Source organism: Diorhabda sublineata, chromosome 5 (genome assembly GCF_026230105.1).
Source record: "Diorhabda sublineata isolate icDioSubl1.1 chromosome 5, icDioSubl1.1, whole genome shotgun sequence".
NCBI classification, from domain to species: Eukaryota; Metazoa; Arthropoda; class Insecta; order Coleoptera; family Chrysomelidae; genus Diorhabda; species Diorhabda sublineata.
The window spans coordinates 26,007,060-26,079,148 of NC_079478.1; the positions used below are offsets into that span (position 1 = coordinate 26,007,060).

A 72,089-nucleotide genomic window follows, 5' to 3' on the forward strand; every position below is an offset into this window, starting at 1 on the left:
CTATATGATTATTAGACGACACGCAATGTTAATATTTTTTAGGTTTTAGAATTATGCTTCTCTCGTTTCTATAAAGTATTGAACCTGTCATTCCAGCTTATCCTTCTATAAAGTTTTATTTTAAACATATTCCACTATAAGCTTCTGTCTTATTTAGAATATTTCGTTTTTGTATATATACTCCAGCTGCTTTCTAAGAGCGTCACGAGAAGGTCGTCTGTACGGATTAAAGGACTACTGTATAGTCGGTCACTGTTCTCTTATAAAACACACCGATAAACGCAGGGTCGCCTACAGCGATTCAAACTCTCGCTTCCTACGAAAGTATTTTTAGCGTTATATCATGACTAATGCCCATAGTTTACAAAAGTGCCCCTTTCGGGGCTTTTTCTTTACTTAACTGCCCTTTTTAGGGCTTTTTTTCTATGAAATAACCCCTTTTTGGGGGCAAGTGAGTTCAAGTGCCAGTGTGTGACCTAGGAAAAATCCAACTTCAGGTGAATATTATTTTCGTTTCTATTAAATACTAACAGGCAATCAAAAGAGTCAGGAATTCCTCAACCGGGGAGGAAACTCCCTCCTGCAGTGAGTCCGCTGTCGGCTTTGATAGCCAACTCTCGTTACTAACCTAACCTAACCTAACCTTACCTAAACAAAGGAATTCAATTTTCCAATTGCTGTTTTCGTCCAACAAAAAAAATCTCATTTCTCTGCGACTCTTGATTCCTTATCCTTCTTTCTCTCCTTTTTCCGTAGCATTTTTTTTTATTTTTATCTTTTTTTCTAAAAAAAATAAAAAATGCCCAGGTTAGCCAGGTCCAAACCAAACCTAACCAAATTCTAACGAGGAAAGGATCGCAAAAATAAACGCCGAACTCTCTCAATTCGACTGTTCTATCTTACAGGATATCTCAGAATATTTTTCCAAACAAAAATTTTTCTCCAGAATAGCAGGAGTTCATCTCCTGCACGTATAGGGTCTCGCAGAAATCTCAGAAATCTGTCTGTTCGAAATAACTACAGGTAGATCATTATCGTCTTGGCGCTATCCCAAAAAGAAATAAGAATATTCCTACCCAGAAACCACAATCCATTCAACCACCCCAGAATCCCAAACCTATCACCCAAAATACCCCCAAAAATCCCAAGCTCCAGCTCAAACCCAGCTCCCCAGAACCCCCCAACAACAATCCCGCACATCCTCCCAAAATCCTTCCATCCAGACACTTAATTTGAGAAATATTCCTCGAAAGTACACTTCCCAGAGGGAGCTTTACCTAACCTAACCTAACCTAGCCGGCAGACTTCTCGCCGACGCTCTAATTACTCTTCTCCTTTCTCGGAATAAAAACCGTAATCCAACACTCGTCACCTGGGCTCTTCCATCGTCGACCACATAATCTGCACGGACATAATTACCCTTATCGAGGACGAATGCTCTATAGGCATTACCTCAGACCACGTTCCTTTACTGGTCAACACATATCTTCGTAATCCAATAAAACCCCCTCCACTTATCGGGACTTCAAAAATGCCGACTGGATCTCCTTCGCGAACCATATCAATTCCAATTTATCCCAACCCACTATCCTTCGGACTACCGAAGAACTAGACAAATACGCGGAGGATTTCCAATCCCTCATTATCCACCGTTCACACCAACTATATATCAATCTCAAAATATCCGATCCATCCGATCGTCGAAAAAGACAGTTATACAGGCTGTACGTTCGAACTAGAGACAAAATGTAATTGAAGCGTCTCAACGCCCAAGTCAGGCTAGAAATCAATGCTGAAAAGCGGAGTCGTGCGTTTTGGAACAATTCTACAGGCTTACTGGCCAACGAAAGCATGAAGTTCAGGGACAAAAGTACTTCTCACCTGAAGACAAAGCTACCGTCTTCAAAAACAGCCTACAAAGTGCTTTTACTTCAACTGACAACCCCCATTTCTCAAGGGACTTTGCCGATGAAACCTACTTTTTTACCAAAACATAACCCGGAGCCCCCTCTGGATTACCCAACTAAGTTGATGTCGTTAGGTCGGCTTGCCGAGCTGGAAAGAACTCCACTCCCGGTCGGGACGGTATCTCAAGACAGGCATTGAAAAACCTGTCTGAGACAGCTCTCCCTAAGCTCTGCGGTCTATTTGACGCCTGCCTTGCATTCTCTTACTTTCGTCAATGTCGGAAATCCGCCAATACAGTTCATATTCCTAAGCCCGCAAAGACCCTACCAACCTGAATGACACTCCAGTCCCTCTTGACCCCACCGTAAAGGTTCAACTGTATGCGGACGATACTGCACCCATCGCCTACGCCCAAAACATGCGCTCCCTCAATATCAAATCCCAAAATCTTTTGAACCAATTTTCGGATTGGTGCAGAAAATGGAGGGTAACTCTCAATTCCCAAAAAACTCAAGCCATCGTCTTCACACATCCCCAATACGTGCGCAAACATCAAACCCAAAACCTTCACTTGAGACTTGGGGAGAGAGGCTCGAAATCTGCAGAGAAGCCGTCTATCTGACACTCTAAACAGAGGAGGAAATTTCGGACGAACCCACCCCCTCACCCTACTTCATACGTATAAAACATAAATCCGCCCCATTATCGAATATAGAACAAACGTTTTTAGCACCTTGCCCGAATATCTCCTCAAAAGACTCCTGACCTGCGAGCAGTCCAATCTCAGGTACTGCCAATACAAGTGTAGGTTTAGCCCTAGCAACACCGTTTATGTCAGTACTGATATAACCCCCATTCTAAGCCGCCTAAATAACCTCCAAGCCCGCTATGTGATTCGAACCATCGATCATGTAATTCCACTGCGAAAGAAACCCTCCTCATCCTCTGGTCCAGCAATATGCGGCCCCTAGGCTTAAAACCCCAAAAAAAACTCTCTTACCCGCCACTTCGACTGCTAGCAAGAGCATACGAGGATCTCCCTGAAACCTACCTTAATTTCCTCGATCATTTCCCAATATCAATCAGATAAATTCCGACCCCCAACACACACTCACACTGTTTGTCGATCGTCGGTGTTGCAGGTTTTCTGCGGTTTCCCTGCAACCTGGTGATCCGGTTCTCCAGCCAAATGGCCGACGATAGGGAATAATACAGCCGCAGCTGTACCCGCCCACCCCAAATTAGACTAAGAAAAAAAACACAAAAAAAATTTCAAAGAAACTAAAAAACCTCTCAAAAAATAGAACTGGTTTTACTTGCCAGCCTCACTTCGTTTTCTCGGTCAAAAAAAACCGGCTAGAAGTAGTTACACAAACACATCCCAACAAAACCACCACAACTCCAGCCCTGCAAAGAAGCATATCCTATATCAGGGCCTACTCAAACATACCAAAATTCCTCACAAAAATCCTCCTTATCCTACCAAACTTCACCCAACGAATATATCTCTCTCTCTCTCGTGACTCTAAGTAACTTAATGTTTTAAAATTTGGCTTATTTGATTTCAGACATAAGCATGTATGAATGTACGTTAGTATAGTAATTAATAACCTAAGTTAAAACGTTAAATTTGTGATCGTGATTAGTTATCATGGAATAGGTTGACAAAATTCATCAATAACAACGTATCGTTATTAAAATAAATGCTATTAATTATACAATTATTCAATGATTGATAAAATCCAATATGAATGACTTTTAATTTTTCGGCCTCCACTCTTCTCACGAGCTCCCCAGCTTGACGTTTGCCGTTTCTCGCTTCACGGTTCGCGCTGTTATCTTGACTTACGTTATCATACTTCACGTATTTCGAGTCGCTTGTATTTTAAATTCGTTTTCTCGAGTAATTAAATTTCGGTGAAACCATAAATCGTGTAGGTCTCAGTTTGTTTAGATTAGAACCTGAAAATCACATCAGATTATGGGTGCCAGTTTGATTAACTGCGTTGTATTGTGTTCTGAAATCTAAGCAATCTAGGTGTCACCTTAGAAGTGCCGGTTTTCGCCTGCTAGTATTTTGTGATTGCCACAAACGCTAAGCTCGAGTTCCTCCAGTTCTAAAATGGATGGTGTTAAAGGTATCAAACCACTGAAAGGTGTAGACGATTAGCCCACGTGGAAGGATAGTGTTATGGACGTGCTGGGGTTGTATGCGGTCAACATCGTTGAAGGTACCAGGAAGAAGCCAGAGTTTTCATCTGAAACGCCAAGTACGGATAAAAAACTGCAGTTCAAGCTATAATAATCTTCACCAGCGAATTGCAGGTAGGCTGTCAGCTATGGAAGCATAGGACATTCTGTTTTAGCAGTTTGACAACGAAACTGAAGATCGGTTGTTTCGTCAGTGTCTCTATTTTTTTAGTATAGAATGAGATAATACCTACTGAAGATGCTCCATCCGTTTTATCTACTATCCGTATAAAATTAACACAGACGCTTTTCTTGACCTGTTGTACATCTCCAAGGTATTGCACATTTCACCTAAGCGTTTTCAATCATCCAGGTCGAGTCACCTACTGATAAAAGAAAACGAAAAAAGTCAGTAGAAAATTTCTTGTCTACTTTGATTTTGCATGAATGTTAAGTTGCACCAGATTCGAAATCTAGTGACGTTCTGTGTGCTACAAAAGCGGATAACAAAAGAAGAAAACTAACCGTTGTAAATTCAAGTACTATTGGATTTGTCAATATCCCAAACAGAAAGCTGATGTTAAGCCTAAATATCCACCAATAGCAGGCGGCAATAGCTCTACACAAGTGACCTCTATCGGGACGGATCGGAAGGGCTCACAAGCTAATATGACTGATTCCCGTATTGCTGTGGTCTCCATTAACAGTGACGTCAATATAACTACCACAAATGACCAGTGGCTGATTGACTGATTGATAATATACCACATTACAAACAACAAATTTAAATTGGTTCACTGATTATAAGCCTTTTCCAGTAACTACAAACGCTACTGTCAAATCAGTGCGTCAATATAAGTGACTGACTATGACAATGGGACGTTGATAAAAATTTACGCTCAATTACGTATGGTGTATATCCTACATATCTCTAAATTTCATCTCTATCTTTGCTGTTAATGATCGAAATCAACTAACATTGGATGTCGGTTTATTACCTGTGGACAGACGATCTTTAGAGGTGCCCGTGACACAGGCGTAACCCTTTATCATGTTTCTATTTATACTGTATAATTTTTCGCTAGTGTGACTGAAGGCAACAAAATAATTCACCTGTACCTTGAGCTCTGGGATCACATGGACAAGCGCCATGTACGGTCAGAACTTGATTCTGAAATAGGTGTCAAGATGCCCACGAACCATGCCAATTTAGTAAGACAGATCAGTTACCGTTAGGAACCAGAGTAAAAGTCTTCGCCTGGTGAGCTGCTGTCGGGTGATTTATGCGGACCAATCGATCCATCCTTTGTGGTCGTCACGACTTGATCGTAATCAAAAACCAAAATACCGCTATTGCTTTATTGTAAGGAAATAATCTGCCGTCAAAGAGGCTTTGCGAGAAGTACTAGCGAATTCTCGTAACCGTGCCCATCGTGTTAAGGACATTCTCAGTGAAAATATTGGTGAGTTTTACAACCCTGACACGTGCGTCGGATGAAACCCATCAAATGTATTTTTATTTCCGAGATGCTATTCACTTTGATTACGTATGAAATGCAAAAGATTATATATCTGTTCGGTGCACAATTTTACTTTTATTTGACGATCGGAAGAGCAGTAGTTACAGTACATGACTTTATTTAGCGTGTTCATATCGCCATATCAAAGCAGAGAACCTAATCAATTATTCCATGGGACGGAAAACTTTTAGGTTAATACCCACGTAACTTTACCTTGGTTTTTACATGCATATTTCCATATAAAGAATGAGTTTCAACTAATTCACTCTAGAAATTTTTTTCGCCATATTTACCCAACAACGAAAACAGTCTTTTTTGTATGAGTTTGAAAACTAATTTATTAAAAATTTTGGTAGATGACATCAGAAATTATAGGAAATTAACAATAATATATTTTAGTCACCCTACTTAAGGCGTAATGAACCCTTAAAAAGTTTTTCCCCTTCAAACACCCCCGTATTTCCAAGAGAATTATTCATGTAAAGTGTCATAAAAATAATCAAAAACATCTTAAAGTGCACCAAAAAAAAAAAATTGTTGAATAAAACACAAATCATTTCGTATAAAAAACTTTAATGCCAAATTAGTTAATTAACAAGTAAAAAATCCCAGTGGATGAAAAACGAAGCAAACCTCGTAACCATCGCGAAAATTCTCTCAAGCGCTTGTTTCATTGCCCCAAGGATCCTTCTTTGCATTTAATAAAGCGACAGAACTTTCACAAAGTTTGACTAAAATCTCGCCGAGCTTCTCCTTGGAGTACACCTAACAACAAAAAATAAAAAATTCGTAGAGTATAAAGTTTAAATTGGATCGGTTGGTTATATAATGGGAATATGTCATCGGGAAGAAATAAAGTGGATGATTGAATGAGTTGAGATTAAGGAAAAGTACATTGTTATACTAGTCTACGAATTGTTATACAAACAGATACAGTGATGTAGAAAAAACAGAGGAGATAATCCAATATTAAAAGGATTTAACGATATAAATTTAGTTAGATTTGCAATGCGTTATTCATTCATTCATTCATTGCATTATACTGCAGTTTATCGGGTTAGTCTTATTTTATATGCATAAATAAAAATAAATACTAATTTTCTATGATCGTTATATGTAAAATAAAATCAGGCTCGGTAGAATTCAACTTGTAGACACAAAATCTTGTCCATTTACACAAACACTCAACACGAATATTGTTTGGTCATATTTGATCAAATACGGACAGGAGTATATGGTTGTAGAACCCGCTATTCTAATGGAGTGAGACGCCAGGTATAAAACAATCGAGGATATTTCTTATTTATGCTACCAACTGGTTCCAAAAGGCAAGATAAACTAAGAAGGGTTACTGGTATGTTCACTGTTTGGCGAATTTCCATCCAAAGTACATCGGAGAAACTTCCGACAGTTCTAATCGTTTCTGCAAGGAACCAAACGAAAAAACGAAACAGCTGAATGCCTTTCCTGTGAGTGCTGCCTCGCACTTCATAGACTTCAAGATTATGGCACTTATATTTAAGCTTTCAAAAGTGGAAAAAGATTAACTGCATAGCGACAGGTAACTCACTACCTGACTGGTAAACAGTTCGAGGTACACAATGGATCAACAGGTCTTAGCAAGAAATATTCACGGTCTTTACTTCCTAGCTCATCTAATCAAATCTAAACTATTCCTAATTCAGAGACAGCTAAAGTGCAACCATACACACGAGCGAAGTGGAATGCGTTCTCTCACAAGTTACCTGTGAGACACTAGGTTAAAGGGCGTGTGTATTTTCGAGCACGTTAATTTACTTTGCGGTTGTAAGTAAATCAGACCGAATAATAATATTTTGACTCCTTTTGTAAACCAGCATAAATAACTGTTACCTATTACATTCTGAAAATCAGGGTAAGTCCTATGTCAAATTCTTGAAATCGAAAATAGGCTTTCCAGCGAAAATTATTAATGTATTACGGTATTACGGTAATGTATTTATATCCTTTCAATTCCTCTTCAAATACAAGGACCTTGTCGTGGATTCATGGCTCAAGCTCTCAGAGACTATCTCTGGGAGGGACTAACGCTTGCAGGTTTTCCTGCTTTGGTAACAACGTGTTTAAAGCCGGGCATATTTTACCTGTATTCGAACTAAACTGGTAAAACCAAGCGTCGAACCAAGAATGGTGTCTAGGATTATGGCAACTCTGGATAGTCGTATTATTAATATCATTCTAGGGGATAAAGCAATAACTGCAAAATTAGAAGACGGATGCCGACAAGGCGGCTTCCTATCGCCACTACTATAGTCATTAGTAGTCAAAGATTGAAACGTTGGCATTGTAAAAAAACTCTTGGACGGTTTTATTTTGAATCATCAACCCACAACTTCATTCGAAATTACATACTAGGAAGGACAATAATATCATCTTCCTCTGGGTTTTGTTTGATTCTAATTATAATTTAGTTTTAATGTTGGCTACACAAACCAAGCAATGTAACTGGCCAATTTCAAATGTTAATACACATAGAAATATAAGAGTAAAAATAATTGAAAGTGCATGAAATTTATGTGATTCAAATTTTTTCTTGATTAGAACTACATTTCAACCTATTTTCTAAAATTATTTGCATTATTAACCAAATTTTTAAAATTCTGACATGTTTTTTAATGCCACTGTGTTTACTTGAAACTATATTTTATCCATTAATTGATTCCAAAATCCTTCATGGTTAAAATATACTTGATTACCTTATAAATTCCATATTTTTCAGATGCTATTATATCAGCTAATTGTAAACATTCTTCATGTTGACCAGATTCATATAACACTGCATATAACAATAAAACTATTTCAGGTATACAAGTAGATCTTAGAAAATCCTCTTCTTCTGCACCTACAATCCATCCATCCGGAAAAAGGATAACATTGTAAAGTTTAGCTTTGGCATTTTTTACATAATGAGCAAATGTCAATTTCCACCTAAAAAAGAAAAAAACAATATAACATCTAATAGGTAATTTATATTTTCAATGTTTTTTAGAGTCCGACCTCTTCACAATGTTTGTATTTCGATCTGATGAGGTATAATTTGATCTTTACAATATGAGGTGCAGATTCAAGAATGTATTGGGATTTCTAGCACTCGGTTACATTATCTGGTGGCGAAATTTAATATCAAAGTAGGTAGGTTGCACCGATAACAGCTGATATCAAGTGCACGAATCTTTATGTGGAAATAATCATACCTTTAATTTTATCACTTGATTGTATATTATTTAAAGTTAAAATTAATAACAATTACTATCTGAAAATTAGAAAATTGCCTTAAGAACCTTTTTTTGGTTATGGAAGTCCCAGCATGCAAGAAAAAATAAAAGTAAAGTTTGTTATTGTAAATTTGATCGTAAAAGCAAAGCTTAAATACGAGCATTGAAAATTGTAAGAAGCCTAACTTCCAGTATGAGAGTCTGTTCATTCCATTTTATTAAGGATGATTTTTTACCATCACGTAAGTATTTTTAACATTTATTTTTTCTGGCAATAATGCATTTATTATTTTTATTTGTTGTAGATATTGGTCAATTCGCTCTTATCTAAAAAGAACGAGTGTTCTCACTCAGAATCTTCCTTTAGAGTCATCTGAAGAATGCTTGTCCTTTAACAGATTCTTGAAAAAAAAGGTATCTAGAAGATTGATTGAAAAATAATTACTGACAATTAATAACATTGAAAAGTTGAATCTAAATGAAAAAATAAAAACCTCTAGCAGTAAATAAACTGTTGAAGTAACAAAATAATAACAGTTTATGAAAATTTCAAAAAACATCTTATGGGTTACAATAGATCAATACTGCAAGCCATGTTTACATATACCACTTAAACCAGTCTTAAATAAACAACTCAATTCAATTATTCGACCATCTTTTATTATTTCACCTGTTATTTCACGCGGATTATCTTTAACATATGAGGTTTGTAAAAAAAGCCAATATACTTATATTACAATCACTATTTGGTACTTTCCCACACTTTATCACATGTTCAGTATTTAAAACACTCTCACCATTAACGAAATTTTTAGTGCTTGGTTTTGTGCAAGAAAATTTTTTGAAAGGTTATTTCAATTTAATTTTTTTAAATTATAAAAGTTATTATTTTACAAAAATATTTTCCAATACTCTCCACGTTTGTTTATATACGTAATGTGAAGTGACTTAATGGCTCCAGTTCATATTTTGGCCGCTAGGGGAAATGTTCTAAGCCACGCCTCTGCCAGAGATCCCAATATTACAGGGTACATATAACAACAATATGAGTTAACCAGATTAAACTCCACTTTGCTGTAATATGACATACAGACTAAGTGACAAGAAGAATTTTAAGAAATTCCCAGTATTGCTAAATTGCAAAAAGACAACACACTTCACTAAATCATACCATAACATGGAATACTGTTTCAAAACTGCGATAGCAAAGGGAATAGGTGTGTATATATAGTAAGAACCAAATACATAGGAACTCATCCTATCACTTCCAAGTGCAAGTTCTAGACAGTGAAAGGTGTGCACAATTCAATTTGGACAGAAACTGGTGGAAAAGACATATAGCAATCCTATATGACGGCAATCAGCCTTAAAAGTAATCAACTTACAAATAATCAAGTAGAAATTGATCGTGGAATATACACAGAAAATATAGAAATTTTAATGAACTAGTCAAAAAAACATCTTATCTGTACGCCAGCACAAACGAGCATGGGCGTAGCCATATTCAAAGATAATTATAGTGGGGATATGGCTTATATATAGTAAATTAACATCAAATTTTTATAAGCTTCACCAAAACCAAACCTAAAATTCTGTACTTTTCATTTTTGATAAACACTTTTCCTATCTAGTTTGCCTCATATCTCATAAATTTTACCTTCCAAGTTCTGCTTTGTATTGAGACTCCCTATGCTGGTGAGCTACTTTTTCTGGAAATGGGACATTTTCAGGTAAACTATCCGGGGGCATAGGTTGACTTTTACAGTGTTTAAACCATTCACTAAATGCTTCTTGAGCATCAAGATAAGCTTTGTAGCATAGATATTCTTTAATTGTTTGATTAACCTTATCATTAACTACACCTGAAAATAAAAATTAACATTATTTGGTAATAATGTGTTTTATTGAAACAAAATATTTTTCAGTAGAATTTGTTACAAAATGGAAACAAAAAAATATTTAAACAACGGATACCCAGACTAAAATCCTTCTAAAGAATAATTTTTAGGGTTCTATTAATTACATTTAATATTAATGGTGGACATTTAAAATAGTGAAGTTACAAAAACAACAAATAAAAAAGCATACAAAAACTGTAGATTTCCAATCAAACGGGAAGCAAAGAGAATGAAGGCGCCAATACACACCAGAAAAAAGCACAAATAGCTTTTATTGAGCCTGGAGTGGTGTAGGAAAATATCTACAAGAAAGATTTTCTAAGGAAAGGAAAAAAAATGGTTTTGGTTTCAAGAAGCATTTAGATATTAGTGAAAAGAAGCTTTCTTATAAATCACTGCTGCCTCAGGATCAACTGATGAGATGAAATCTGGAAATTATTAGAACTTCGGAACTGTGAAGCAAGCTTGTACATGATAGAAACATCTCTCATAGTATAAGTTAATAAGGAAAGTGGCAGTGTAATGTAAAACCTATTATCTGAACTTTCTAGACTATATAGAAGGTTCACTCAATTAATATAAACAAAAATATATATATATATATATATATATATATATATATATATATATATATATATATATATATATATATATATGGGAAAAGCTAGAATTTATAATCAACAAAACCATTAAAATCGAAATAAGTTTAAATATCACAATTGATATCCAAAATATGAAGTATTGATCTTCTTTTTGGCTAGAGCTAAGTTTTAAAACTTAAAAACAAACATGTTACTAGAATAAAATGTGACTTAAAGTTCATACAAAGTATCACGTTGGGATAAATTATATTTTCTAGAATGTTTAATCCTTGACAATCTATGTAAATCGATAAAAGAAAATGTCAATCATAAATAAAATCGGATCGTTGGAAGTCTTTCATAACATGACTCAATCTACAATTTATCAAACATATTTTCTACGTAATATCTTCTATCAATAGAAATCTAACAAGATAACCTAAGAGCATGACCGATGAGGCCAATGAATCTGAGCTTCTGCAACCAATTCGACACCTTCTAAGTGAGGTGGAGTTCCATCGTGCATAAAAACTAGAGATAGTTTAGCGTTAAAACTTCTAATATCTCGAATAAGTGATTGCTTAAAAAATCCAGGTACATATCACCATTTAAACTTCCAGGTAGAATGTGATAACATATTAATTTATTACCTAAAGCTACTACCCAAACATTAACTTTAAATGAGTATTGGTGAGGTGATCCCTTTTTGACATGTGGGTTCTCATCACACCAGTAGTATGCATTATGGGAGTTAAACATACTTGTCGCGTAAAAGTAGCTTCGTCTGTAAAAAGAATACATTTTAAAAATTTTTGATTGAAGGCTGTCCTTTTTTGTAATGTTTGACAAAAATTCACTCTACCGATAGATCGTTTGGTATCAGTTCTTGGCAACAGACTTGTCTGTAATGATAAGGATGCAGCAGTTGCTCTTTAAGTATCCTCCAAGTACTTGAAGAAGACGCATTTGTTTGTCTTGCCACATTCCTTATGCTAACTGTTGGATTTTGATCAACTAAATTTTAAATCATATTTTCTTTATTAATGGTTCTTGTTGTTCTTGTCCTACCAGAATTTATTTTTTTAGGTATCACATTCCCAGTTTCTCGAAAACGTCGTTCAATGACTCTAATGTGTAAGTTTCTTCGAGGACACACATAACAGTTGCACTAGAGTTTCCTAAGCACTCGCCTAAGGTTAATAACATGTCAGTGTTATCAAAATTTGAGTACATTTTGATTAACAATATATATTTTAATAAATAACAAGGTTTCAGAAATGTCATTATTATTGACTCAACGTCATAATTATCAATGAATGACAGTTTTCCATGGCAAAATCAGAGAAAATGTGTAAAATTCAAAGTTAAATAATTATGAGTACTCAGCTATTGGAGCCTTAGTATGGAACAAACAACAGTTTGAATCCCAGAACCGCAAGACATGATCAATTGTTTATTGTTCCATACTAACGCCTCCAATAGCTCAGTGCCCATACTAATTTAACTTTTGAAAAACAAAGTCATATATTGATTAGACTGGATTTTTGTGAAAAGTTACAAGAAACGAAAGCCCTCAGTCTCAATTTTTTTCAAATGTATCCGTTTTATCGATGGGGTCTCAATTACGCGACAAAAATTTTTCAATTCACATAATACTTACTAATTAATAATAATAGTAGTTAATAACTTTATCAGTACTTTACACCAGCATTGGTTATTACTTCATAATTTTCAAATCAAAATATTCCGAATAAGGTACAGTATCTTTTTGGGGTAAAATTATATGATGTTTAATTTCACTTAAAATTTTGCTTAATAAATCTATTATTGAAAAAATACTACTTGCTACGAACCGTGTAGCTAGCGCCCCCTATGAGAGTCAGACATAAAAACAAATTCATCGTATATAATAAACATACTCGTATAAAATTTCAATACAATGTAGCCAGTCGTTGCGGCAAAATTGTAAAAAATGTGTATATGTTTTTTCTTTAACGCCTTTTATCTTGAATAAGGATGGCTTTTCGAATTTTTTTTTACTGAGCAAACCCCTATTATTTTTCATTTTTCTATTTATCCTAGAGACGGAATCACCTTTTTTTTTAAATAGGTACCCTGTATTTTAGAAGTGGATTGCAACACAGTTAATTCCTAATTCAGACGAACCGTCGTTAATAGTAATGGACAATGCGCCTTATCATAGTATACTTGCAGAGAAACAACTTACTACTTCATCAAAGAAATATCAAATCATCACTTGGTTAAAAGCCAACAGTGTTGGGTTTTATGAAAACCTCTCAAGACCTGAACCCTGAACTATTACAAACTGCTAAAATGAACTGAAAATAAAATGTTTTATGTCATTGATGAATTGTTCTGACAACATGATCATGCCATTGAACTTATTTGAGCCAACTGCAAGACGTATTATAAGTATATTGATAGAGAAAGATACGGTGATAAAAGGGTCTTAAGTTTGTAGAAAGAGGCATTGGAGAAATGTAGTGCAAATGTTTGAGATAATTGTTTTAGACACACCGAAAAAATAATTGAAGACTGGCTTACACAAGAACGAAATTTGGTGAATATAAATATTGAATTAGTATAATAATGTTACGCGCAATGGGTCCTTAGGCCGGCCCTGTCCAGCTACAATGGAATTGTAAAATTCGGCGAACGCGCCTTTGATATTTACTTTTAGAACTTTTTATTATATTATGGCAGACGGTTTATTTACGGTTTTTAATTAATTAATTATATATATAAAATAATAATTTAAATAATTTCTAGAAAGTCTACTTATTTATTTGTTGTTTTCTTTGTTCTAGAAGTTTGTGGAATTCTATTTATAAAGAGTTGTGTAAGGGCAGTTACTTAGTTTTAAATAAATATTCGTAGTGAAAAGTACGAATTAGTAAAAGTAATCGCAGAAAGTATTCAAGTGATATTTATAAGTTAATCATTTAAGTATTTTGTATAGTGTGTAAATAAATTAAAAACGTTAGAGGCGGTGTTAATTAATTCCCCCTACTAATAGAGTGTAAATAAATACAAAAAATACTAGTTAGGGCAGTTCAGATTGCGAATTGGATTAAGATTTTCGGCTGCAATTCCACAGTCTCAGTTAAATATTCTGCTACCAATGTTGTGAACTGTGACGTAGTGTGCTTTGGAGGGGCCTTGTATCAAAATTAGTTGGGGGGCCCAAATAAAGGGCAAAATTTTTTCACAAAAGAAACAAAAATGCTTGCATCAAGTTAAAATAAATATTTATTGATTATAAGTTATCGCTTTCTCCTAGAAATTGAGCTAGCCAAACAATTCAAATTAAATATGCCTCTATAGACAATGGTGACAATTCTGATAGCCGTTACTGCCCCATCGAAGTCCTTAGGTAATTTTTTTCTCAGTTTTAATTTTGAAAAACTTCTTTCAGCTGTTGCGGTCGTAACTGGAAGTTTCAAGAATAAAAAACATACTGTTATTACCTCTGGAAAACTTGATGCAAGGCTATTGAATTTTATCAGCAATCATTCCATGAGTTCCGTAATGGAATGAATTTTTTGAATTTCAGATTTTAAGCATGTTTTCAGAGCAATTAATTGGTCATAAATATTAAGTGAGATGTCTTTACTGTATTTAGCCGACATATGTAGGATGTTGCCAACTTTTGGGGGCACGCTTACTGCAAATCCCAAGATTTCACAAACGTATAAAAATAACACACATAAAATGAGTTTAATGTAAAATGCCCATAAACAAACTATACATTATTTGTAGACACTTTGTATACGTTTCATAGTAGGTGAAAAATCTATAGTTTGTGCACAGCATTTAACATTGAAGAGGCTTAGCGTGTTTAAAGTATTTACAAGAATAACAAATTTGGATTCGCAGTGCTTAGCCCAGAAAAAAAGAGATTGCTTTGTTGACTTTTGTCATTTCTCAAGTAAAAACTCTATAGGCACGTATGACATTTTTTTCATATGTTTTTTCCCAGGAAACATGAGATTAAGTGACATTGGGGATAACTTTTCACTAATTTTTGTTTACACATGTTAGGGGCTTCTGTAGCCCGGGGGCCCTGTATCATTGATACAGCGGTAAGTAACTACGCCTCAGGTTGTGAATCTACTAACACTCCTAATATAAATCAGTTTATAGAGTGAAATTTTGATATAGTTAAGGACATAATGATATAGGAGGACACCCAGTTGATAGACTAAATAATATGTTACTTTTGTGAACTATATAAATATGTAACTACTTATATAAAATCCTAGTCATCCTGCAAAAAATTTGCTTTCTAGTAAAAATAATATTAATGTTGAAACTTATTCACCCCTTATATCAATATTTTTATCAAAAGACTTGTGTCAAATATATTGTTGTTAACCACATAAATAAAATACAATCATTATTAGTCATAACAATTGTTTGTACTAAGAAGACAGAAATTTTGATTTGATTCACACATGAGTATTTGTGCAGACATATTAGTCACGTGATGGAAGATATCCAACGATATGACTTTACTTCAACAAATATTAAAGACGCAACAAACTATAATATAATATCAGCGATAAATTTTATTAAAAATAGTTACTTCTACCTTCAGCAATTATTTTTTCAACGCTATTTGGAGGAACTTTATTAAACGCAAGTTGAGCAGCATCCAACTTTCCCAAAGTTAGGAAAGTGAATATCAATGCATTCGTCTGGACAATGGCTTCGGCCCGTTGATATTCATCATAAAGTATCCAATCTAAGCTGGATATTTTATATTTGTCAACTTCCGTGATCTTGTGCTGGAAAATTAAAAAAAAAACAAAATATATACAAGGAATATGGTGACTACAATTTCTTGGCAGGACAGGATCTTGGAAACAGTAAAAATATAAATGAACTTCAGCAATGATTTGAAGTTACGTCAGATGTTTATTAAATTTTTAAAGTAGAACACTTGAATTATCCAAATGATAGAATTGTGTTATGGAAATTAATGTCGTGTGAAATAACAGAAATTGAGTGAACCTAAGAAGAAATATCGAAGACTAATTGGATTATTCCCATGAAATTATACAGTCAAACCCTCGATATAAAGAATCTCAAGTGGCAGAGCAAATAATTTGTTATAGTAAGGCTTAGTTGGTGAAATTTCGCTATATCGAGCTGACTAAAAAAATTCGTTGTATAATGGTTAGGGTTCACGCTAGCATGCCGACATAGCGACAATTGTCGCCAAATCATCAAGAAATGTCGCCAAATCATCAAAAAATGTCGCCAAAATCATACACATCGACGACAAATTTGTCGCCCAAAATATTTTTAAAAAAACCTATGTTTTATATTTACTGTGCTGTTTTTGCATAAAAGAATTTATATATGCCGTAAAAATATGTATAAAAGTGTGTGTAGCATGCATATGTTAATTTTTTTACTTTTGTCTACCACGTTATATTTTTGGACCGCTAAATCATAACTTAGGTGGTCCTTTTGGACCACTAAATTTTCATTGCTGGTGTGAACCCTAATAATGGTAATATTACTACTAGTTTATTTTTCGAGGATCATTAAAAATTCGTTATATCGAGTTTTTGACTATAAAAATTCGTTATTTAGATGCAAAATTTACATTGTATCTTATGAAGACCTCCAGGAGATTTGGAAAAATTCGTTTCATCAAGGAATTCGTTATATTGAGATTTGACTATATTCTTGGAACATTGCGATAAGAAAATGTCTTTTATGTTCTACGATGAGAAAAAAAATCGAAAACTTTTAAAATTAATATACGAGGTAAGAAGAAGAAATCTTATAAGTTGACGTAAACTGGACAGCTGAATGTAGATACTGAGAAATTGTTTTGTCTTATTGTTTAAAAAAAATAAGCAGGAAACTGAATTTAGAATTATACATTTACATAATTTCAGGGTTTTTAACACACAACTTTTTAAAAATGTGACTTTAGGGACTAACATGAAAAAATAGTCATAGGGACCTATTATTTTACTCATAAAGATCAATAATATATATATGAGTATTTTTTTATATATAATTCCCTACCAAGTGTAAGCCGGGTAAGAAATACCTGAAATAAAAAAATGTAAAAATATTATAATAAATATTTTACATTTAATTGATGGCAACACAATATGCCTAAAATCTATCAAAAGGATTATGTAGAATTTAAGATTTCCATATTTTTATGTAGATTATGCAATATATTGTCTGATCATCAGTTTTTCTTTTTTTTTTAATAAAGGTGTTTAAATCAGATTTACATAGTTTGATTCATTTAACAGGATAATTTTTAAAATATTTCAAATTATGTTTTTCACACACAAAAATATTCTGTCAGTTTTACATTAATTGAGATTATTCATGAAAATGGGTGAATAAACAGAATGTCCCATTGAAATAAAGCCACTGTGATTGTGTGTCATAACTGGAAATGCAACAAAACAGGAAGAAGGAAAAAACCTATTATAATAATAATATATATAAATCATATAGTATTTGACACAAAATTAAAAAAAAGACTTTTGGTTAGGATAGGTTACATTTTTGGGGACTTTAGGGACCTCACTAGAAGCCCTGTAATTTTAATACATTGTCTTGAGATTCATAAACAATTCAATTTTATACCTGAAGATTTCCATCTTCTTCAGTGGCGTGTGGGATATTTCTAATATTTTCGACAACTTGTTTAGTAATTGCATGTACATCTAAACCACTATCTTCAGCAAACATTAACGCATCTTTCCGATCTTCTTGGGCTATTATTTTCTCCAAATATTTTGAGTACAGTAACACTTGATTTGTAGGATTAAGTTTACTTACATAAAAGGCAACCAACTGGGTTTCATTCAGAACCATTAATCTCTTGATGTAGCTGAAAGTAATAGTAAGAATAATCTATAATGTGTTATTTATATGTTTATGAATTATGTATTTGGGTGTGTTCAATTTGTATCCCCTTTTATAATAAAAAAAAAATAAAATAAATATAAAACATTTTATTGGATTAGAGCAAATGAATTGCAATTATAATACAGTTGGCACTCGATAGTCCGACACTTACGGGACCAAAAAACATCGGATTAGCAAAAATTGTATATGTTTAACCGATTTTAGCTGTGTATGTATGTACATACTCAAGAAAAATCTACTATCTTTCATTATCAACACCTAGCCTATAAAAAACTGAAAAACATACACACATAATTAGTATATGTATTAATTTTGACATAAAAAATATTTTTTATTTTAAGCATTGAAAAAGTCTCTAATTTGTTTTTACCATGTGGTGACTGATAGTCATGGATTCTTCTTGAAGAGATTGTAGAATCAAAATATTGTAATCAAGTTCCCACTCTTCTCACTAGCGTATTAAAACATTTGCAGCCAATATAGCTTCGTCACAGCTGACAGAATGTTTAGCATTCAGAAGCTCCTCTAATGTTTCATCTTCATTAGATGTGATTTCTTAGTCTGTAAAGTCGGCGTTCAAGTTATCTTCTGAAGATTCTGACGGAGCATGAATTTTGTCGCAAATGTGAGAGTGTCATTGATAACTTCGTTATCATTTTGTTTCAGCATTGGATTTTCTGGCCAAATATTTAACCGGCATTCAATTAGAGATGACGATTTCACTTATTGTCATGCAAATGCTACATTAATAAGCACGCCTTTAATACTAAATTTCTTCAAAAGTGATGTGAGGTCCTCAAAGAAAATTTTTTAACTTTTAAGTCGTTCATATCTAGATGTCCATGAATGTTATCTAGTAGTAAAAGGGCTTTTATCGGGAGGTTTTTGTTTTTCAAGTGCTTTTCTTCAGCTGGCACAAAGAGATAGGAAAACCAGTTATTGAACACTTCTTGTGTTACCTACGCTCTACTCTGATCCTACTAAAAAACTGGAGGTTTTCACTTTTTGTGTTTTTTAATGCTCGGGGATTCTTGGATTTACCCAAAACTAGCAGTTTTAGCATATGACTTCCAGCACCATTTACACACACCATTAACGCGATTCTTTCTTTTTGCGTTTTTCGACCAGAAACTTTCCGTTCATCCGATGTTACAAATGTTTTCGTTGGAAGTTGACGCCAATTCAAGCCAGTTTTATCGACATTGTACACTTGTTCAGGTGTAAGGCCCAGTTCAGTGATTTTTGCATTTAGATTTGCAATAAAACCAATAAAACTAGAAATTTCTGTCTCATCAGCAGATAATTTCTCATCGATTATCTGTATAAAACGAATATCATGACACTTCTTAAAATTTTCGAACTACCCAACACTAACGCGAAAATCATCTTTTTTCATATTTGTTGATAAGAAATCTTTTTCTTTTAGAATTTCTCCAGAAATTGGGACATGTCTCTATCTTGTTGTTGGTGCCATACGTAAAAGGCTTCTTCAACTTGGGGATTTTTGCTTGTTTTGAGAGTTTTACTTTTAGAATAGATTTTAACAGATTTTATGAGGTTTTCAATTATTTCTCTATTTTTCAAAATATCGTAAACCGTAGCTCTTCCAATGCAATAAATTTCTGATGTGACTGTAGGAGTTCCACCACGATCATATCTCCCATTTTTCAGGAAGAGTTAAGGTTTTATGAAAAGGGTTGACGCCATTTTTTCACCGACTGTGGGGGTTGAAGCCAAAAAGACGCTTCCGAAAATGAAAGCGTCTAAAAGGATTCGATCCCTAGAGGAAGATGAGAAGAAGGTAAAAAAGCCTAAGCCCTCGACTAGCTTTGAGTTGCCATCGTAGATCAATCAGATCTGGATGGTAGACTGTCATCCGACAGGTGGCTCGAGGTTGAGAAGAGGGTCCTGATGGCAATTGCTGATCTCGACAGCGACGAGGAAAGGAAAAGTCGGCGGCTGCGATGACTTGTAGCCTGGCTCCAAGCTGGAGGTTATCCTGAAATCGTCGCTGCCATTGAGGAAGATTGTCTCGTTGGCAAGCTTATAAAGCTAGCTTCAATGGTTATAAAACAGAGAGAGAAACAGAGATCAGAAGAAATAAGATCACGGCAGGAATTTATGGAGTCCATATTGGAGACCAGCGACACCGCAAGGCTCAAGAAAATGCTCTCAAAGGACCTTGTTGTCTTAGGGAGCATAGAGATGCCAAACGGTACTGCGTCCTGCAGTGAAACAGTGGAGCTACTGATGGAAACTCACTTCCCGGGATGCCAGGATATCAAAAACCAAATGTCAAAGAGGCAAAGGGAAACGATTCCAGAGCACAATGAGGAGTTGATTAGAAGAACAATCACCAAGGAAAGGGTAGCGTGACGTCGAAACGACTACAATGCATGGGTACTGAAACATTGGAATGTCTGGAAGAAGCAGCGGAGCTGGGTGTTAAGGACCTGTATCACTTCATTGCAAACTGGAAAAGCTTGGGAAGGGGACAAGGGCCTGGCAACGGAAGAGATAGGGAAGGGGAGTGAAATAGTGCTGACTGAAAAGTCAGCAAGGACATCACAATGGGCCTAAGGTCTCCGACCGGATCTCGGCTGAAAAGTGGAGATCACCTAATCTAAACCTAATGATCAAATGAAAGATCGAAGCGTTGGCATTTTAAAAAATTCTTATTTTGAGTCCTAAATCCGCAACACCATTCGAAATTACATTCTAGAAAGGACAATAATATCAACAATAATATTATAAATAATGTAAGGTATGTAAAAAACAAGGAAGACTTGTAATTATTGCTGAACAGAGTATATGAGTCTCGTTGAAGATGGGGTTTTAATATAAATATCAGAAAAACGAAGAGGACGACTGCATATATGTAGAATAATCATAGAATCAATTTCGATTAAATCAACAGACACAACATTGAACTAATATCACATTTCAAATATTTGAGTAGCTCAGTGTAGAATGATAGAGCGTGCGACGAAGATATAAAAGCGACGATTCAAATGGCATGTAGGGCATGCAGCAAATGAAACTCAACTCTCTCAAATAGAAACGTCACAGTTCAGATGCAGTTAAGAACAATCCACTGTTACGTATGGAGCATTTTTTATAAGGATGTGAAACATGGATGCTTTAAGATGGCATCATGAATAAAATAAAAGCGTTCGAGATTTGATGCTATCGGAGAATCCTCAAGATCCCGTGGACTACACATACAAGTAATAAAGAGGCACACAGACAGCTGAATAAGGATCGAAAATTCTTAAACATCATATAAACAAAAAATATCAGTTATTTCTGGCATATAACACGAGGTACCAATTATCATATCCCTTAACTGATCATTTAGGGAAAGGTTGAGGGCAGAAGATGATAGGTCGTGAAAAGCTATTGTGGTTACATAATATAAGAAAATGGACAGGACTGAAAATAGTGACAGATAGAGATCACAATTCAACCAAATTGTCATGAAGATAGCCCACATCTGAAGACAGGCACCACACCAAAAGAAGAAGAAGAGAGAATATCACACATGATAAAGAATAAAGACAAAGGAAAGAGAGAGCTGTTAACATTGCAGAAAATTAATAGGCCATATGGATTATATAAAAGATAATCATTCAGAAATTTGGAAATGGTGCTCATACATAAGAACAAGAGGGTGTATATTCAATTATGGAATAATAGAGATTAGAGGACAATATTAGAAAGGAATTATATAGATATTAGTAGCACTTTTGTATTAATACAATATAATCTATATTTTCTCCAACATAAATTAAAAAAAAAATAACTCACGCTTCCAAAACTTTCTCAATAATTTCTCGATGATGGCCTTGCCCAATTTGGTCAAAAAATAACACTAGATGTGCAAGGAACCTCAAAAAATTCGTTGGTATGTTATGTTGTTCTTCAATCCATTCCTCAAATTTCAATAACAGCGTTGGTATCTCATCCAGAATTATATACTTTTGAATTATGTGTTCTGGTTTTCGGGATTCTTCACGAACTCTGGCATTTTTCGACGATTCAAGGTTTGAGAATATTTCATTCAAGGACATCCTGTAACATATTCTTATATTTAGAAATAATTCATTAACCGAAATTCGTAACAAACGTTATAATATAAGATGTATAAACACCACATTGTATTGTATAAAAATCATGATTTGCATCAACAGTATTGGAAAAAAGTGGCACACTATATAATATTCACAAAATGATTTTTTTATGGGGTCATTGCAAACGAAATATTTATTGATATCATGAGTTATATTTTTAACTGTGTGATATAAGACTATATCTGATTGGATATTTGTTTAATTAGAGAAGTTGGATTATATTAGCCCTTATCAGGATAATATTTTGCTTAATATTGTTTTCCATGTTAAATTTCATTTTTGTTGTTCATATTATGGTTTATTTTTATAACCTTTTTTATTTCTAGACCAATAAATCAAAAATACCTGACAATTTTTTCTAGTTAATGCATTTGTAACAAGTTTTGTTCCAAATAATATATTCCATTCAATAAATTATCTTTTAAAAATTTATTCATAAAAAATGCCGCTTTCGGAAGACAACAATGAACAAAAACAAAATATTTTGTTGATATCTTTATTATTATTGTTGTTGTAATTGTTGCATAATACAAAACGACATATTTCTAAAGGCTGAGTCTCAATAAATGACATTGTGGAAACTGCTTTACCAGGTACAACACCTTGTCAGGTACCTAAGTCGTATGCAGACAATTTCAAGTTTTAACATCGAAATTACTGTCTTACCCACTGCCCACAAATAATCTCTAATAGAAATAGGGATCGTGCGACGACCGCCTAGTAAAGTCACATTGTGTTAAGCCTTTCGACTTTCAGAACTTCAAGACCTTTGACTAGAAAGGATACGGCCTTAGAAGTGTTCAGGCATAATCCCACGGATGGTAGCTTCGCATCATTACGCGCTCGAGTAAGTGCATCAATCAAATGTCCGAACCTGCAGTTCCTCTCGTACTGAGCAGGATTACTATCGCAAAGACGATGTATCAGTAGGGTAAAACTAACCTGTCTCACGACGGTCTAAGCCCAGCTCACGTCCTCTTTGAACGCCGTACAGCTAGTGTTATAAATCGGGATACACAACATGGGTATTTACATTGGTAAATACTAAATTGGGTTAATACCTAGGTATTTTGCATATTTCATATAAAATCATACGAATCAAGCAAAAAAATTTGATTAAGTATATATTTTTTTATCTATACACAAAATCTAATGGAATTAAAACATATTTTTATATATAAAAAAGAGAAACTGAATTTATATAGTAAAAATACGATCTACATCATAAAACTACATTTTAATGTGGGAATCATATTCGACGTCTTTTTACTTTTCTTTTCGTGGATTTTTAATTTTATTTATCAGATTCCAGTTGAACGACTAATATGCTATCTGTCCAGCCATTTCAGATTCCTCTTTATGAAGTTAATCCAACTTAAGGTGCTAAAAGTTCTTTCAGTAGCAGCAGATGTTACTGGAGTGACTAAAATTATCAAAACAACATCAGCCAGCACTCGTTCCCTTCAAGCCTCTTCACCACAACATTGGACCAATTGCTCTTTCTTTTTCGGTATCTTTTAAACCTTTCCAAACAAAAGGCCACTGTCACAGCCACTATTTGTCTCTATAATCCGTGATGTTTCAGTTCAACCAATAGGATATGCTACTTAATGATATTGTTCATACTATAGCATCGAGAAGTTTATATTTTAAAAGATTCAAGTGTAAGTCATCAACTTTGAAAATTATAAAAATGGAAAAGTAATGACAAGTAAGATTTAGAGGAAAAAAAAAATAAATTTAAGATCTCATGAGACGGATTTTTAATGTTAGAGGAAAAGAGAAAGCAAAAAATAACAATGCACAAAAATATTTTCATCTTTCGTCGTTCAAAAATTGAAAATACCCTTATTTTGGGTATTTATGAGACCATTGGGTAAAACCCGGATAAATACCCACTGCAAACAGTTGAGTTTATTGTAATTTTTTGCGAAATTTAAACTGATATATTGGAAATAATATTTTCATTATATGTTGTATAAGTAATGAGAATTCCCTTTTCCATGCAGCAGTTTTATTTATTTTCAGTTTCATTCTGCTTCAAAATGGCTTAAATTATAATGATACCAAAAAAGATAGAGAATTAACCGTATGTATTAATATCAACCAATAATCATGCTGATATTCCTATTGTCTGTAAAGAAATTCATTCTAATAATATAAGTTGTGACCCAATTAATAAGAAATGGAACTAAAGGATAGAAGTACATACAATTTTTTTATACTTCACACTGAATTTTAGTACATACTGAATAATTTGGAGGCACAAAGCATACCTAGATGATAGGAAAGACATACATACAAAGAAATAAAAGTAAACAATCAAAAAGCGATAGTCTGACTGGAATATAAACTACTAAAAATAATACAGTTAAAAAATGATTAGGAAAATATATACATATAATTAATAAATTGATTCAACAAACGATTTATTGTAAATAGAAAATTAGAATTCAAAACAAAATAAAAACCAGAGAAAATTTGCTGAATATATCAACCATCAAGTAAGAACAATCTATGAATAACAACAGTAGTTCTATCGGGGCACTGTCGCCTCAACAAACACCTGAAGATGCTAGATAATGGGGCGTGCAGATTTTGTTGCACAGAGAACGAAACCTCTATTCACATTCTCTCGAAGTGTGAAACACTAAGAAATTCCTGAGCACTACACCTTGGAGTGCTGGTTAACGGATCACCTGTAAACTCTGGATTCTCCATTATCGCAGCAAGAAAGGGGGATACAATAGATCCTTTGGTCCCAGTGTATACAATACTTCAAAATTCATACATACATACAAAATGAAAACATCAATATTCTGAAGATATAAAATGAAAATGTGGAAAAAAATTCAAATACATTTGTATAGACAATGTTATAAGACCATTAGCATAAAGACAGACTTGACCATAATTAATGGTAAATTTCATCACTTGAATTCTATGCAAAACCAATGACAAAACAATTAATATGACAATGAAACCAAGTGATGTGAGATAGGGATAATTATGAAACTTTATCATAGGTGGAGATAATTCCAATATATAAAATTGAATATCTTATAGAATATCTTTGAGTGTATTTTTTGAATGGATAAAAGAGATGAAAATCTAATAATGAAGAATAGAATTTATTGATGGTGTAATTATTTAAAAGCATGCTATTTTCAGGATAATTTCTCCTCCAAAAATTACAAAAATAATTTGCTAACAGAATATGCAAATGCCAAAGATATTTATTCATAGCAATTAATGTTTATATTAATTGTTGATATAATTTTACACTATTAGTCTTTTAAGATAAATTGTTGGGTTTAGGATAACCCCATTCTCAAACAACAACCGATTCTAAACCATTCATCATTACAATTATAGTCTTTTTAAATAAAGCTTCCAATATACATTCATTTTAAATGTACTCAGATTTATCAAAGTAAATTTATATGTAAGTATAATCCATAAAATATGATTCGGGAAACTTTTGGGTTACACTAGTAAAGTAATAATGAATGAATTATTTGTAGGTGTGAAATGCATATATATCACAATTTACTCACATGTTACTCACCTTTGATTCCAATATTCATCAGGTAAAGATAAGTAATCATTGTTCCGTTGGACACAATCTCTAATCTCAGACTCTACTCTGATATCCACCATAGTTTTCATATGAGCCCACAAACAATCCTCCCAAGTGTTACAAACTGTTAATATTGAGCTCAGATATCCACAAAATGTTGCAATTGCTGCTCTTTCATATAAACTAAGATAATCCTAAAAAAGTTCGTCAAAATAGTTTTTTAATAAATGGAATTTTATTGTGAAAGAACATGTTTAAGATGTCAAGAGGAAATCCTGAATTACACTAAAATATAACCTTATTTTTGAATGTAACATTTTTTCATTCTATGGCAGTAAAAGTTTTTGTATCTATCAAAATCTTGAGCCAACCTTCAATTGATTGGCTTCTACTGCTTTCCTCCATTTTTGTTCATGGCTGCTCAACACAGTTTTCTATTACTATTCTTTTTAAATCTTCTCTACATGCTTCTATCCATTTTTTCTGTGGAGACTCTTTTTTCCTTTTCACTGTTTCTCCCCTTAGAAAGGATCTTTTTACCCAACCCTTACCATTTATAAAATCAGTTACTACCAAATATTTCAGAATATTTAATCAACATAATAATTCAATACCAATCAATAAATTACCTAACATAGTTCATGAAATTGCTTGTTTAAATTGTGACAAGCATATCGGTCAGTCGAAGAGGTCACTCACCAATCGGAAAACCTCTCACATAGGCAATAGAAAATTATATCCCATTATGGTTATATGCCCCATCCTATGGAGTCATTTTGCTCTGACCACATATCCCATCTCTGCTTGACCATAAAGGGCTTTCGTTATTCTCCTCCACTCGTTTTGCTCCTGCACTTCTCTGAAAATCCTTTTCAATACATTTCTCTCCAATATGCTTATTTTGTTATCTTTTTTTCATTTAAGATAGATAAGTGTTAAAGATACCACAAGTTCCTTGTTACATTCTAGCATTATCAAAAGCTCAAATCATTATTTTTTTGATAAATGATCCATTGTCCATATATAGCCAACTTAATATACAGAGGTTGGTATAAGTGAGGAAAGAGGTTTGCATTAAGAGAAAAAATGCAGCGTCAAAATGGATTTTTCTTCAATTGCAGTTCGGAGGTCGGAAAAGGTGCGTGGTTCTCTTGCAAAAACGCAGTCCTTGAGAATACCCCACAGGAAGAATCCTTGTCCGACTATCCATTCTCCAAAATGAACATTAAGGTACTTCTGCACACATAACGCCTAGTGTGGAGGAGCATTCAAAGCTTTGTCTTTATTAATGTGACTGTGATGAATAATAAATTTACCTAACTTCGATTTATCATTATATTCGTTAAGATTTATTGTACACTAACTGCTCCAAAAGTGAACCAACGTTATAGTTAAGCAATTCCAAGTGTCCCTTAAACACTTGAAGTTCCATTAACGTTTCATATTACTTACTTTTATTTTATATTGATGTGACTCTATTGACCATAAATATAATTATTTATAGCTTTTGTGTAAAATAGGATTTTGGTATTTAAAATGGTTTGTAAACAGATACTAGGTACTTAATAATTTGACATACGTCGAGCATGATAGTCGGATTATTGAAACCAAGTTTAATTAATTATTTTCTTGCGTAATAAATAGTTTTTTACACAGTAGTTTTAATATATTTAATAGTTTTACAAAAAGTACAACACAATAAGGAGGAGGTGCATTTTACTGTCATACTCCCGCAAGAGGGCTCGCACAGGAAAATGTAAGTACTGGCTTGAGGGTCACGTTTTGTAAAAAAAGATACTGAGAACAATCGAATAAAAATGATTGAATGTTCAATTTACCTGTTTACAAAATTTGATTGCCATATTTTTCCATATGTCTCTATTGCAATTCCCTTCTATATCTTTCATTTCATTAGAATCCATTTCATCATCTTGATTATCCATATTTACATCAGGTTCATAATCTTCTTTATTGTTTGGATCGTGGAATAACCTCCAACCTTCATACAGTGCTGCTTTCCAAGCATGTCCACATTGTCTGCATAGCTGTATTAAAAAAGTCACATAATACTATAAGAAATTACACAATATAACAATTTGATTATATTTGTTAATTTTGAAAATGCCTACTGTATATCTTAAATTTCAAGACAAACTTTTTCACCCAGTTTTGGAAATGTACTTGGTAACAATATGATCATATAATTTTCATGTTGTGCAATCATTTATGTAAATATGAAAACGTTTTATGTCCAAGTTTAATTTTACCAAGATATATTACAGACCGATTGGCCTATAATTAGTTATGTGAAAACTTCTAGAAAATCTAATAATTGAGAAAATAAAACCGATTCTAAAGGCCAGCACATAACCACCAATTTGGATTTAGAGAGCAACATAGAACAATTTCATCGAGTCACTAAAAAAGTGTACCAATCTTTTGAAGATAAGGAATACTACTATTCGGCTGCCTTTTCAGATATCGCCCAGGCATTCGACAGGGTCTGGCACGATGGACTAATATACTAAATCAGGAAAAACCTCCTGCACAACCTTTTTCAAATCCTACCTGCTCAACAACAAGTCAAAATCCAAGATTACATTACCAGTTTACATCCAATTAAGTCAGGGAAGTGCACTTGGCCCCTCTATCTTATGTACACAGTTGATATTCCCACACACAACGTAAATGCCACAATATATGCAGATGACACTGCTATGTTAGCATCTCATCAGGACCCAGCTATTGTCTCTTATTTATGTCTCTTATTCATTTCCTTGTGGCTAGAAACATGGAGAATAAAAGTAAATGAAAATAAATCTGTTCATATTACCTAACCCAACAGGGAGTAACCTGTCCAACTGTTATATTAAACGGACATCTTCTGCAGCATAAAGAGAGTACAAAATACCTTGTAATTTATTTGGCCCGACAACTAACATGGAGCATTCACATACTAACAAAAAGAAAGCAATTGAGTCTAAAACTCAGCAAACTGTTACTGATTGATAGATTGAAAATAACAACTAACAATCATCAAGCTGTTAATATACAAAGTCACACTTAAGCCCATCTGGAGTTATTATATTCCACTATAGGGTACTGCATCAAATATAGCAATTCTAGAAAGATTTCAATGGAAAGTACTCAGAATTATTGTAAATGCTCCTTGGTATGTACCCAACAGCGTTATTGCTTGTGACCTTCAAGGTGGTTAAGGCAATTGAAGAAGAAATATCTCACATCTAAAAATATTCGAACCACATTGAAACCAATCTCAACACATTGGCTCAGCTCTAATGAGACCTCCCACCCAGCGAAGGCATAGAAGGTATCTTCCATGTGATCTGCCTGACAGATTTTAGTGTCATAGTGATGTGTTGTGTAGTTATTCCTCAATCAAACGATTTTTTTCAAAGTAAAAGGAAATTGCCACTGAATAATTCTCCTACAAGACAGCTTATATTGCTTTCAACCATTTGTTCATTGTAAATTTTACAGATTGCAAATAAAAAAAGGGATTGAAAAAAATTTTACAAAGCCTCATTTCAATTTTTTCTCCAAACATTTAAAATTAATAATTGATTTCTATCTTTAACTTTTATGATAAAACGTTTCTTCAAAATAATAGGATCTAATCTAACATTTGTAACATTGTGTCATTTTTTTTCTCTGCTAAATCTTATTCTTCTAATTCACAGTCACACACACAGTCATTATATATATATATATATATATATATATATATATATATATATATATATATATATATATATATATATATATATATATATATATATATATATATATATATATATATATATATATATATTATAATACCTACCTATTTAACCTAGGAAATAGAAAAAACACTCAAAATAGTTGAATAAACAAAAATGCTAAACATATTATTCTCTTCATTGAAAAATTATAAAAATACTAATCTATTCATAGTTGCTTCCTTAATTTTGACTGCAATTCAAAATCAGTGTTTCTGTGTCCACCACCAGCCAATGTCGGAGAGTTTTGATGTTATTTCCCGAATAAACATTTTTTTTTCAGAATATTTCCAATTAGGCATTAAATCGTATGGTTAAAAGCAGTAGCCGACTATATTTGTATTTTCTCAAACGATTCCAGGGCAAAATTTCTCTCGTGCTCAGTAAAACTATTTCCAAATGCCCTCTTTTCTTCCCGCCATTGTTTCAGGATAAAATTCAAATTTAGAACTATTTTGATTTAGATGTTAGTGTTCTTTCATTTTCCACAAATATAACTTTTTCTAATTAAACACAATATAGTCAACATGCTCGCACAATACATGGAATAAAACTTGTTGAGACAAATTATAGTAATCATAAACTCTAAAATAATAAATAGAGTGCTGACGAGTAGAAAATCACTATTTGAAAAAGCATCACATTTTAATTATATAAATTATAAAAAAATCAAATATATCATAATTATGTATTTCAATTTTTATAAAAAAATAACTTATTTTTGATTTTTTTCTACTTAAAAAGATTTTGTCCAACCCTGATAGATATAAAATGTTTCAATTAGGAATAGTATGAAAGTATTTCCTAGGCATAGGCTTTACTCATATAAACCTAGTTAATGAAAGAGATACCCTTTCAAGATAATCAAATATAATTTTTTTTTACTACTAGGATAACACACCTTTTGAGCCTCTTCTAATTTTCCACACCTGATCTCCATGAAAATTTTTTCAATCAGTCTCTTTTCATCTTCTGCATCTAAATCATGTAAAGATTTTTTCTGATAATTTGGAGCATCAGGATCTAGTTGTGTTACAATTTGTCTAGTACTGCTGAAGGCTATCGTGTCAGCACTTTTTAGTTGATGTAAAGTATTTTCCCATCCAACAGTGCTATCAGAAAAGACTAAAGTTTCATCATCCCGATCAGCTGCACTACATTCCAGCCAATCAATTATAAGTTGACTCTCCCTAATTAAATTATTTCGTTTAAATAAATTTTGAACACATAATTTTTCAGATTGGCCAAAATATTGAATAGGTTCTAAAAAATATAAACTTGTTACATCAGGTTACAGAAGACTCCGCTCAATCCCTAGGAAAACTAGATTTCAGCTAATTTTTTTGAAGCACAATAACAATTTGAGGCAAGCTGATTGAAAGTTTCAATGAGCATCCAGCCCCAAAACCCCGTCAAAACTACCCCTTAAGTGTCCGAGGTAAATCATGTAAGATAATGAGCTATCATAGATGCCTTAGTTACTCTGTATTGTACACATATGAAACTTCATAATGTATTCGACATCTAAATAATTCAAGTCTTCTACTTAATCATCTTTATGACTGTTTGAGTGCCATTGATAAACCTTATCGTTTTCAAGGAAATCAGTTGAGATCATTTCTTGAAGGGCTTCATTGAGACTTTTAAACAGCTTGATTTGAACTATTATTGTGCCTAGTTTCAGAAAAACTGGCCGAAGCCCTTTCTCTTGGACTTTTTAAATGTAGTTTACAGGGTTTGGAAGGGTTATGGGGTTTCGTGCCCATTGAGATTTAAACAGCTTGCTTCGAAACTATCATTATGCCAAGTTTCAAAAAAACTAGCCAAAGCCCCTCCTCTTATGGTACCCTTGGACTATTTTGGAGGTAATTTAGAGGGTTTGGGGGAATTTTGGGGTTTAATTCCCATTAAGACTTTCAATCAGCTTGCTTCTATCATTGTGCCAAGTTTCGGAAAAACTGACAGAAGCCCCTCCTCGTATTGTACCCTTGAACTTTTCAGAGGTAATTTAGAAGGTTTCGGGATTTTGGGATTCCATGGATATCAAGACTTTTAATCAGCATACTTCAAACTATCATTGTGTCAAGTTTCAGAAAAACTGGCTGAAGCCCCTCTTATTGTACCCTTGGACTTTTCACAGATAGTTTGGAGGGTTTTGGGGTTCTGTGCCCATTGAGACGTTAATCTGCTTGCTTTGAACTGTCATTGTGCCAAATTTCAAACAAATTGGCTGAAACCCAATTTCCATAAGGATTGTGCAAGTTCCTTTGTTAAAAGGAAATGGAAGCTGTACAACATTCAAAATTCTATTTATAAATTAAAAAAAAATGTGCATATTTACCACAATCATCTTTCATTAAATTTTGAGTGAGCAATCTGTCTTGGTAAAGGATAAATATCAACCTCCAAGTATTTCGTTCTTTTTCTAAACTAATTTCTTCTTCTAACTGAGAAACAGCAACTTTTGATTTCAAGCTTTGAATAATTTTGAGAGCATCTGAACAACACCGGGCTAATTCAGTTACTATATCTAGTATATCATAACCACCTGTAATATAGTCAATTAAATACACAAAGTTATAGAATAAAATCAATAGTATTACCTGCATGTGTTGATAATATTTCAAAAAATTCAGTGTAAAGACTGTCAAACGTTGTTTTCCAAGGAGTTTGACTAGCTTGGAGAACATTTCCAGTTACAGTTTGATCGGCTTGAATTAAACTGGACACTACATTTTCGTTGAAAGAAAAATGTTTATTTATTACATTCCTTAGATCAGTATCCACAGCAGGAATTGATGTCCTGGAAATATTCTCATCAGCACCTAAATGCCTTTGAATGAAAGATTTTTTGAGCAATCCTTTATTGGTCGAAGATAGAGCATTCTCTAATAAACGAATTGATCTGTTTAGATCATTATCCATATTTGGTAGAAAAGAATACAGTGAAATATTTCCAGATATCTTATTTTTACTTAACTTTATTTTGATTTTTAACTTATCGTGTCGGTAACCTAAAACTTTTAAATTACGAATTGACAGTTACATTGTAAACAAACTTGCAACATAGGAAAACCAAAAGTTCCCAAATCAGAAAAGAAAAACTTATATCTAGTTTGTTCTAACTTGCTAATACAGACCGTTTTTGGAACGATTATTGGAAGCGTTTAAATGATATTTTCTGCGCAATCTCCGGTTATACATGGAACTTGTAACAGTACTTGCTATCAACCAAGTATCATATTATATGTAATATGTACTTCTATATGGACAATTTCTATAAGTCGAAGCTGTTCTGAATAAGGAAGACAGAATGGTAAAGATTTCTCTATCCTCCGAGGTTCCAGTTCGGTTCTGCGCATTCTCAAGCATGTGCAGTATATTGATAAAGTATCTCGAACGAAAGAGAAAATTAATATTGTCGGCACCGTAACGTGGCGACGTTTTTTCCCATACCAACTGTCCATATAGGAGTATTACATATATGCCAAGTATCGAAAAGATCATCCCGGAAACGGTTTACAAATGATACCTAAGTCAGTTGTGACCATTGAATTTAATTCAATGGTTGTAACACAAAATAGAATCGTTCGTATAACGGTGACTGTCCGGTTTAAACACGTAATTTCTATTGCGTAGAATCTCACTGTAATAAAGACGGCTTTTTTGATGGATTGGAACAAGCTTTTTGAATCAGTTTTATGTAGAATGATAATTATCAACTAATATAGGCAACCAATATTACAATTGATTGTATTTGATTACACTAAATTAAAAACTATTTCACTAAGTTATGAATGAATTATATAGTAATCAACATATACAAATATGAAAATGAATATATGTAAACATATTGATGGTTGTGCTATGGGAGCATCCATATCAAGTGTTATAACACAATTAGTAATAGAAAAACTTGAAGTAGCTCTCTTAGAAAACTTAATATAAATATCACATTCTTGTTCCGTTATGTTATGATTACATTGCTTACTGCTGTACCAAAAAACGTAATTAAAAATATAAATCAAAAATTCAATTCTTATGATAAAATTCACAATCAAAATCGAGGAAAATAATAAATTAATTTGCTTGATGTCATATTATTATATAATATATAGCTATAGCTATAGCATTAACTATAAGAAGAGAATGGTATACAAGATATTTTAACTTCAATTCATGTTATCCTATGTCATAAAAATCATCAGTGATCATAAGTTTGGCTGATAGAGCTATCTAACTATCAAATCCTGTATTTAGATGATTATCTATTCAAAAATGAATACTCCATTGAAAGAAAAAAAGAAATCATCCTGCAAAAAGCTATGAATGAAATATTAAAGAAAAGGATAAACAGATATTATAATCAATTAAGGAAAAACAGAAGCTAATCATCCAAACATGAAACATTTTTCCTCAGCATATAAAAACTATTGAATCATTTCAATAAAGTCATAAAGGACATAAAATATTTCACGATACTGAAATACCAGAAGACGTGATGTTATATATATATATATATATATATATATATATATATATATATATATATATATATATATATATATATATATATATATATGTTTACATAGGACATACATCTCAGTATTGGGAAAATAGATTCAAAGGTCATTTATATATATATATATATATATATATATATATATATATATATATATATATATATATATATATATATAGTTAGGTTATGATTCGCTGCTCCTAGAAGAAGGAATCAGCTACTTTCCTGGCTAATATTGCGACTAATATTGAATTGCATCTCCTACGAAGTACGTAATACCATCGACAATTCTGATGAAATTAACTGATGTTAAATCATAATACACAACCATAATATATAACCATTTTGTATTCATTCTATATAATGTATCGACCTTCAAGGTATATATGTACTAAATGGTCTCAGAGGTCTAAATAAGTGTACGCTTCTACTCTCAAAATACACTGGTTAAGATTATATATGATAGATGCCACTGCCCTGATAATTCACCTATTTTACATTGCAATAAAAATGACACCGCATTTAGTGTGGATGGAAATATACAGTATGAGAGACCCAATAACCATTCGTGAGAGATTGAAGTTTAAGATTTCTTGCGACTGGAAGAAACTTCGAATATTCGAAATATCACTAGGGAGTGACTAGTTCATAGTTCTGGAGAATATTTATAATTTGCCATAAATCATTTCAGACAATCGCGATTACAAACACTTATTAGTAACTCGTCAAAAACATTGTTAACAACATCGGCAATAGTTTAAAAACATTTGTTTACCAAGTCTACATTAATAAGAACAAAAACAAGAACAACTAAGTCACTGTCCCACCTTCAGATTGTCAGTCTTCCCTCGATTCAACGTGTTTTTACCTGGGATAGCAAAATATTCCGAAATCCGTCAGTCTTTTCATCATTCCATCAATTTTGATGTTACATCTTCAATCACACTGAATGTCATTCCGTTTGATCCTGTAAGACCAACATATGAATTTCAATTTTATAAAATATAATATCAATAAAAATATTGCTCAATGAAAAATTTTTGAAAAATCTTTAATATTACGAGGTGCTTCTAATATTTTGTAGTTGGCTACCATTATTAACTTTATTTGGAAAATATTAATTTTCGATGTAAAAATGACGTTTTTGTGGATATCTATTCACAAATGCTAGAAAAAAAACATAATCTGTTAAAATCATTACACCTAGTTAATTCTCGTCAGGATGATGTCATGCCTTTGTATTCGGATTAAGTTTTTGGTACCTTTGGTGATATTCATACTGAGCACATTTTTTACACTAATACTACGCTAACACTCATAATTAGACTGTCTGCGTTTATCTTCATTTCCCGAAGACGATAACTTGGTTATCGAAACGCGCGTCAGACAGTGTGTGTATAACAGTCATACTTTGGTTTTCAATTTTAATTCTGAATCAGAAATATTAGTAGCACCCATGTACAATAACATATTGAAATTTATGAATCTGTATTCCTGAGCTAAGTGGAGCTAGTGTAGATTTATACGATCCAAACAACAGCGTTATATGGTGTTTTCAGTTAAAATTATGAGAAGTATAGACTTCCATCGACAAAGTATGCCATTGACCTGACGAAGCCTGAATAAGTCAAAAGGTATGTAATATTTTTCGTTGCGGCATATGTCTGGAAATAAATATTTTCCTTACGAATGAGGTCTAACTTTTCTTTTCTTTCAAAATGATTTTATTTGTTCTCAACAAACTCAGGAGGCAGTATTTATTCAAGTAGCATAGATCAAATTGAATAAATAATTATGAAAATTAATGAAATTATGATTTTCAAACAAATAATGATAGATAATGTAATAGAAATTATGAGAATATCAACAGAAATCAAAATGATAGAAGATACAGCAGATAATAATTGATATAGTCCAGTGAACAACGGTAAAAATATAATATTAACTCAAAATTTTATCATAACGCATGGATTTGCGTGAAATTTTTGACTTAAGTTCTATTTATCCTTCACTTCAAAACCTACCCTATGCCAATATGTGCAAATTATTGGAAGGGGTGAAAACTATCCTTTATTTTCAAAATTCAATAAAATTAAAGTTAAAGTATTTAGAAAAAACATTTGTAGGATTAAAATAAAGATCGCATTATGTTTTAGGATATTATTTATGTGTTTTAACACTTAATCAATGTATTTCGAACCTTAAAGTTAAGATCAATACACTTTTATATGCGTTTGAACCAATTGTAGAAAAATTTTTTTCATTCCGATTGAGGTACTTCCAAAATATGTGATTTAAAAGCATCAACCGCTTTTTAGTTTTACGGCGGATGATCCATCAATTCGATGTTTTGACTATTCAAAAACTAAACGTTCTTATTTGAACTGATGTGTGAGATCTCGCATTGTCGTGGTGGATGATGATTCGTCTTCTGCGATTGGTTTACCTGATTTTTTAGAACATTTCTGGCAAACAAATGCTGGTGTACCATTCAGAATTAGCACTAGCAGATGTTGCTAGGTTGTTAATTAAATAAAAAACCGTTTTGTAGGAAAGTTTATAATCTATTATGCTAAAAAAGTGCCGAATACATATTTCTAAGAAGGAAATGTTCGAAGGGTTCCCCTGCTACTGTGAACTTTGAAAGTTTATATGACGGTTAATAAAAAAATTGAAAAAAATATTCAAAGAAAATAAACTTTTTGTTTTCTAACAGTTTTAACGTTTCTGCTATTTTTTCTTATTTATTTTTAATAAAGGACAATTTTTTTTAAAAAATTAAAAAATAATTTGAATGGTTTTTCAAAGTTGTTTGAAAAAGATGCAATCCTTTTTTTTCTGTAAAATTGACCATTTTCCATTTATTCAATTTTCAATTTTTCAAAATCTTGGATTCTCTAAATGAATTCCACCTTTAATTAATCATAACTCGTTTTCTATTATATCTATAACCATAAAAAACATTTTTTTTATTTATTCAAAAGCTACATTCTACCTCCTTGCAGCTATTTCGATAAAATCTTAACTTTTTGAGTTATTTGTGAAAAATTGATCAACAATAAGCTTTGAGTTTTGATTTTTGGGAAAAACTGGACTAATTTATGTTTTTATCTATGGATTTCTATAGTTAGTTTCAACAAAAAAGATGAAATTAGCAGCCCTTACCTTATTCAAAAAGGTTTTTTCTAGAACCAATATATTTATAGAAAAGCTTAAAATAATGTATTCTACAATTGATGTTTATGTGTGTATTGGGCGGTTATTTTCATCATTTATTATGAAACGCACTTCTTGTATTTTCCATCTTCATTGTTTTTAATTTTCAATGTGAAATTGATCATTCAATAAAAATTAAAAATCATAATGTTGTAGTTATTTTCTATTTCAAACCAGTTTTTTCCAAAAACATTGAGAAATAAGATATGAAATATTATTAATTAATTAATATTTTCATCTTTTGATATTTATTTTATAATCCTAAATATTTTGAGTGCATAAATTTGGCCTGAGGTATTTTATGTTGAATAGGTACAGATATGTATAGCTCTTGTACGTAATAAGTTTATGTTATTATGTTAAACTGTTTAATTACATTCTGTATAGCATTAATATATTTATCAAATTTCTGTCGTGTTTCTTAGTTTGTGACAATTTCACAATTTTATTGAAAATTTATATTTTATACTCAAACATATTGACAAAAGTATCTCTTTGATTTTTTATATGAATTAAATGACTAAACTTTGGATTTGTTTTTCAATTTGTAATTTCTAGTTCTAATAGTGTTCACAAAAAATAAAGAAAATCGGTATGGTTCCTTAAAAAATTCAAATTGTGTTGCTAAGCAAGTCTAATCCATCCATCAATGTGACTCAACCTGTATACTTAATTACCACCGGCAAACTAAAAGAGATAATCGTTTATCTACTTACCTACCTACCTAATAAATGATAACCTCTATGACCTTTAATGCTAGTACAAAATAAAGTTCTTTAACCCAGGAACAAGCATTAAATAGAATTACCAACGTGATATGTTGCATTATACGCAGTAATTATTGGTAAACAATTTTCTTGATAGTCCTCTATACAACATGAATAACCAATTGATAGTCCTTTCCTGCGATTTGAGCTTATTCACCACTAATTTCAACCTACACATACGAGGGGTGTACACAATTATTGATGCCTAATATGTGTTTGGTAATCATACCTCAAACCAAACACTCTTTCAAAAGTTGTGAAAAGTGACCTTTTTACTTAAGACATGTCGCACCTACGAAAAAACATCGACGCAAATGCAAATTTACAAAATGTCGAGTAAACAACCTTAAACTTTCTTAATTCTTAAAACTAAAACAAAGACGCTTACATGGTATTTATTGAGAATTTGGATATTTCCTCACATCCTTTGGTTTGTATAGATATTAGCTTCAGCTTAATTTTCAACATTTTGAAATTTGTACCTCTTCGAGGGATTAAAGGGATAATACTCCATTAATTTTATCATTGTAGCCCTTGGTTTTTTCATTTAAGACAATGTGATGAATAGAAGAAAGTTTTAAAAATATTTTTTTTTCATTGAAGTTAATGCAAACTAAGCTAGAACAGTTTGTTATAAAAGTTTCCCTAATATTTAGGTAAGGTATGTATAGGGAATATGACCACGAAAAGAAGATCCCTCCGTAAAATATCCATTTTTATGTTTTTCTTTACTTTTTTTTGCCCATAGTGTGTTGTAATTATGCTCATCGAAATTCTAATATTAGAAAGTAAACAAGAGTAAGTATTCTTCATTTTTCATTTTCATTAAGCAAAAAAACGATAAAATTTTCATAACAACTTAAACGCAAAAAAAAACAAAATTATATCTAGCTCTAACTCTAAAAACAACAAAATTTTCAAAACAATCAAACAGCTGGTTTTTTATTAGTTTTAAATAAGAGTAGGGGACATATATTTTCGGACAATGTCCTTAGAATTTTGGAGACTTGCCTCGGAACATCAAAATTTTGAATTGCGCAATAAAAACGTATTTTGGAAATCCTAGCTTTATTCCAATTACTTTATTTATTTATAATTACGCAATCAGAAAAATTGATACTGATTACCTCCACTTTTCACATATTAAAGATTATTTTCAACATTTACTGCGGAGGTCCGTGAAATTTGTTCGAATCAGTTTGAATATTTCCGGCAAGTAAGAACCGCGAACTGGACTTATTTACTTAATTGTGGACATAACCTCATTAAGTATATTTAATCAATTTTGAAGTATACCTGGAAAATCACAGAAAGATTAGTTAAAACTAATGAAAATCCAGTTCTACGATGATGTTTCCAGAAAAAATTGATCATTAGATAAACTGGACAAACAAGGTACATTGATTTTCGTGTCTATAATCATTTTTACTGCATACAAGTTATTGAAGTTTGTTTTTCCGTACTGCAGCAATCCCGCAGCGGTTCTGAGCGGATTTCTGAGAATACGGCTAATCGTAGTAAAAAATCGTAATGAAAAATAAAGTCTTCCATCACGTGATTCAATCTATGATTTATCAAACACCTATTTTCTACATACTATCTTCTTCTATTAAAATCAAACATGATAAATTAAGATCGTTTGTCTCCTTCGCAAGACCAATTACAAGACATACGTAATAGTTTCTTTAAATTGACTATAGTAATCATGAAAAGAGACAACTATATAATTGACTATATCACACCCCACAATAGCGAGAAAGCAGAACTATTTGGTAACCATTTGGAGACAGTCTTTCAGCCGTTTTGTCTCAATGAAAACAAAGATGCTGATATTATTGAATTTTTACAATCTCCTTTGGCAAGGCTTGAAATGATGGTCTTTTATTTAAAATCAGAAAATGTTTTCCTATTAATTACTACCAAATCCTTCATTCCTACCTCTATGATCGCTATTTCTTTGTTAACCACCATGATCAACAACAAACACCACTTTACCAAATAAACGCCGGAGCTCCTCAGGGCAGTGTCCTTGGACAGCTACTTTCCTCATCTTCACAGCCGATCTAACTAAAAAACTAACAATAATGTATTAGAAGCTACATTTGCAGATGACATGACCATACTAGCATCACACAGAGATCTTATAAATGCATCAAATACATTACAACTCCATCTCACAAAGACAAAAAAACTGCTGAAGAAATGGCGTATTAAAGTAAACGAATCGAAATCAGTCCAGGTAACCATCACCAACCGCAACGGCAAATGCCCAGAAGTCACTCTAAACAATAAAGCCCTACCACAATGTGCACCTAGACAAGCGATTAACCTGGAGGAAGCACATATTCACCAAACGCCAACAATTAGGTTTGGCACTAAGGAATTTTTACTGGCTAATAGATAGGAAATCCCAATTATCTTCAAAAAATAAAGTACTGATCTACAAAGCAATCTTCAAACCCATATGCACCTTCGGAGTTCCATGGTAGGGATCAGCAGCCAACACCAATATCAAAATTTTGGAGCGATTCCAATCGAAGGTCCTACGAATTATCGTAGATGCTCCATGCCTTGTGCTAAAGTTGTAACCAACGTTTCAGAGTGGACTCAAAAATCATATTCCTTACGTCCTAATTAGTAGGTTTTAACGACCGTTAGTGTGTTCCGAACAGCCAAACCTAATTGATCTAGTTATTAATTATAGCTGTAAGAAAAAGTAATCAGTGGATTATCTTCGAGCATGCCAATGTTAACCATATAATCAAAATACAAACAATATTGAAAATGTTAAATTTTTTTTTAACTACAAATTCCTAAAAGACCGACCTTTGGAATATAAGTCATAACGATTTTTTCTACTGAGCACACAGAAATTTTTAATTGATTTAGACGAATATTGGTGCTGACGAATTAGTCATGTGATGGAACACTTCCAATGATAGCATTTTGCATATGCATATGCATATCTATGCTTTTTAGTTAGGTTTGCTCTGCTTAAGGAAATATAGATATATAGAGTCACAATTAAAAATACATATATACATATACATATATACAAAAATACATACATATTTCTTATACGAGTACTATAGTGGCTATTGAAAAATATTCTTCAAATTGAAAAATAATCTCCAAATTTATTTGTGGGAATTAGATAGAAAAGCTTTAAAACTCAAATGTAAAATTAATTCCTTGAAGTATGAAGTACACAAGGGTGCACACGTCTCAAGTTAACTCTAGCAGGCTGTAACTGCAATGAGAATGAGTATTGGAACGCAACTTTATAGTATTCAGACATAATATCTTTTATTCAAAATAATACTAACAATCGATTTACAAAGGCATTTTTGAGAGTGATTTTTATTTCCTCCTCCTTATAATATCGTTGTCAATTCTATAAATTCATCCAGCTGAGGTGATATTGCTGTGTTGACAATCGAAAGCGGATCCAACACCCAGGCTAGTATTTCCAAGTTCAAAATACCGTTTGAAAAAATCAATGTGGACATTTTACAAATGTTGGCAATAGACAAACAAGTAGTCGTGCAGGATGTTTTTCGCCGATATTCTTTATATGTAGAAGAATTTTGGCTGCGGAAGTGGCAGCAGCATTTTGTGTTTTAATTAAATTCAGTTCTTTGCCTTGCAGTTGAAGATTCAGGCTGTTGGACAATTTATACAGTCACATAAGCTATATCATTCTTTGATGTAATGAGCTTATTGCGCAATTCCGTATGTTTGGTTTTTAAGAACTCCATCACAAAGTCAAACAGGTTGTGAAGCTGATGAAGTAATCTATCATTCAATGAGCTTTTACGGCAGTCAATAAGGCAGTGATTGAAATAGTCATTCACTTTAATTTATAGTAACCTAATGTTGTTGATTATTAACGCAATATAAAGCTAAAGACATTTGAAATTTAATTTTTCAATTATGCACGAACGAATCCGCTAGAAAGTTACTGGTATTCAATATTTTTAGTTTTTATTTATTCACTCAATATATATGAAATAACTAAGTTAGTATCTAATTACATAAAATTCGTATTATGCAGTTTGAATTTTGGTGAATTATAAATATTTAAGTACCTATCTGCCTACCTACATGAAATTACAAATCCCTAAACATCTACAACTCCCCCATTATTTCCTGGGTCTCTTACCGCCCCTCTTCAGGCCTGCAGCGTTCATAAGGGGGCGTTATCTCCCACTTTGGGAAATACTGGTCTATAACATTCTAAAAGTTTCTGAGGCGATAACGCATATTCTCCCTCTTTTTAGAATAATGAAATAAAAGGCAATCATTATTAATTACAATCTGTTGAAATATTAATTGGAACTGACTATACTAGTTTGTTAATTATTCAGATTCGTTTTCTACTTTGACTAACTAAATAGCTCGTCTGAATACTAATAATTTAGTAAATTCAAATTCGTTAGTTCTCCATCAATATCGGTTTTGAAGACGTACGTACGTTCACCTTTGCGATTCGAGGCAAATAATATTTACAAATTAATTCTAAGAATTACGTCGACATTTCGACATGGCAATTTCTATTTGTCTTGATCACTTTAATGACAAATTGTATTTTTAATAATTCTTCGAAATGATATAGTTAATGAGAAAATATTCTTACGATAAAAGCGACATTTCTTTAGCCTTCTTACTATTTCATGATATCATTAACATATGTAAGCTAATCCAAGGTATAATTACATAATACAAAACATTTCCATTCAATGTATTTACCCTATATAAATTCATGAACAAATACGTTAGAGAAAGTTATTTGCTTGAATGTCCTGGACATAATTTTCTCCCTATAGTCCTTTCGTTAAATTTTGTCAATTTTCGATTTTCCTTAAATCGATATTTTAAAAATATGAAATTCCTAAAGTAAAAAAGTTAGGAAAATGTGTTTTGATATACAGAGTGAGTTTTATGTATGTAACGCCTCAATTATCTTGGAAACGGCTTTCATGTGATATTCTCTACACCTAAATTTCGGAGTTATAGCTACATTTACAGTATCTTCACCAAAGTTACAACAAATATTGTACATTAAGATGGCTACGATTGAATAAACTCGTTTAATTTGAACATGTTTTAATAATTTATGTGCTAATACAATTCTCGTAACAATGTCTAGTGTTTAACGAAACTGGTGCAGTAAAATATTTGTCCAAATCATGGGGCATACAACCTACAATAACTGAAGAAAAATCATTAAATGTTTGTGTCATGTTAGAAGTAGATCCATATTTTTGAAGTAGAAAAATTATTAATTTTAGAAAATATACAGTAAAGACGTTTACAGCAGATACTCAAAATGTTGTCCGTTTACTTCAATACAACAAGTCTTGCTATTTTTAAAACTGCAATACATTTTGCAACATCCCTGACTGCTCATTCTTCTTATCTCTGTGGTAATCCTATCTTTTAATTCCTGAATATTAGCAGGTTTCGTTTTATAAACGATGTTTTTCAAGTGACTACACAGGAAATATTTTAAAGGATTCATGTCGAGTGATCGCGGGGGACATTAGATAAAACCTCGTCTTTCCCATTCCATCTTCTGGGAAACACATTATTTAGGTATATCCTCACCACACACGCATAGTGAGGTGTAGGCAAATATTATCGTATTGTTATTGTCTGAAAATTTCTTTTTCCTTTTTTTTTTCTTAGAAAGTTTTTTACATGTAATTGAAAATACTTACTTGGACTTACTCAACTCAGGTTTCTAATAAATCCAAATACGCTGGACCATTTAAGTTACCCTCAATGAAAAAGGAACCAATTATTCCGTCGCCTCTTATTACAGATCAAACATTCAGTTTTTGGGGAAATTTGGTGTGGGATTCACTCAACAAAATGGTCATCTGACAACTCTTGAATCAACGTTACTTTGTATGAATGGAATTTATTATCACGTAAAATTTTCATTACGTATGTTTGCGAAATATCAAGTCCCCTGGATATTTGTCTAGTACTAAAATGTTGATCGTCTTCTAACAGGGCACAAACATCTAAATATTTGTTTTCACTTGATGCAGTTTTTCTAAGCCCTGATTTGGATAAATCTTTCACTGAGCCAGTTTTGATAAAATTTTTTACTAATTTACTGACAGTAGATTTTCGTATGTGATTTCGGGTAGGATACAAATTATTCTGGTCGTAAAAATTTTTTTTTGTAGTAAGACAGAAATTAATAGCATATTGTGATAAAATGAACCTATACAAAAAGACAATATGAAAAAAATAATTTCACGTTTTTATAAAACGTATATATTGACAATATTTACAGTTCACATATAATAAACATGCCTCACACCTATTAAAAAAAATCACTTTAAATATCAATCAGCTCTACTTTTTTCTTTTATGAGAGGTTGCATTTTCTCTTTCAAAAAACCAACAGTAATCACCCATCATGGCCGAATTCCGTCCTTGATACCGAATTTCCATGGTGTAATATCTTCGTTTAACCTTCCACCTTGCTCATCTTTGACAGCTCTCAAATTTTCGGGAAAAAATGTCATATGCGAATGGGGGAAATGAATGCTCAATAATATTCGAGCACCAAGAGATTTGTAGGCGTCTAGAAGTTCAATAACTAACTGTTGGTAGTTTGGATCCATATTGTAGCCCAAAAATCCCTTCACTACTCTAACAAATGCCTTCCATGCTCTACGATCCTGTCTGCTGAGCTTTTTTTGCAAAATTTTCATCGTCCAGCAATTTTCTTATTTGTGGCCCAATAATTTTTATTGGACCTTCCTTTAATTTGACATCACTCAACTGGGGAAATACTTCTTTAAGGTATTTGAATCCATCACTCTCTTTATCCATATCCAAAGATTTTCCTCAATCTAAGTTTAATGTGAAGGGAGGGCAGAAGGACATTTTTGGTATCTACAAGTGGTATAAACTTGACATTTTGAGATCCCGGTAGGAACTCACCTCTTGCTTACCAATTTTTTTATATAGTATTGTCCGACTGTCCCATAGACAAAGAAAACAGCAATATTTCGTAAACCTGTACTTAGACGAGTCAATAAATAAGCGCTACTCAGTTAGAAGCACATAACGAATTTTCAATATCGTAGAATGCTTAATATGTGACTTTTCTTTCCCTAAAGGGCATAATTTTTATCTCTTTGGCTAACAAGTTCCATTCCTCAAGACGGGAAATAATAATTTCAGACTGTTGCTTTGTTAACCCCAAATCACGTGCTAAATAATTCAACTCACTTTGAAAAATCAAATGTGGCTCGCCGGAACTGGTACTTGGAGTAAAAATAGGGACGGTGCGTTGTTCTTCGGATCTTCCTGATGATACGTTGTCCCCAATATCTTCCAAAACAATATTTTGCGGATCTAAAGGTGCAATCGGTAGTGGTAAATCTTCGTTATGGGGAACAGGAACAGCAGCCGGCAAATTTGGATACTTGATCCTTTCTTAGAATAACCTTCATTCTTTGTTAGACAAAAATGACACGCTACAACTAACAGAGCACGCGTGGGGGGCCCACTACTTGTCTTGGTCTCCAATTAAAATACCAAAATATTTGAAATAGACATTTTTCACATTTTTGAAAAATGGCTTGGCTTGCGATTTCACCATAAATTTTCCACAAATATAGTTAAATTTGTCAAGAGAAGTTTTGCAACCGCGGCGCGTTTGATTCAACATTTTTGTCTTTATAATCACTTTTTGCACTATGAACAGAAAACCACTTACTAAGAAACTCAACAGAATACTACTTTTTAATGTTATTTCCATGTTTATTATTCTGAATAATACAGTTCAGATATTTATTCAACTATAAAACTCACTCATATTAACTGTTTCTTTATAAAATTACCTACCTGCTAATGTAAAAAGTGGTACGTGCTAGTGCTTAATAAATATTTTTTCTATTAATAGAGGAGTATTTCCATTTTAAAAATAAAGATCTCGCCTGTGTTATAAAAATCTTGACGGCCAGTGAATTATTCTACAATCAACACTAGATATCACCATATCCTGATATCATCAAAATATCAGTTCACTCTTTACCAGATAAATGATCCATTCTAACTTCCAATAAACTTCAACGAAAATAATCTATTGAAACGTTAAATTTGTTATTGAAACAGTCATAGCCACCTAAATGTATTATTTTAACTTCGGCGGAGATAAAGTAAATGTAGCTATAACTTATGACATTTAGGTATAGGAAACATCAGATGAAAAATTATAAGTATTTCTTAAGGATTTTGAAATAACAAAGTTCATTATTGTTCCGGAAATAGGAAAGATTTGACAACAATGTAAATACCACCATAATACTGGCCGAAAAACAAGACCTTGTTAACAAAAATTTATAAAAATCGTATAAGCCGATTTCGAGATAATTGCGGCGTTCTATACATAAAACTCACTCTGTGTATAAAGAGAAATGTCAAATAGGTAACGTAGCAGAATATTAACACTTGTACTTCTACTTCTACCGTGCAAGGAAAAATTGAATTTCTGTTGATTTGATTAATACGTTAAAATAATAGTGAATACAAGAAACTGTCCAATCCAAAGATGGAACCCAGGCTAGTTCAAAAAGTGACAAAAAAATGCATTGAAGTAAGGCTTCGATCTAAACAGATAAATTTTCCCGTTTATGAATATTTTAGACAAACATTTTCTCAAATTGAAGTATGAAAGAAGTGTTAATGCCCATCAAGAAACGGAAGACATATATTTAATTTGATGATATAATAAGTATAATCGAATATGCCATTTTAGAAATGCTGAGCAAAGCAAATCACAACTAAGGAGAACGTAGTTCACATTTGTTAGAAGAATCTTTGACTCAAACAAGTACCATTAATTATAGTATATTATGATAAACTACAAATACCAAATAAGAATTACATAGTTCATAGTCGATAGCATTAATATAAACAAACTTACAAAGTTTAGAAGTCTCGATATATTTTATACCCTCCGAGATCCGTTCCAAATAGGTACTATGTCATTAGCGCCGATTGTGTAGCAAAGCGGCCGGCTAGATTGACGATAAAGAGTTGATTTGTTGATCAAAATGGAGCAAGGGCTTCTTCGTGATTCTTCAGACAAATTTCCCCAAATAAATTCCATTGCCATGGCTAGTTATTTTGACACAAATAACGATCTTTCGACTACTGAATACACTGTTTACACCACCATGGAAAATAATGGACAGTTACCATATTTATATTCTTCAGTAATTAGGAGTAGTAATAGGTTAGAATTTGATGTATTCTGGAAAAATACAGTTACGTGCAAGTACATCCCGGCTGATTATTTTCATTGTATCCAACATAGATGGCCAGTCTCCATTTCCTGGTGGACTTTCCATTTACCATCGAGAGATACAATAAGAGAAAGACCTTCATTGAGAATGTAGCTGTACTCAACGGTTATGATAAACCAAGAAGAAATCTCTATGTGAAACCACTTTTTTCCAAACCCAAAATTTAAAACAAGAAAAATTTGCTCTGATACCTTTCAATCCTCATTATACAAAAGGATTAGAAGGAATATTTAGCGGAGTAGGTTTTGAATTGGTTTATTAATTCAACAATACATTAAATCAATGTTGGGCATTCCTTAGGATAAAATATCAAATTTGGAAATAAGTGTTATATTTGAAATTAGCTGTGGTGATTGTGATTGTGACGGGAAGACAGTTATACAACCAATGGTGCTGTATGGCAGTGAGTGTTGGATCATAAACAAAAAAGAAGGAAACAAAATAAACATATGGAAGAGAAAGGTACTTGAGAGGATTTTCGGAGGAGTGCGACAGCAAAACGAGTGAAGAAGAGGAACAAACGCATAGATCAAAGTACTGTATGATCAAGCTGAGATAAAGAAATATTTTGACAAAGACTTAATGAAAAGTCGAAACGTCAAATTTTATCTATCTTTTGAAAATTATTTAAGAAAAATCTAGTTTTGAAACAGCAGAGACTTAAAATCAAGAAGGGGAGGGTGTAACTACTGACTAATTGTTTTTCCCTTTGAAGAACGGTGGAATACATTTTCGGAATATTGATTGTCGAAATTATTTCACAGGTAAATAGTAGCAATCCTTTATTTTGATACATTTTGCACACCTAATTTACCATCGAAATCTATATTATTGGTGACTACGGTAGATTTCTACATGCCATAGTAGAGCTGTAAGGCATATATTTAAGTGATATATCTAAAAATTGTAAACTTAATAAAGAAACTCTATTAGAATTAATAACAATCATTTTTAACAATACATATTTCTCTTATAATAATAAAAAATATCAACAAATGGGGTCTTCAATATCCTTTATATTAGTAGACTATGTAATGGATTATATCTTGGACTTTGTAATATCTATTTTACCCTTCAAATTATTCTTCATTATAAAGTATGAACATGATATAATTATCACTTCCATATAATGAAATTGATAATTTATTATTTATCTCAAAAGGTTCGATCCCTATATACAATTTACTATAGGAAAAGAGAATGCTGAAAAATCGTTACCATTCCTTGATACTAAATTTATAAGGAACGAATATAATAAAATTTTAATTAACTGGTATAGGAAACCAATAAGTTCTGAAAGATATGTCAATTATCATTTATATCATCCGCGTAACAGTAACACTAAAATTAATTTAATCAAACATATGAAAAACAGAGTCCTCATATGTTTTAAAACGAATTTTGTATAATACATCTGACATTGATATAAACATTGAATCATCTTTTCAAACGTCATTTCTAAGAGTTTTATTCCATATACATATTTATACACCTTTACCATATAAAAATCAGTTAGTCAGTTACTTTCGGGAATCTGTAAACAACACAATATTAAGATAGCATACACTTAATATTCAATCTATTTTGACTAAGGTAAAAGATAAAACATCAATCAATAAAATGCCTAATATAGTATATCAAATACCTTGTTTAAATAGTGACTGGTAAGGCAGTAGGCTGAAATTTTCGAACTTACACTGTATTGTAATGTTATTTAACAGATATCTGTTCATTTCATTATTTTAAGCTACACTGTATACAATTGTATGTTTTCAGACCTCATTTGAGGAGCTTATTACGAAATACTATGTGAATACAGCAGATACCTACGAATATGTAGAATGTTGCACAATGTTGTATTCTTGTTGAAGGTAGGTGGATGGACCACCACAATTGAAACACGTTGGCGTATGTTATACAGATTCTAGTAGCTCAACACTATAAACTAAAATTATACAAGGAACGAAATAAGCCGAAGAAATTTATTGGACAATGAATAGTCCATTCAATTATTACCAGAATGTTTTCCGGAAAATATGTAATGAGTTATTGATTCAATCCCAATATATATTTTGTTAAAGTTTGAATTACAAAGATAAGATTATATTATTTTTTAAAATCTGTAAAATTATTATATCCCAGATATTTATTACTTAAAGTATCGTAAAATAATTATTTGGTCTACAGGAATCATTCTGAGCATGTTGTAAATAAAAAACAAAACTTGCTAACATCCTTATCAATAGGTTGACTTTAATGGTTATCAAAATGATAACCATGATAATATTTGCCTATCAGTTTGGCTCTAATGGAATTCATAATATAGAATTAAACAAATCAAAGTACTTTAATTTATTTGATAATTAATAACCTGATATATAGGATTTCTAAACATTTTTTTTTAAATTTCAAGTTCCTGCTGTTTTATATAAATATGTAGTATTTCAGGTTTTTGTTACGAATTAGGTGAATGACTCTTGTTTTGCCAAATCAGATTTCATGCATAAATAAGTGCATAATCTTATATATTGTAAAAATATTGAAAGGAACTTCTATAGTTACATAAAGAAAAATCCAGATTATTATAAAAAATTAAGACGTAAAAGATCATGTGTCAGTACTTATTTTACTATAAAAATAGGATTGTTGTAAACAACCTTTAATGAATTCAATTCATTCAAATGAATTTAGTTCATTCAAAGTGAAAATTATAATTGGCGCAGTCGCAGTAGGATTCGTCCAGTCGTGAATACACAAAGTGACTATCCACGGCTCTTCGAGGGCAGAGCTTCAGATTGCCTAAAAATGAAATTGGCCACGCTAATAATATCTACTCATAATGATTTACAAGGAGACTAAAACAGAGGATGTAGAAATTACACAGATAAATAATTTGTTATTACAAGTTAATGTAGGACTAAACATACTTTTATATATTACATATATTTAAGAGAAATTCATAAGCAAATAGAAAATAAAACAAATTTTTTATACTTTAAGAAATATAAGCAAATGTAACAAATCCTATTTCGTACCATAACCTGTCTGAATAAATGATGGGAAGAACAAAAATTTTAATTGACACTTTAGATAGGAAATCAGAAAATATTTATTTGATTAATTCCAAATTTAGAAACTAAAATGTTGTTCAAATGTGCCTCAAACTGTTAATTAGAAATAAAATATCCATCAATTATTAGAATCTCAAGAAATTGCAGTATTCAAGTAGCAAATGAAATTGTTTCAACTAATACACAAATTTAAAAAGGAAAATCGATATTCTTGCCAAAATTAGGTTAGAAATTTTTAAACAATCGCATATAAAAATTTAAATAAGTAAAACAGATTCTGAGAAACTTTATGAAATAGACAAAATTACCAAAAAAAACATAGAATCGATTCATGAAATACAGAATACACAAAGAGATGGGTCAATTGGACTATTTTCAATAATAGTAGTAATTTGTGTAATTTTTTCGATTTTTATTTAATTCGGAAATTTGAAGAGAAATTTTTAAGAAATTAGAAAATTGAAGAAAAGATTTTTAGTGACGGAGGAGTTACATGAAGAAAAATCTAGATTATTCTAAAAGATTAAGACGCAAAAGATCATATTTTGTAAACATGTGCCAGCATTTATTTTAATATAAAAATAGGATTGTTGTAAACACCTTCCGATGAATTTAGTTCACACAAATGAATTAGGTTCGTTGAAATGAATTTATTTCGTTCAATGAGTTTTGTTCATTAGAATGAATTTTAGTTAATTCAATCGCTGCATTTAATTGAGTTCATTCCATATTGCAAAGTGTTTGTTTGGTTAGGTATTGGTTTTTACTTTTTAGAATTAATCTTACGGATTCGTGAAGCGTTCGGGTTATAATACTTATATATATATATTTATATATTTATAATACAGAGAATATTTTATGAATGTATATTCACCTGTTAACTTTACATTTATTGAATTTCTTCGAAAAAATTCAATATTTTAGATTGTCGAGAGGTATTTAGTAACAAATAAAAAGCCTTGTTTCGTAATTTACCATTTTTTCTAACAAAAATATACCTCTTGATCAGCCCATGCAAGACATGTATTTAAGGCAGACGCCGCGCTTGAATTGGAGACGCTTACTATTGGTTCAATGTGATACATTTCTTCACTTTCGCCCCCACATTCTTGTACTACTTGTCTTATTATTTCATCATCAGTAAGTGGTTCAGTTCCATTTAGGTCATCATTGTTTAGTAAGAAGCTATTAATTTCAGCCTCAGAAAAGCCTCTATCAACGAAAAAAAAACTAAAGGAATCTCATTTTTGGGTTGAAAGTCATCGTCCCTATATTTTTCGATGTTTAATTGAGGCTACAAGATTTTTCATTAAATTCGCATTCAACTGACGTCAACTTTCAGCCAATGAAAAAACAGCTACTTTTATAGTGTGTTCTTCTTAAGGACCTCGGATACAGTACATTCAGATTCCAATACCTTTTGTGCCAAAATTTGAAGCAAACGTTTATTCTCATATTTCATCATCATCTTTCGAATAACGATTTGGTCCATTGGCTGAATAAGAGCTAGGCAATTAGGAGGCATGTATAAAACTGAAATTTATATCAATGAATTGCAGGTCTTCATCAAGCGGATGTACTGGCGTATTATCTAGAAGTAAGATCGCTTTCAGTGGTGGGTTCTTCTAGATGAGAGTTTTTTTATTTCCGGGATAAAGTAGTCTTTCATAGAAAATGGAGAAATAAAGACGTACAACATGAAGTCCTGTTACTTGAATGTGCATCTAAACATTCTAATAGAATGTAAGGCGTCCATTTTTATGATCACGGGTGCCATGTTTTCCTGAGTTATATCAAAAACTATTCATGATGTCCATAGTAATGGATCCATATGGGGATTGCGTTCACAAGAAGCTGATTTGTATTCTACATAGATGATTTGAAAATTGAAAATAAACAAATAGGGACAGAAATATATGGCCCAAGAACCAAGCTTACTAAGCTAATGGGCTCAGAACCTTCTTTGTTTTGCACTGAAGTATACACTATACGTACATACCCATATATTTATTCACAAGTACTGATAAAAATAAAAAAAATAAATATATCAAACCGAAATATGAATGAAAATACGTATAAACAAAAATATAAATAAAATATAAGCAGAAATACAAACATAACTACAATCGAATCGAACGGAGACTTTATCTTTATCATGAGAATATAGATATTTTATTATACATCTATTTTTTTCTTCCTATATACCGATTTGGAAAAAATTAGTTCAGGTATTCCCGACATTGATTTAGAAATGCTAAAACCACATTATTGTCGCAGGAACTTGTGGGTTTGATGGATCAGAATATAAGTTTGACAAGTGGGCATACCATTATTTTGGAGCAGTTCTAAATATATATCTCTACTCAGCTTGCCATAAATGAGAAAGGGATCTATTATATGATTTCCAGCGATTACTGTAAATGAACTCTCATCAGGAAACAAAAAATCTTCTAATTGGATCACATTGGTATCTAGCATCTACATCATTTGTTCAGAAAAATACGTTCTCTTATCAAAAACGTCAAAGCTTTAGAGTAGGTATCATTTAATAGGGATAAGTTTTCTTTTAATATTCGATATATTCATGTGTGGCTGATGTTGAATAAAATTTCGTATCATCACTTACATTGGCAGCTACTCCGTTCAGCTGTCTTATATGACCAAGGTTGCAAAACTAATTTTCTATTTTGCTCATTGTTCTTTGGGATATAGGCGGCGTATTTGGATATTTTTCGAAGTAAGCGAGCTACTTTCATTTGTGCCATATGTTATTTCCATAACTAATAATTTTGATAGTGTAAAGTAAGTTTAAACATTTAGAGACTTAATTTGTCTACGATAGGCAATAAATTACTACAGAAATATGTATTATCAATTTTTTAACTACGCAACAATTGTGAACTTCGCAAAATACTATTGTATGGCCATTTGAACTTTTGACCCAAAATATACATAATTCAAATATATGCGTGAACATGAATCGCAAATACAAGTTTAATTATGTAGCAAATTTTTGTCAAGTAATGTATGAATTTGGAAAAATCTTTCACATGCGAAATAAGTATATATGGTTTGAAAATAAAATCTACATCAGGGACTCTCAAACGCCTTCTCATGCTGTTGTTCCAAAAAGTTATATAATCACTGGAAAAAAGCATTAAATTTAAAACCAAACGTTCATTTTCATTGTACAAGACACAGTAGTTAATGAGAAAAATAAGTTAATAATATGAATTTGTTTACAATCCCGTACTCAAATTAAATATACACAACCAGACGTTACATACGATGATTTCAATATATATGGAATGAATTCAATTTTAGTGTTATTATTTACTATGTGAAAAATACCTGAAACAGGTCGATTTTTATTATTTAGTTGACAATTTACAATATGAAAATATTATTCCCCTTCAGCACCCCCTCTGAATTATAAACACTCTCTCAAAAATTTTAATTAAGTACATGAGTCATGTGGAGAGAGATTTTAGTACTCTGTTCAACAATATGAAGTTTTTTGCATTTTGGTGCAATTATAACTGTTAAAATTAATTTTTAATATGTAAAATGTCTCTATCACAAAACTTTACGTAGAATGAAAATAATCGCATAATGTTCAGAATATATTTTTCAATGTACTTTACAATTAAATTACAAGTTCACCATTCACTTCTTGATATTAACTGAGGCGATTTTGGAGTTCTCTTAGAACATTTTTATGGCTTCATGGGTTATTTTGTTAATTTCTTCCGTTATTCTTTTAAATCGGCAATTTTGCCTGGTCTATTAAAATATAGTATACAAATAATCAGGTATTTTCGTATCTGTTCTACTAAACAAACACCCGTTGAGGCCATCGCCATGTTTTGTTTTAATTAGACAGTCGGAGTTCCCTAGTCCATGCAAGTTCTGAGCTGATCGTTGAATGGCGGTCTACGAGTATATCCAAATTCCGGTTAAGGTAATATGAACCTGACGGTTCCACGGGAGACCAAGGCACGGGACCGAACTCGGATCCATAATCATCACAAACTCCAACCGAAGGAAAGAGATGTCCGATGACTTTACATCGCCCAGACCCGTGACCCACTTCTTCGCTAAGCCCGACACGCCCTGCTCCTCAGAGCCAATCCTACATTATTCTATAGACTAGAGGCTCTTCACCTTGGAGACCTACTGCAGACGTGGGTACGAACCGGCGCTAGCCTCCACGTGGCCCCCTCCTGGATTTTCAAGGCCCGAGGAGAAAATCCGGACACCGCTCCAACTGCGGTGATGTTCGCGTTCCAAACCATATCTCTCTGCTAAATGATTTCATGGAACTCGAAGTCTTATGCTAAAAAACTCTTCCCGGATCTCTAAACAATTGATATGAATCTAGTAGGCTGCTGTCATTTAGGTATTTGAAGTTACTAAAAGTATAATATTTGTGCGTGCATCAAATTCAATTATTATGACTCATTGGTCTGAGACTAAAAGAATAGACATTTTAATTATGATAGGTTGTGATAATAGAATAAGAGCTCAAAAGAAGGTTTGTGAAATTTTTAATAAAAATTCGCATAAGACAATTCGAGAACTTGTCGCCGATAATGATCTGAGTAGATTATGTCTTTTGAGAGTTTTGCATAAAGAACTATGCCACCCTTGTAAAGTTCAGTTGGTTCGGGAGTTAAATGAAGATGATCCTGATAAAACGCAAAAAGCCACAGGGTTCTACCCTACAAATCATTGTTCGATATTCATTAACCAATTCACTCATTATTCTACTCAGAAACAGATCGTGAATTATTTTGGTAAATAAACAAAACTAACAACATCAGTTTGGTTTAGTTTTCATTCTGGCTGATAAAAGACAAATGTAATTGAATAGTTTATGTAATACACTGGAATACATTTTGAAGTATATTATCCGAATGATAATTTAATTTCTTCTTGCAGTATTTCCGATGGGTTTTTATAATGCTATTGAATAGGTCTGTTAATAATCCTCAGGTACTTTGGGGCTCTATATCAATTGGATTGATATTTGGCTTACCAAATTTCTATGATGCTGTTTTTTTAGACTGAATTACGATGTTCCAATTTGATTATTTATAGGGGGCTACTGATATTTTTCCTTCTCAAAGTAACAATTGCTTCATATACATTTTGTTGGTATCATAATGAGTAATTATGTTCTAGTATACCCCTTGTATTTTTCAGGAAGAATAGATTTTGAAATGATTTGGTTTGTAAAATGCTTATTAGCTTTTCTAAAATTCTTATATTCCCTGAAGATTCCTTCATCTGGTTCGCAAATAATACTCCAGGCATATCCATGGCAAAAAAGGCAATGTTACAAAAATTAGTTTTCCATTTTCAAATGAAAAATCGAAGTTTCCATTTTGGTATTCTCCTCTGTTCACAGTTTTTTTCCAGTTATGAATGTTGTTATTTTTTATATCTTTCAAAATACAGTCATATTATTTCTCCCTTGGTATTCTATTCCTATTTTTCCGTATCGGTTTTCTGTGCTTGACCATTCTGGGCATCCGATCTTTTTCTAGTCTTTCAGCATGTCCCATTCTTCTAACTCTTTGATCTCTACTAAATATACACTGTACTTAGTACTTCATAAAGTTTTCCTCAATCCTTTACTAGCTCTTCATCTCTAGCCCACTTATGTGCTTTTTCCTTTGTAGATTATTTTTATATCTTTCTTTTTCATCGACATCTTATTACTGATTCATGTACTCATTTTCAATTTTTTTATCGGTTATTTGCTTGCTCTCATGCTTTCAAACTTGTTCCTAAATAAATAAAAATAAATTTGATTAGTTAATAATACAGCTTGCTATTATTTATATCATCGTAATTTCAACGTAATTTCTTATAAAACTATTGTCATACTAAAATCTAGTGAAAATTTCGATGAGAATGTGCTATAAAAGTTCGCTATCATGCATTTTCAAATAAACTATAATGTTGCCGAATTTAAAACTTTTGATTGAAACTAATTTAGCTATGAGTCACGGCTCAATAAATGGAACATTATTACTTTCCTATTTTATAATTAGCATTTTAAAATACGCTTCGCAGAAAACATTATTATCATATTTCCCAAAAGTTGTGTGGGTATTTTTATCATTATTTACGATCAAAAACCGTCTTCCTGAATTCTAAACAGATGCACCTGCATCGAAGAATACATCAAATCTCCATTTCAAATCCATTTCACTTTCGTATCGCTCGGTATAATAATATTGAAACACCACATGGCATCTAAAAATATTGCCTGCACATTTCCTATCCGTACGCATCTAACATCTACACTTCATCAAAACTGTATAAAATAAAAAAGGTCTCGATAGTCCGAAAAAAAAATCAGTGGTAGTACATTGAAATTAAAAGGAGATTTTAAAATCTTGGAAATATACACAAAAATGCTTATTATTGTGAGATTGAACAAATAATTCTGTATTTACTTCTAAATTATCATGTTTTTCGAAAATAATGAATGAGTATCTGGTTTTAAAAATATTCTTTAAATAATTTGCTGAATTCAGGAATTCAGGTGGTAGTGGTTTGAACCTTGATTTAACAACTTATGACTCGGTTTTAAGGCATTAACAGTTTATTATGTATTTAACCTCAATAAACTGTGGATATGTTTTCACGATAAAGGTACTAATTGAACAAATAACAGTGGATGTGAACTTCTTGGAATTTGTTAAGAGTTTTTTAATCCTAAAAACTTACAAAACATCAGGTATGATTGCAGATCCTTTCAGTTGTACAAATGTACAAATTAAGAAGATTATTACTGGGATATTACATGCAGAACAAAGTTAAACTTTCAATATATTTAATTCTTCATAATATTATTGGGTATTGTTGTTTTGAGTTTGACAATTATTCATACTATCTCAACTTTAAAGTAAGTAATAAGTGAAAGGGTGAAATGTGATTACTCATCAGGATGCCAACAAAATGTATTGCCTTTTTTGGGTAAATTTTATATCTTCCATTATACTGTTCTTGTTTAAGTTGTTGAATTAAATAGAATTTCGCTCCGCTATTTCCATTGGTAGACTTTTAATCACTATTTCTTAATTTTAGAGGTGTTCAATTCAGTTGTAGTGATTGATTCATTTTTTTAATTGATACAAATATACGAATTGTTTCTTGAGAGAGAAATTTTGGTCGCTAGCATTCTCTGATTTTTAGTGGCTATTACTTTAATTTTGACGTTGTTAATTTTAGTTGAAGATGTTGGTGACAAATCTTACATTATATTTCAACCGTTTTCAAATACATTGATCCACTCATATAAAAAGAATTTCAATCGAGTCATCACAATGCAAAAACAGTAGAGCATTTAATCAAAATGTTAAAAAATAGAACCTCTACGAAATATGGGCAAACTCACTCTTAATTTTTGAAGTTATGAAATAACTAAGCGACACACGGACTCGCAAAAAATGTGAAATTAATTGAATGTTGGTATGTTTTCATATTTACCGATTTCCCTAAAATAATCGTAAACGATATAACAGGGAGGGAAGAGAGTACACGAAACAAAAAGTGTATAAGAATATCATCAAATGTGTTAAAGAAGTCCACAAACCAAGCAATATACAATAATTTTGAATATAATACATTTCACATGATCATTATTTCGATTTTTCATTAATTTATTCTGTTGTTGATTTATTATAAAGGAAATTTTCCAGCTTCCCTTTCAAGGCAATTTTTCTTATTTTGTTATTGAAATTTTATTGGTAAAATTACTTACTAAACTTATTTCCTTAAGAATAGAAGTGTACTTTATGAAGTTAGAAGACTTATTTTTTAATAATATGGTTTGTCATCAGTAAAACTAATTGTTAGTTTATATTGTCATTGTCTAAGATTTCATAATAAAATTCGTATAGAGCTGAGTTTTAAAAATAGTCCTTTGTTCAGTGTCATTACAGTATCATTTATTTGTTTGATTTAATTATTGCAACCATTGTAGAAAGAAAGCTTTTTATCATTATTTCGCTCATTTAAAGGCAAAGTCTATGGATAGCTGGATAGTCAATAAGACTCCTATTTGCATTAGTGAAACCACAAGGATTTATTTCCATTTTAGAGATCAGAGACCAATAAAACTTCCAAAAAATCAACATTAAAAGCCTAACAGATGGACAAATATATCAATCGAAAAGGTGAATGATGCAGAGATTTTGTAAACTGTGGAAACGAAAAAATTTCGTATTTTCATTAAATTACATACAATTTGATATTTAAGTATAATTTTCTTGGAAATTCTGCTCGTTGCCAACTACGTTTTCATGAGGATAACAAGTTTATCGAAATTGGGATATTATATTATAATAATTTTGCGGTGTACCTTTCTAAACCAACTTATTATTTAGCAATCTACAAGGTCATTAGGAGCATCCAATCTTATTAAAACAACTCAGTTTACACAGTGCACCTGGTTCGCGCCGGCACTGGAGAAGAGCCCCTTAACAAGTATAAAAAACTTGATAAAAAACGCGGTAAAAAAATAAAGGTAAAAAATTGCCGAAGGCCACCTTGTGTCGTGGCAAAACAAGGAAGAGTTCTTGATAGCAGATGAGAAAGGGTTGCACTAACCTAACCTAAGAAAGGTACCGTTATTTCAACCCTGATATTGAAGAAAACCTTCCGCATTCCTTTCCCAGCCCGTTTTCGAACGGACCGAAATGAGGTGAGGTATAAAGTTACAGTGCCATTAAAGAACCATACGAACAAAGCTAGAGATCAAACGCAAATTGTATTAGTTTGCTTAGATGATATTTTTTATAATACTTATTTATTGCTGGTGCTCAGATAATCATATTAATTGGACAAAGAAAGATTTTTCGCTTCGTATCTAATAGAAGTTTGTTACGGGTACATAAAATTTTTTTACAATTTTGTACAGAATATATGAAATCATCAAATCGATGTTTTCAACTTGTCTATATCTATATTTTGGCAAAATAAGAGCCGTAAGATATAAGAAATCAATATGAAGTATAATAAAAATCTGTTGTGTACACAATTTGTACTTTTAAATTCTCGTTTCTGTAATATTGCTGCCCATAATGATCTTCACAATTTTAAGCCAATAATTCAGAAAATGATAATGTCAAGTATTAAGTAAATCAGTACCACCATTTATTACCAACTATTGAGTAGCACCTAACCAGCTGTAAATAGCTTCTTGCAACCATAATCTGGCTTAGAATATGATCTAGACATCGAGAAATAAGTACATGCGAGGGTTGGTACTAAGGTTTTAAGATAGACAAATAAAAACAAATATTACTAATTAGATATGGCTCTGTTGTTTTTCAAAATATTCTCCATTGAAATCAATACTATTTTGCATTTTGAATCCATTGTCAAAGCATTATTTCCATTCCGATTGAGGTATCTCCAAAATATGTGATTTGAATGTATTAACCGCTTCTTCAGGTGTAGAAAAACATTGATCTCGCAATTTATTTTTTATCTGCGGGAAAGAAAAGGAAAAAGAAGAATTTATTTGAACTGATGTATTCGCATTGCCGTTATGGAGAATGATTCGTTTTCTGTGATTGGTATCCCTGATTTTTCGAAGTCTTCTGGCAAACAAATGCTGGTATGGCATTTCATTCAGAATTTATTGTTCACCGGTATAATAATGGAACTATGGCGACATGTCCAGTTATTCCGAAAAGTCAGGCGACCATTTGCTTCGAAGTGTTTCGTGCGTCTATCACTTTTGTTAGATATGCTTCGTCTTGAAAGACTCTACAATCGATTGTTGATCATTTTCTGTGTCTCAATTTCACGATATCTCACATCCCTATTTTGCAATATCATTTATGAACAACATCGATGTTTTTTGACAGTTCTAGACATAGTGGTGTACTAAATTTGTTACCTTAAAACTTTATACTGAATTTAGAACCAACTGACCATATTTTCCAAAAGCCCTTTAAACCTTTTAAAAATTGCAAGAAAATGTACAACTAGCCTTTGATACGAGGATGTATTGAACAATTCTTAGCCAACTATAGAACCAAACAAAATTTCGATGTCAAAATATTTTATTAGTCAACATATTCACCTCTGGATTGTATATATTTATTACAGCGAACTTGCAACGTCTCCAGACGTTTAAAAAAATGTTTCTTCTTGCTCTGCAAACCAGACCTCCACAGCTTTTATTACCTCCTCGTTGGAAGAAAATTTAAGACCTTTTAAACTTTTTTTTCAGTTAAGGAAAGAGAATCAAATTTGGTGAATGAGGGGGGTGCTCTATTAATTCAAACCCTATTACACGAATTTTTTGCATAGCCACATGAGATTTGTGTGCAGGGACGTTGTCCTGCAAAAACAAAGCACCTTTGGATAGCTTTCCGCTTCTTTTCTCTACAATTTTTTCCCATAGAGCGGTCAGTAATGTCGAATAGTAATCTCCAGTTATTGTTCTACCCTTATCTAATAAATCAATCATGATTACTCCATGACAATCCCAAAAAACTGCAGCAAGAACTTTTCCAGCAGATTTTTGGACACGAAACTTCTTAGGTCTTGGAGAACCAGAGTGTCGCCATTTCATCCTTTTAAATACAGGTACATGATGATGGCTCGATACTCCAATTTTTCGATTTTCACAATTTCGGTGGACATCTTGTTTCTTTTATTTTATTGCATGACTCTGCTTTACTTTTTTGACGCCAAACTTTACACTGACACTTCTAATAAGTTATTGTTCGTTGTTATGGTAACGCAATATTTTGTTTATGTATGGAACTGGTCTAGGCTAACTAGATATCAATACATCCTGGTATACCAAATTAAACCAAACTTTGCAGCTCTTAAGAACATTGAAATTTTTTATAGTGGAAAAGAAAGGGTATGTTAGTAGAGAAAGAAGAAAATATATACTTGTAACGAGCTGAATGAAGGTGATACCGTCTGTAATGATTGGCAAGATAAGAACACGAAGAGTCGCCGTTTAATTATTTTCTGAATTTGAAGGAAATAAGGATTTGACGATATTTGCCTACTTGTATTGGAAACATTGAAAAGAGAAGACTATCATAAAGAATTAATTCAATGGCGCTTGAAGAATGTTAGGGAAAAAAATTGTTTAATGCAAGTTCTCGTTCCCTCTTCAGTAGTTCCCAACTAGATTTTCGTTTCCTTTCCTCATCACATTTTCCCCGAAGCTCTGTAGGTGCCATGATAAAGTAAAAATCTATCCCTACATGAACGCCTTCATCCCCTGCAACTTAAGCAACAGTTGAGTGCAACAGCCACCGGTTTCCCGTAACCACCAACTTTCTTCAAGTAAGTTCCACTTCTTATATCTGGTATAAGTCTGAGATATTTTGAATTTATATCTGATTTGTATTCGTTGCGCTCTCTTGAATACGCAGTTAATGCAAATTCCATTGCTTTCTTAATAGATTATTATTGCTAAAATTTTTTACTGATTCTAGTAATTTTCCTTTAGAGGATCTTGTTCGGGGTTAGTTGCAATTGCTGGTGAAAATCTAATTTTTTAGGTGTTTTCAACTTTTCCACTTTTTCCTTTCATTTTAATTACATTGTGTTAATTGCCTTTAATTTAATATTAGTTGTTCACTTCATCTGAGTACCAGATTCTAATTATTTCAAAATATTGTGAACAATTTTGTTATTTCAGCTACTAACGTATGAAATCAAATGTTTTCATGTACCGATAATGTAGCTCACCAATTTCTCATACTTTGTTGACTACAGTATGTATTCAATAATTGATTTGAAATGGAATGATATTTCCAAAGAACCTTGTACAAGATGAAAATTTCACTTACACTTCTGATTCCATTAGTATTGAATATCATGTTTGCTTTTTTATATCATCATCGTCAAGTTTAAATCAGAATTATGCATTTTGCTTTATACCTACCTTTTAACGATCTGAAACATATTCATCGGAGCGCTCATAGTTTCTGAATTACTCGTTAATAGGCAGATAGCTATCAAGTTTTAATTTTTTTTTTCAAAATATCGTTTCGTATTCATAAGTGATGATATTCATAAAACGTAATTTCACAAGAATTTTTACTATATACTTCAACTTGATAGGTGTTTGGCGATCTCGTAGCTGGGTTTTTAAGCAAATGGGAGGAGTATTAATGTAATGAAGGACTTTTTTCGAAATGGTTCATTACAGGTATTGATAGGGTTTGAAGAAATTAGATTACGCATTCCAATTCATCGAACTGCAATGTGAAATGAAGTATATTGCGGTGACATTGATTTGAAGAAACAATTTTTTGAGGGTATTTAAACTCGGTACGTTTTTTCTTTGTTTTTTATTGACCTAACATGGAGGTATTCAGGGAAAATTTGAACGGAATTTGAGAAATGCATATAATCCTTAAATTTATTCAATATTTTGTAGGCGGTATAAAACTGAAAAATACAAGGTTATATAAAGATGAAAAAGTGGTCAGTGCATAACTAGCAATAACTAGATCTGCTGCTGCCTCGCTTTTGGAGTGTGATTGACAGAAAAGAGAATCAAGGCCAGGCCCTGTCTAGATAGAACAAGATGAAACATAGAATTAGACGAGGGAACATACAAAAATTAGTTGAGAATAGATGGAGAGACATTTTAAAAATGAAAAAAAAGAAAATAAAATGTAATATCAGCAGATTAAAAGTTCATTTCTCTCTAGAATTGCAACTAACACGCAATTAACCAAATCGATAAAGTTCCAAGTGCGAAGTATTGAATGAAACAATTAGCTGAACTGCGCATTCTTAGAATCAAGAAATATTGCATCTTGCATTGCATTGCACGTTGCCTTGCATCATGTCAAGCTGAAGAAACACGAAAATAGACTCATTAAAAAACAGAAGCCTTTCATGAATTTTGAGTTTACGAACTGGTTTTTGATAGAAGTGAAAATATTTGTCCAGATAATATTGTCAATTATAATAGTAAAGTGAACTACTGAGCAGAATATTGAATTCAGTTCCGAATTACCTTCAAAATTGAATCTAATGAAAATTAATTTCCACATTAGCCTGAGAATTTCAAGAACTCTTGTGTAAATATTTCGAAAATATCGATTTTCCAAAATGTTTATAGAGTGAAACTTATCGAAACTTATGAACAAAGGAAAATTTTTTTAACTTAAACATATAAGTGTTTATAACAAATTACTATCTAAAATATGCACATCATATTCACAAAGTTTGCTTGTTTGTTATCTGTGAGGGAAAAATTTAGTCTATCTGATTGCATGTGTAGAACTTAATAATTTTTAAATATGTATACTGAGGAGAAATTCTGTGTCTTTGCAAATGTTATATCAATAGCATCACTTTTTAACTGTCTGATAATCCAATAGCGCAAATGTTATCATAGATGTTCTCACTCCATAATCGACTTACAAACCTAGATAAGGTACTTATGATTAAGAATTATAAAGAGTTGTACTTAATATAACAACCGAAAATAATTTCAGTGAAATTGTGATTTAAAAGATACAGAAGAAGTTATATAGCACTTTTTGATGAAAGTTACTCATGGAGCTACTAAATCTTCGATAGAAGAAGTTGTTAGGAACATATTGGTTTTTATCTGTTTTTGTTGCCATAATATAGATACAATACAAAGTATTATTAGTTCCTTTCTGTTTTTTTATGGGATATTTTTTTTACACGGGACAATATTAAGTCGATTGGATTTAAAACAATTATCGAATGAGCAACCTACGCCTGCAATAAAAAAGTTCATGGTTGCAGTATACCCAATATTTCTGAAAAATAAGAAAATATTTTTACTAAGCGCAGTAGAAAATAAAAAATGATATATTTTAGGAATTTCGTATCAACCATTTGTATAGTTGCAGAACATGTTATTTCTTAAGTAAAACTATGTGGTCTATAGCTTAATTCGTGCGGTTGTTTTTCAAAATTTGAACGTTTATTTAAGAAAAACATGTACAATAGTATTATTCAAAGTATTTCCCATCTGAAACTATGGCCTTTTCCCATCTTTCTGGCAATTTGTGGATCCGATCCCAAAAGAACTGCGCCGGCTAGGCAGCCAAGAATGAATCAAGCCAATTTTTGATATCTTGCTCTGATGTAAGCCGTATTCCAGTGAGGGCGTTCTGCATTGACCGGAACAATTGGTAGTCAGAAGGGGCAAGGTCTGGGCTATAAGGCGGGTGAGGTAAAAGTTCCCATCCCCTGTTTTCCAAATAGTTCTTAACCGGAATAGCAACGTGGGGCTGAGCTTCGTCATGATGGAAAATTATTGCCTCGTGACTTGTCGCATATTCGGCTACTGCTCTCTGCAAACGGATTAATTGAGTTCGATAGCGGTCTCCATTGATGGTTTCACTCAAATTTAACAGCTCATAATACACCACACCCTTCTGATTCCACCAAATAGAGAGCATTACCTTCGCGCCATGGATATTCGGCTTTGCCATGGAATTGGCGGATTGGCCACATTTCACATTGGGGTTGTCGTAATGGATCCATTTATCATTATCAGTAACAATCTGATGCAAAAATGACTTTTTTCTGTGGCGTTCCAGCAACATTTCGGACATGCAAAACCGCATTTCGACGTCTCTCGGCTTGTGTTCATGTGGAACCCACCTTTTAAAATGGCTGCTTGAGTGACATCCAAAGATTCTGCGAGCTCTTCTTGTATTTGGCAACAATCTTCATCGAGTGATGCTTCTAGTTCTTCATCTTTATACTTTTTTGGTTACTAAGGACGTTCATTGTGTTCCAAGTCAAAATCATCACTTTCAAATCGTGTAAACCACTTTTGGCATATTCGCTCAGCTAGAGCATATTAACCATAAACTTCCACCAAAATACGATGACTTTCGGCAGCATTTTCTTCATATTAAAGTAATGAAGAAGAACTCCCCGCAAAAAAACTTTCTCAGGAACAAGGTTCGACATACTTGAGTGAAAAAAAAATGTTGTTAATGCTTACCTCTAGGTAAGGAAATAGAAGCCTGATACCAACGGGAGTGAATAAGCGATAATGCAATTAAATCAGAAGAAGGTCTGCAGGCGGGTGTATATCCACAACTTCAAATACTATGTTTCCTTAGAGTGCTCGCCCTGTCTCGGAGTTCCTGGAGGTACGCAGCACATATTCTTTGCATGTTCCCGTTTCAACTAGTTGCAGAAAAACCTGAAGTTTTAACCAAAGACATTATTCCTGTCAAAAACTTCCTGGAAAAAATGGTATCTTCGTGAAAATCGGAGGTCGAAGTAAGAGGAGATTTTCAGCGAAGTTGAATTGGATGTCAAAGTTTCCAGCCATTAGAACTGCACAAATGAGAATTGAAAAAAAGAGGTTGTATTCCCACTTATCAGGAGCCGGGAGGTAGATGAACTGGGTGAGACTGAATGTCAAACAAAATCGAAAAAACTCAAACTCAAGCTCATTAATACGGACAGGCAAGACATTAAGTGAAAAAGAGAAGGAAAATAACTGAAGAAATTTATTTTCTAGATAAAATTTACTTCAAAACAGAACTACGATAGTGGTGAATACTTGCGCAATACACGACATATGCTTGAGTAAATAAAATGTACGAATATTAAGGGGAAATTGTCTCTTTAATGATCCCTCGAAGATTCTAGGACCCTCTACAAATTGTAAAATACAGGTTCTACTATGGAACTCCAGAGCATAACACATGAAGGTATAGATTATAAAATACACCTTGAATTACTTATATATACATATATCAGTCGAATTACAGGTATTTTTTTGTATGAGTAAAAGTATTTTCTAATCCTCTGAAAGAGCACAGCATTTAGGTATACTTTTCAATTGATTCAATTTTAGCGTTATTTGCAATATAGCATTGATTACTGGTTGCCCTGTCTTATTAACTTGGTAACTCCAATTCAATTCTTCGGATTTCGGTCTCATCTTCTCTTCTTTTATTACTCATTTATTGGTGTATTCATGGTTTGTTTCCATATCATACTTTACAAAGTACTCAGCTCATCATATAAAATGTGTGCAACATGTATACTTAATAATTTTATTTCTTGTAATGCGAATTAATTTCGCTGCGTAATGTATTATCATGATATTCCTATGGTTATAATAATTAATGTGCCCAACAAGTTGATTTTTTTGAACATTATAGGTAATTGATCAGTATTAAGATCATCACTCAGTAATAATTACCAGCTTTTTGATTTTACTGGTCATGCAAAAGCACTGATTCACTTTTTTAATTCCTTTTGTAATCATCTATGGAATAGAGCCAACTTATTTTGTTGGTCGATGGTATATCGGTTAATTATTATTTATATGTAAGCGGATCCTATAGCTTCTTTGCTGTTCTTTATAAATTTTCGTCGTCACCTTTATTTAAATGTAATAATGGAGAACTTGTAAGAAATAATTTGTCAGGAATTATTGGTTTAGCATTCTGACCGACTGACTCCTTGTTATTGATAAGAGAAAGATATAAATTTTGTAAAATCTAGCATTTTTGGAATTTCTAAACAAAAATTTTCTGTTCATTCCATATTTTTCATTTAATGATTATTTTATATATTTTAAATGTCCAAGATATGTCCTGAAAAGCTATTATTAAAGAATTATATTCAATTCCATATTTTATTAAATATCGCTTTGTATCAGTGGGAATGTTATAAATCAAACACTACAATTGAAGAAAGTTTACCTAATACTGGAAAACAGGACGATGGGAAAGATAGCCACCCTTGAAGGTTCTGTGATTTCATCTTTTGCGGTGAATCACTTCGCTATGAGTCTTCTAGGTTCACTCTGTAGATTGTTACAGCTTCTTGCTCGCCTCCCTCATAATCCTGCTCCACTACTATCGATCCTCCACGAATTTTCTCCATTTCCTCACCCTCATCGCTACAATATCCTGCTTACTTTTTGTTCCCAGCATGCTTTGGGTTGACCTCTTGGCCTTTATATTAGTGACTTCCACTATGTTACCTCCCGTATCAGTGCTTTCGGATCTCTTCTTTGTATATGTCCAAATCATTCAACCCTTTGGATCTTTATCACTGCAACAATTCCACCATCTTTCAACTCGTTTTTGATCTCGTGGTTCATTAACCTTCTTAGGTATCCTATCTTATTAGGTTCCAATAACTTTTTCTCTCTTTTCTCTCCATAATTCTGGTCTAATTTCTACTCTGTATATTTTTAACTTTGTGTTCGTGCCCAGCTCTTTACTCCATAGAAACCTCACGTACTTCCAGAACGCTCTATTTGCCGCTCTGATTCTTTCCGCCGCTTCTATGCTTCTATAATTTGCCTCGCATATTGTCATACCCAAGTACTTGGAATCTTTCACTCTTTGGAATTGATATCCTTCCAGACTAATATCTTCCTCTATATTTGTCTTCCTGTAAGTACTTTGTTTTTTGAATATTCATTTCTACCACACAGTCGTTGAGAGAGCATCCCCCTGCCTAACATCTCTTAGTGTTGGAATCACCTTTGTGTGCCCATCCACTGTCAAGATTTTGGTCTTAGAATTTTTTATTTTCATATTAACCAATTGAATAAGTTCTGAAGAGATCCATTTTGTTCTCATCGCCTGCTCTATTCTTTTCCTGTTGACACTATGAAAAGCCTTTTCAAAGTCCACAAACATCACATGTCGGTCCATACCATATTCATAGAACTTTCCTACTGTTTGTGACTTCACATGCGTCAGTTTTGCGCATTTTTCATCTCACAAGTTTCAGTTTATATTTCAAATAAGATGTGGGGGAGAGTGGGAACGTTGTAATGACAAAATGCCAATAAGTTTGGTTCTCCTTAGCCGAACTTGATGTTGTTTAAAAGAGCTCTTTAACAAAATATTTCATTTCTAACCAATTTAATTAGAAGTGTGGGTGCTAGAGGGCGTAGTTTCATATATTTTAGATATTGTGATTTCTCTTGACAATTTAAAATCGAAGCATAAAAGTTTAAGCATGTCTTTCAAAAGTAAACTGAATCGATATTAAAATAGCCAAAACCATATGTCAATATTTTTTCTTATATGTCCCAGGATATCTAAGGAAATGTATAAACGACGGAAATTTTTTCTTGAGAGTCTATTGGACCGATAAAGTAAAAATGTTATAGTATTTGTTCAGTTTAATCAGAGCATAAAATCTAAATAAAAACCTACATATTTGCAAACAAGAGCAAGTACATATGACACACAACAATCCTGGAAAAATTTAATGAATGTTGTGAAGAGAGAAGGCTACGTTTTATAGTAATAGTAGAATAAATCGTCATAAAATGCATATATACGGCTCCGAAACGAATCCCCTAGGAGATCTAACATCAGGGTCATTGATCTGCAGATATTTGGTACGGGATTCTAGGCGGACAAATATTTGAGCCTTTTTATACTCTTCTACTATCACTTTCTGTTCTCAAACTGGAAAAACATGGCTTGGCGGAAAGCATTATCAGACAAATAAAGAAGTGGTGGCCTAATTAAAGCGTAGATATTTTGCGGTACTTGATTCAATAAAACTTGCTGTGTGTTAATTAATAAGAAGATTATATTGAAAAATAAAATATTTTTTCACTGTAAAGTAACTTGTTCCTTGAAAAGTCAAACTGCTCTCGTAGTTATAGTTTTTATTATAGTCCCACAATAAAAAATACGTTAAGACTTCTCACACATTTTAATTGTACTTTGTTCTGCATCACACTTCATGGATTCGATATATTAATCTTTGAAGGGAATACTTGCAGAAGAATAGGGTCTAATTATAACGAGGACAAAGTCAGAGCGTTGATTTATGACTTTTCAATTTTGACGATTGGGTATATTTTAATGTAAGAATATTAATTATATGTTGGGGAACCAGGACATTTAATCTTAATTTCGTGATAAAAAAATGTCATTACCCATTGGAATCCGCAACCGAATATTTTATTGTGGTAATAGGTAGACACAGGAATTTCCATTTTTCATAAATTCTGTTTTGTGATTTCATAACTTTGAATAATATATGAATGACGTAAGATTGTGATATTACCAATCACGAGGTTTAAGTAGAAACAAATACATAGAATAAGCAACGTGATATTGTAGTTTTTTGCGGGCTTATACTGCTGATTTCTCATGTTAGCTTAGTTTCAATTCGTCACAGTATAATAAAACATACCTTTAACCCTAAATTTGTTATAATTTATTATATGATCGAATGAATAATAAGTTTATTTTCCGCGAGAAACAAGGTAGTAAATTCTACTGCAGCTATGAATAAAAATTCAATTACATTATTTTGATTAAACGAAAAATCAAATATGATTTTCAATTTAAACGTAATAGCATCATATGTCAAATTTGATTGCGTAGACCATATACGATTTACCAGTATTACTTTAGACCGTACCTCATTTTCGTCAAAACGTGAACCCTAAAAATACGAGTATATAAGGGCAATGTGAAGAGTGGCCTGACTCAGGTCGATGCCCCGCTAAAACATGCCTGTTTTTTACGTTGTTTTATCTCATCCAAAGAACGCGGGGTTCTTCTTTTTTGGGCCTAGTTAAATTCGTTAGCTGTAACCTGTATTATTTAACAGTTAATTCTATGGGATAAAGTTTAATAATAAGCTAAGCACTTTTATTATGGGTCAAGTAACTCATGAAGGATTTGTTGATTCGTTATGTGTGTCGTAACTTAAAAATACGAAGAATACTTTTATGGTATGACATCTGTAGTGGGTATATTCTTATCTTCAAAAAAATTCAGACTTAACAAGTGTATATCACATTTCTGCTCGTTTTATCACATGTAAGAAGCTTTTATTCGTAAACAAACCAGAATTTTCATTTAAGAATGTGTAATAAACGCGAAATGATAAATCCAAATATCAGAATTTATTATTCGAGAAAATATAGGTCACATGTAGCTTTGAATACATTTTTTTTTATTTATTCCTGAAATCTATTTACTCTTTACGAAGAATATTTATATAATTTAATAAAGAGATTAAAATACTTTAATACTGTTGTTTGAAGTGAAGACAGCCATTTTAAAGCACTAGGTCTCAGTCGACTAATACATTCAGATTCCATTATGTTTAACGCAAGTTTATGTGTTTGAATAGTGTAGGTACATGCGATTAACATTCTTGAGGACATTTGCATTCGCTGTTTTCCTAGTATTAGGTAAATCGTTACATTTAATTGTAAGAAATATTTACCTGATTAGGCAATAATAAGCATAAATGAGCAATAAAAATATTATGTGAAACAAAGAGGAACACTAAATAAAATAAATTACAGATTCTTGGTTTTTCTACCCAAACTAGACACGTAAATGATATTTCATCTTTTAGCGTGGCAACTATCAGTTAGGTACATTGGCGTACTTTAATTATACAAAAATTAAAACAACTTATTGATACTTTTTCTATGAAACTAAACATTTTCAAGTTGTTCTTCGTTTAGTTGATTTTGAACTGAATTTTCGACTTAGGATCGGCCAGTAATTTGTTTGCTGTAATTGAAATGTGAATGACCAACTTTATAAATAATTTTGTACCCCATTGACGGCAAAAACGAAACTAAATGAAAAATGGCAAATTGTCAGTCTTAAGTAGCAACACATAAAAGTAGTAAGCTAGATATTAAGGTCATAATTTAAAGATTTAAATATAACTCTTCATTCAAATAGGAGATAATTCTATTGAGCTCAGAAATAAGTAATTGCAAATAAGTGACACGTGCTTATTTTGGCTCCTACCTAACTTTCATCTTTTTGTTTTGAGATAATAATTTGTAGGGCACTCTCTTTAATATTTAAGATAAAATTAATTGATTTGACTCAATTTAGGATACATTTCACGATGTTGTTTTAATACTGCTTACGCAGAAAATCTTTTTTCTGTGTATTGTCTCTCAATTCGTATTTTGAAGAGTGATTATGTGTCCATATTTTTTCTTATGCTAAAACAAATAAAACTGAGTTCACACAGCAATATAATGTTTAAGACTATTTAATATATGTCACAGTTTTACTACACACGTTGTGTCTGTCAACTTCCAATTAAATAGTAGAAGTTTCACGTTGATTAAATGGTTTTAACAATATCTTACATTTCTTACGTTTTTTTCGCCTTTTCATTAACTATTTTTATACTTGTTTGTCAAAAAAAAAGACTAATAATTATTAATCACAATTTTCTGAATGTATATTTTTATAATTTGAACAATTATCTAATTTGGATGAGTAAGTTGTAAATTATCGAGTGGAAAAAATCATTATTGATTTTATTTAATTCATAGTAGAATCTCTGGACTTCTTTCTTACCATAAATTCTTATTTTCCCTTACTAGAACTAGTTAATTCACACTTT

At 32.2% G+C, this 72,089-nt stretch overlaps 1 protein-coding gene across 1 annotated transcript; it reads right to left on the bottom strand.

The window, feature by feature from the left end:
* Positions 1-6,174: 6,174 nt before the first annotated feature.
* LOC130444233 (nuclear pore complex protein Nup107) lies at positions 6,175-32,839 on the bottom strand. The gene is made up of 11 exons (XM_056779292.1): positions 32,377-32,839; positions 32,115-32,321; positions 30,675-31,036; positions 27,833-28,039; positions 25,983-26,188; positions 22,092-22,355; positions 18,000-18,246; positions 15,964-16,159; positions 10,530-10,734; positions 8,354-8,585; positions 6,175-6,383 (listed from the first exon to the last, which is right to left on the bottom strand). The coding sequence occupies exons 1-11, from the start codon at positions 32,696-32,698 to the stop codon at positions 6,276-6,278; spliced, it is 2,556 nt and encodes an 851-aa protein (XP_056635270.1). The 5' UTR covers positions 32,699-32,839; the 3' UTR covers positions 6,175-6,275.
* Positions 32,840-72,089: the final 39,250 nt, after the last annotated feature.

What these genes read in the sequence shown, in the direction of transcription:
- LOC130444233 (XM_056779292.1), bottom strand. Translation starts at nt 32,698, where the DNA reads ATGGATAATGATCTAAACAGATCAATTCGTTTATTAGAGAATGCTCTA. An exon ending in TTTAATGAAAGATGATTGTG is followed by an intron (nt 31,037 to 32,114) that starts GTAAATATGCAC and finishes TATATTTTTTAG; the next exon opens with AACCTATTCAATATTTTGGC. An exon ending in AAGAAGATGGAAATCTTCAG is followed by an intron (nt 16,160 to 17,999) that starts GTATAAAATTGA and finishes TTAATTTTCCAG; the next exon opens with CACAAGATCACGGAAGTTGA.